Raw genomic sequence first — 72,089 nt, 5'->3', positions numbered from 1 at the left:
ACAAAATAAAACAACATAATACATATCCCAAAATGAATATACTTTTGATATCTGACTACTCACGTTTATTAGCTTGTCTGGGAAATAAATGGATGTTGTCAGTGATGCAGTGACGAGTCCAAAACCCCGGTGAGTTAGCATTTTACCACTTCCGGTTCCCTCGCCTCAGAGCCAATGAGATTTCTCCATAGGATTTGGGAAAATAGCTCGAAATAAGGTTTGTGGTCGACACAAATTTAAGAGACGGATCACGTTTTGTTCTACGACAGACAGCCGTGATTTTTGAAGAGTGTACGTGTCTGAAAAACGATGGTTGTTAACAGAAGTTGTCGAGGGCGTTGTACGTCATTACGCCGCCTCCCGTTGATTTAAAACGCGCCCGTGGGTCGTAAAGGTATACAGGCTGATGCACCCGTTGATTGAAAACGCTGCTCTGGGTCGTATTAATGGGTCGGAAAACAATCAACCTATTTGGTCGTATTAGTTGGAGGACTTGTTGGGTTTTTGAGATATTCTTGTTTGCAACTGTTTATTGGCGGTTTTTTTGAATGTTCTAGTTTGCAAATGTGTTTTGGCGGTTATGTGCTGTGTTGTTTAACCATAGTGTATTTTTCTTCCCATTTTTAAGATATTTTTAAGGAAAATAAGCTTCTTGTTAAAAAGAAGTCAGTTTAGCAACAGTTATTCCCGAGTGGATTGAGCTGGAAATTACAACAGCGCACTCTGCTGGTAATACAGAATTATTACACAGATAGAGGGAACACCTCTTAGGGAAAGACACATTAACATACTGAAGTTTAATTCTAAAGTGTATAAACAAACACAGGTATTGCCAGAATAGAATTGCAAAGTGGTTTCTAATTATAAGATGAGAAACTTTACATAAATAACATAACCTAGACTGTAGAATATTCAAACACCACTTTATTGAAGTATTGAACAAGTTGAGACATTTGCATAATTCCATACACTTCGGTATGCACTGTACACAGTAGATTTCGATTTTCACCAGATTTCGATTTTCATATTTCAAAGTCAAAAACTATACACTGTACAATTTTTCTTTTTAACATTTCTAAATTTAAAATTTGCATAATGTTTATCTTTTAATGAAATGTATTAATTTGTTTACATTTGCATAATTTTTATCTTTTAATTAAATGTATGTATGTATAAAAAATAAAAAAATAAAAAAAAACTTTAAAAGAATATATATATATAAATAATCTTTAACTTAAAAACCAAAAAAAGATTTAAAGTTTGGATGACATAGGATATTATTTATCCGGAACGAAGGTGCTAGTCAGAGGAATTAGTGCTTCATCTTTGATAACTTAATAATTTCATTCAAATAGTTAGAGAACATGTCACCAAAAGAAACTAAGTTGAGACCAGACGTGGAGCCAGGCTCAACTGCAGATATCAAGAGAAGGATACAAATCAGATCAGATGCTACAACAGTTCCAAATCTTAGACAGAAGAAATGGAACCAAATTGAGAAACTGTTGGAACAGTGGCAAACGAGAGGACTGTTTCCAGCAGATGATCAGCCTGGACCAACGAAAGCCCATAGAAAAGCTGTAGTTGACTATGAGAATGGACAATACTTGCAACAGCAACACGCATGGATCAAAGCCGGACAACCCCCTTGGTATGGACCTGCGAAAAGCGCTATGAACAGAGCTGAAAAAAGAAAATATAGATTTACAAGTCTGGTACTCCATCTAAAATATATCAGCCAAGAATCAACGAATGTGGCTCAAGGAGCAGAGCTCACAGCAAAGGAAGATAAGAAAGAAAAGACAGAAGAAGCTCCAGTAATCCAACCTTCAAAGCTCCTTCCAAGCCTGACAGATGCGCCTCCTCCCTACATGACAGAAGAATACAGTTTCTTTCAACCCCCAATACAAGCTCCAACTCTAGGTGTTTTAGGAGGAGTATTGGAGTTGGACGGTCTCCCCACAGCTACACGTGTCATAGACTTGGAGTATGAGGTAAGACTCCTATCTGGTGAGCTCAACAGAAGATTGGAATAACTAGGCAGAAGAATGGAAGAGGAGCTCAACAGAAAGATGGAAGAACTCAGCAAAAGTATGGAAGCACAACTCAAGAGAAGAGAAGGCGAAGGTTCTCCAGACACCACAACCGTAACTGAAGCTGGAAGACTCAAGAACTGCTCAACACTCATGCTACCGGTGATAGCGGCTGGAGAAGGAGGATTGAAATACCAATCATGGACTGACAGAGACATGGAAGCATTAGTGGCAAAACTACCTCCACTTACACAAGGAGGTCAGAAGTGGGTGAATGATCTGGAGAAATACACAGTCCAAGACCACCTGTGCTTGGGAGACATGAGGGCACTGCTTGGACGGATAGAAGGAAGACTAGAGGCAAGAGCAGTGGATTCCAAGGCCAAATGCACCAACTCTCCAGATCACATTTTCTTCAACAAAGTCAGGTCGAGGTATTGGGCTGCCATTCGTCAAATCTACCCAACAACACGGAGTTTACATGCCCTCAACAGTCTGAGAAAAGAACTGGGGGAAGACATGTATGCCTTCCTGAAGAGATGTGAAGGAGTGTGGGAGGACTGCACTGGAGAACGACATGACGTTTCGCCGTCTGTCGTAATGCTGTGGAAGAACGCGGTCATTAACGACCTTCCCCAATCAGTGCAGGCAAGCCTGGGAGATGTGGTGGCATTAGACGCTATACCCATTGAAGAATGGAGACAACATCTCATTTACCATGATATGAAATACCAAGCAACCCAGAAGGAAAAAGACGAAGAAATTAAAACATTACGACTAAGACTCTTGAAGATACAAATAGCTGATAAAGATACCGAAGCTAATACAAAAAAGAAAGCGGCAAGGTAAATGGCAGCTACATCAGAGAAGGCAGGGCAGATACCTCCAACAATTCAAGCTCAGGAAGAACCAGAGAATGCAGGGCAGACATCTCAAACAGTTGAATGTCAGATAGTGCCAGAGAATCAGATGGAGAACCAACAACCAGGAGGTTTCCGAGGAGGCAGAGGCAGAGGAAAAGTTCTCCGGTTTGAGGGATGCTACATATGCAATCAGTTGGGCCATTGGGCTAGAGATTGTCCACAACAACAAATGAAATACCCACCACATGCACCAAACAACGGCCCACCATGCAGTTTCCATGATGAAGACGGAGGCAGGGGGTCCCAGAGATGTCAAAGACGAACAGGATTTCCAAACATGAACCAAATGCCACTGACAACCTGGTATCAACCACAACGATGAGGAAACTCAGAGGGCCAGACCGCCAGTTGATGCATCTTCAGCACAAGGGTATTTTGAAATCCAGCTACATACTGTAGAGCCACATATGTCACCACAGGAGGGAGAGGTTGAATGTTACTTAAAAGATAGTGAGTAGAATATTGCATTTATACATAAAGCATCCACAGAGTAGTAGAAGATTAAGACATAGTAGAACATTTAGCAGACTATTTTTGTAATTATGAGAAGGAAAATACATTACGAGTGATGTTGTTCCTCCACACAGAAAACTATTGTGTCGACACAGCTAGTGAGGTCAAGAAAAGGGGCTTCCACCCAAAATATGCAAGGGGCGGCGATACACCTGACGTGATGCTGTCCAGACCTGAAAACAGAAACTCCATTCTGCTGTGGTGAAGTCTGGCTACAAAGGGAGGTGTCCGATAGGGTCGCTTGTCTCAAACCAGTGAAGAAGTCAACAAGAACCCAGCAGAACTAGAGAGTGACTGTTAGCGGGAGAACAGTAACGGAGCGACAGAAACTGGCCCAACATTTTCCAGCCATTACATAGATAGACCCCGTCAGAAGACCGGGGCTGTGTTTAAAGGGGAACTTCATTTACTGTTAGTGGAAGTATAGATTTTAGTCAAACAATTATTTGATTTATGGATTCAGATTACATATTTCTCATAAACACAATTTTATAATCGGTCTGAAGTATCTGTTTTAAGGCATGAGCTGCAGATTAAATAACATGACACTGATCGAGAGCTTGGAGGAAGAAGTTGTAGGGTTTTTACAACAGTTTCAAGAATCAGTTTTTATTTATTTATTCTTGAGTAACTGTACTGATTTATAGTGTAGTGCGTAAGGCAATATCTCATTTGAGTGAGGGGCACCAGCCCTTGATGCAGGTCACCCTCTGTGAGAATAGTTCATATTTTCCCTCCAGTTTGGAGAAATATTATTTTATGATATGTTAGTTCAGCAGTGTCAACCAATCCTCTAATCCTAGAGTTATTGAGACACATTAGCGACACCAGGGGTATTGTTTTTCGCAGCAACGATGATGCATAATACCATGACAAAAGCCATTATTGAAACAAGTAAACTATTTTTTGTGCTAATGGCAGATTTTTTAGTGAATATGCATTTATACCATCAGAAAACCATACATCATACGATATTTTTGTACGCCTTGTGGGTACACGGAGAAGTTATATTTATTTAATGCAACGTTATGGGTTTTACATGTCCTGTTCATAATGGGGTAATCATTGCAATATTAATTGAGCAGTTTATGCTCAAAGGAGGGAGTGTCATGATTATACAGATAAGTTGATTTCAGTGACGTTGTAGTTAATAAATAATAACATGTAGTTAACAATAGGTCTCATAACAACAAGAGGTATGCCGAAGCTTGGGCCTTCTCCAAGGAGGGAGTGGTCCAGTTTTAGATATTAGACAAATAGAAGTGGATGAATATGTCAGAACTCTGAGTAATATTATGCAAGTTTTGTCTACACAGCAGGCTAGGAAAACTACAGAGATACCAGACGAGACACCAGAAGAGACTCCTGTTCGGCCAGGTGAATGGGTGAGGGTGAAAGTTCACAAAAGACAGTGGGCTCATCCCCGGTGGACGGAAGCGTGAAAAGTTGAAACAAACTTTACACGCGCTCCGGTTTAAAGGTAAAGAAAAAGGAGCAAATTGACACCACCTCACACATTGTCACCCTTCACTGGCAACTTCCAGAACATTATTGGGAGTTAGGACTGATTTGGCAGAGCTGGAACAAAACAATAAATAGAAATAAGATAAAGATAGAAACAGCTCAAAAGACAAATTGGCTATAGATTTTTAGAGATTGTACATTAATGTGAAAACCTATTTTTTGTTTTACATCTGAAAAAGAGTCCAATTTTTTGTATATGTTATTTTTGTACTCATTATTTAAATTCTGTAACGGACACAACCAGGGATAAAATAGAGATGATGACGAGAACAAAGCCAAACCAATTGTGGGGTCCTCTAGGGATAAGAGTTAGAATAGCATTGTTGATTGTGCTCATTACACTTGGCACCTTGTTGGTTGGATGGGGAGTACAATATCAAGTAAAACATGGAACCATTAGTTCACTCATAAAGAATGCCCACATCACTAACAAGACACCAGCTGCGTTTCAGAGACTTTCACTTTTCCCCAGAGCCAAAAGATCAGCTGAGCAACAAGAGGAGGAGTTAGAAATACTCGTTCCCAAACAAGAGGCGGTTATAATCAAGATGATTCACCCCCCCTATATGCAGTTCTTGTATCAAATGATGAGATGGGTTTAAGTGATCGGGATATTTAAGTGATGGGGATTAATAGATTAGGGGAATCTCTAAAGACACTGGATCCATGTTTTAGTCTGTACCAGAAACACCCCCTATTAAGTTTATGAACAACCGACCGGTGACCTGAGCAAAATTATTGAAAATGATTACAGTTGAAACAGGCTACTAACCCACAAGTACAGCTTTGTACGTACAATCTCTATGAACAAAATTTCCCAGCAGATAGTGGCGACATTGCAGATATGTCCAGTCACAAAAGTTACTTATGTTCTAAATAACAGTGAGATTTAAAGTGATGGAGAAAATATGGAGACGTTCTTTTATAGTGTGTGAAATATGTGGTGCTTGAAACATGTAGGTATTTAAATGTATAGAAGAAAATGGTTTCCTGAAAGAGTTAATTGGAGTAAACATGTTACAGTGGGTGAAAGCAATGTTTAGGGATATGGTAAAATTATTAGTAGACATGAATTGTGTTTAGATGACATTTAACAACTAAGATAGATAGTAAGATTAGGAAAATAGAGTGGAAAAGGTTGGATTTATTTTACCTCGGTGTGTTAGAATTTAACTATACGTAATGCCCCCCGAGATCTCTCTCTCTCTCTCTCTCTCTCTCTCTCTATCTATCCGCCTGTCAGACCGCTAAGACCCCATCGTCCAAGCAGACAAAAGACCTCACCACGGAAGACTCCTCCTCCTCCATCGAACAGACAGAGAAGCATAGCTTAACCATCTCCACCTGAGGCATCCAGAACTACAGGTGACATAAAAAGGCACACTCTCATCGGTCCCCCACAGGACATGAAGTTCCAAGCTGAGCCACAAGATTTGGGCACAAGAGCAGAGTGTGGGACATGAGAGCAGAATACGCCCTCCATGCAACCAGTAGAGACTGTAAAGGAAGAGATGAAATGCAAAGCAGATGGGACACTGAAAAGAGTTAAAGCGGAAGGATCCAAGAGCGGATGGACTGAGGAGAAGGTGGATGGAGGAGAGGACAGGACGGAGGAGTTGGCATGGTCCGGCAGAACGTGAGGGGGTCCTGGCTTGACAACCAGAGGGGGGAGAGAAGGAAAACGGGAGTGAGTGAGTTTACACATAAACACACTTATTCACCAACGAGAAATACGTAAAGAAAAAGATTTATTAGCCATGAATTAATCAATTGGTGAATTTATAAAGAAAGAAAGAGGAAACTATTAAATAACCCTAAAAACACACTGAGGGTAGAACATATTATTCAATCTTTTCATCATATGAACAAATTATTCTTTAAGAGATTTTTATTCATGTGTGAAGTTGGGGAAGATTTAATTTGTTACAATATAAATCTACAGTAACCATTCTATAAGAGTAGACAAATCTTTATTTGTATGAAAAATGTTAAAGGTAGAGCTAGTACCAAGCCAAAGATAGTATTCCAATCTAGAGTATTGATTTCACCATTGTAGCATGGTTATTACCTCAGGATAACTGTTAAGGTGGAAATAACATTTGTTTGTCCTCCAAGATGTAGAGTTTTAGAAAAACAAGCGCCACCAGCTCCTAATGGTCATCCATTCACCAGATGACCTGACATTTAGAGATGTTATTTAAAGGAAAAACATATCTGCCATAAGTGTAAATTCCTGAATTAAACTACAAACCATTAATTAAATGACTTCTGTTTTTAAATCCTTGTTAAAGGAGGGAGTAATTATCACATGATCGGGCACCCAAGGTTCCACACACTGTTAAAGGGGTTAGCATAGTTCTTCAAGCAGACCAGAATTTAAAATAAATTAGTATGAGTTATTGATATTCCACCGGATTTCACACCATTTCAGGGATTTTATCACTGCATTAGAACAAACCACCCAAAGGTACTTAGTAGGAACTTTTAAGTGATGAAATTCTACAACTGTTGTAACTGACCAAAATCTTCTCCCAGAAATGACTGTCTAGAATGCCGTAACCCAGAGTAGAACGTACCGATTGATCACGACGGCCTCTTCTCGAGAACATATTACTTTCATACCTTAGATGGTATGAAAGGAGGGAGGGTACATTTCTCATGAGGAGACAGTTACAAATGCTAGCAGAACAAGACGACCAACCCCCGTATACAGATGTTGAGGAAAATGATGAGTTAGTTTGAATGAAGTAGAATGATATGGATGTTCAGAGATGAGATTGATCAATGAATGTCCAGCCGATGTGATTCTTCAAATGATGAAATCATGCGAAGGAGTGAGCAAAATAAAATGCTAAAATGGAGTGAATCCATTTCAATTAATTTTACACTATTCCAAGATAGTTTATTTTTATACTTCCAATTTATTTTACACAATTCCGAGATAGTTTATTTTATTTGACTTTTTTATTTTATACTATTCTAATATGGTAGATTTCATGTTGTATAAATCATTGCTATTCTAAAATGGTTTGTTTCTTTTCACTTTGTAAAAACAAGTGCCTTAACACTGAGCGTGGTATGAGAACAGTTTCTGTGAAAGGAGGGAGGAAGAAATGTTCTGATACCAAGCCATTGCTGCTATTTTGAAGAATGATTGAATGTAAACACTAGAAGTTATGCACAAGGGAAAACTTTTATGTTTGAGCACAGGCAAAGCATTTTTTTTGTATTTTTGTAAAGTTAAGCCTATTGAACCATTCCATTTAGATTGTATGTTTGTAATATGAGTTATGTACTATGCGAAGTTCAGATGAAGAACTCATTGATTTCAGTATTATACACACCTTTTAGGTGTGTAAGGAGGGACTGTTAGAAATTAAAATCAATGTTTTATGGCATAATTTAGTTTAAACATGCCATCAGTTAAAATGCTGATTTATACTGAAAAAACAGAAGTTTTCTCGCACAATGTGTGATGTCAAGCTTTTATTGTGAAAATACTTCCGGTTAGTTTCTGCTTCTGATTAGAGTTTATTTTGAAAATCTATTCTGGAAGGGATCTCCAAAATACCAACAGTAGCTTGACTTCAGGCTTTACGGAAAACACGATTTACAGCCGGTAAAATGTGTTAAATGAAAAGTGATGAAATATGAGGAGGAGAGGCGTGTTTATGTACATGTTGAATGTAAAAGGTCTGAATCCTCTGTTTAAACGCAATAACGGACAGTTAAGACGTGGAGGACCGGCCACCGCCAACCGGCTGACAAGGAGGAGCCAGCAGAGGAGATATAGCAGCTGGAAACCAGGGGCTCGCTCTCTTCTCTTCCCTAACGAGGAGCGGATCACAGCTGTTTGTCTGACTGAACAATATTCTGCTTGTGATACACCAGCGCCCTTTTTAATTAAAGTACCCAATTGAACCTTCTCAGAGACTCAATTTAGTCTCCTTTTAAAGCTTCTCTCGTGGACGGGAGAATAACGATCACAGTTTACACTTCACAGTTTTACGACACATTTACATTTTTTGGACTTGCAAAATTATCTTTTAAATTGACAAACATCATGTGTAATTCGTGGCACAATTCAAACGGGATCGAAAGATAATCTTTCTCTCTCCATTGACTTCAATACATACATTTTTCGAAATAAGGTCCCATGGAGGTCCACCAGAAGGGGAGGGACTTCGCCACTCTATATCCTCTCTCGTGCTGTGGAGGAGCGGGTCGGCCGCCTCAGTCTTCAATGTCCGACATCGCGTAAAACAGAGGATTTCGACATTTTACATTCATTGCTTACATCCACACGCCTTTTCTCATCCTTATCTCTTTCATAACTTTTAATTTAATACTTTATAACGGCTTCAATAGTAATAATACTGGACGGTCGTCCCGGATGTCGTCATGAAGGATTTTCAGAATAAAAGTTTGACATTAAGATTGTGCGAGAACTTCCGGTTTTTTTCAGAATAAAATAGCTTTTAAGCTGACGGTACAACGTCATGCCATAAAACATTGATTTTAATTTCTAACAATATACACACACACAAACTCATTTTGCATACCCTATTCCTCCGTAGTCTTTCAAGTAGGAGGAGAAATGCCAGCGTTCTCCTCTGGTTTACAGGCACTGTGTCAATTATATATATAGAATAATTATGATGATGAATGCATTTTTTTACCACTAAAATACAGCAACACCAGGGTTTCCGTTAGCCGCTAATTACCGGTTTTTACCTTGTAAAATTTGATAAAAACCAGTAAATTCCAAACCTGCCGGTCAAATTGTCAGATGCTCCAATCGATTGGCCGCCGATCATTATCGTCCGATATTGACTCTTAATAGTTTGATCTGTGCTCTCTATAAAGGCCGATCAGGAGAGCTGGATCTGATCGATATGGACATAAACGCGAGTGAAGTGTAACCGGAGGCGAAAGAGAGATCAGATCAGCTGCTGCATAATCACCTGAAGCCCCGCCCACTGTTTAGCGCGCTGCATGAGAAACTGATGGGCTGTCAGGAGAGAGAGGGAGGGAGAGGGGAAAAGAGAGGATCCATTTCTCCCGTATTATAAGTTAATTTAAACTTTTGAATAATGTACTTCATCTACTACAAGTAGTTTCTTTGAATGTAATAATTATGTTCTTTATTGTTATTTACGATTATAAACTGAAGCGATATAAAAATGACTCCCATTAACTGAGTTTTAAACATCAGCATATCCGGTCCTAGTCCGGTAATTACCTGCTAACGGAAACTCTGCTACACAATTCTTATTATTATTATTGAAACATCACCGGTGAGTTTCAAATTTGTCTGGTAAAATAAATTCTGTCCGGACATTTGACCGGCGAGAAAAAATCCTAGCGGAAACCCTGAGCAACACGTCTTTGATTCATGTCGTTTATAACTGGAATATTACTATTATTATTAACTTTGTCTCTACAAAGTAGCCTGTCCAGGAAATATGCCCAAATCAACAAAAACTGCGAGCCGGCAGGCAAGACGCTCCGCTTCTGAAATGCTTCTGAAACGCGCCTGGTGGGTTATGACCATAGACTGTAGGGTCCGTGATGTCACCCATAGGATTCTGCATAGTTGCCGAGAAGCCCTTAGTAGGCGGAGTCGGCCACAAACGGCTCGACAGTGACTTCAAAGTTCAACTCCCGCCTTCTCCAGCCTGCTCCAAATAAGGGCAAAGAGGCGGAGCCGAGGCGGGATCTGCTTCCACCGAGCTGAAAGTTCCAGAGCTAGCTGAAGCTACCAAGCTAAGCTAACATGCTCCCCATCTGCACACTGCCGGGGCATTTTCGTTTCTAAGGTAAGCGGACATGAAACTATTCAGCAAAACTATAAATAATAATCTAAGTTATTGAGTTTTTAGCATAATACTTCAGAATCTTAAAATCCCTTAACTTTTGTATGCAATTGTGCTAAATTCAACACTGGAATCAAGCAAATATTAATATGTTTACATGACAGTAGTTATTTATATTTTGATATCACTTAATTATACGTTTAATACATTTAAGTCAAGCTAAGGTACATGTGATGGTAGCTAGTTAGTGCTCTTACCTGTGAGGCCTCCTCCAAACAGCATAATAACCAGACTGTATCATTAAAACTAAGTACCAGTTCTAGATCCTTGACTTTAGACAAACAATTCAAAAGACAACATGTATTTAAAGACCAATCTTTATTTGAATGTGCCTCTTAACCTGATACATTAGTTATACAGTAATAGTATTGACAATCCTAAAAAATTGAGCAACTCAACAGTCAACTTTATGTTTCTTATTGTCTAAAGCAGGGATGGCAAACATACGGCCCGTGGGCCGGATCCGGCCCGGGAGGCATTTCAGCTTGGCCCACGGAGCTGAAGGACTTTGCTAAGTAGGCTATGAGAGGAGGAAAAAAAAACTGCTGTTTTGAATCCTTCCACTAGTGGGCGCACTACCGCACCGGTACCAGTGAGAGCGCAGCCAGCCTTTAAAACAAGTGATGAGTAAGAGTAGTGATTGCAGTCAATAACCTCTGACACCCTCATCCCCAAATGTCTCTGTCAAAAAAGAGAAAAGTGGACACGGAGTGCCGAGTTTTCCAAGAAAAATGGACTGCATCCTATTTTTTTACAGAGGTAAATGGAAAACCTGTATGCTTGGTGTGTTCGCAGCAAGTTGCTGTGCTCAAAGAATATAATATTCGCCGCCATTATGAAACTCACTATGGAGAGAAATACGACTGCTTGCAAGGACAACGGAGAAAAGAAAAGATAAATGACCTGCTATCAGGTCTAAAGAAACAACAGGCCGTTTTTACCCGGAGCCGAGATATAAGTGACGCAGCAGTGAAAGCCAGCTATCTCATCGCTAACGAAATAATATCAGCCTCAAAGCCATACTCTGAGGGTGAGTTTGTGAAAACATGCATGCTGAAGGCTGCAGAAATTGTGTCCCCTGAGAAGCGACAGGCTTTTGCCAACATTAGTCTAACGAGGAATACAGTGAAGGATAGGATTGCCGATCTTTCAGCAGATTTGGATAGCCAGAAAAAAACAAAAGTCAAGTCATTCGTAGCATTTTCAGTTGCAATCGATGAGAGCACTGACATTACAGATGTTGCTCAACTGGCCATATTCATTCGTGGTGTTGATGAGACTTTGACGGTCACCGAAGAGTTCCTTGAGTTGGTTCCTATGACAGGCACCACTAAAGCGGATGACATTTTTAGCGCTCTCGTTGAAACACTGGACAGGGTTGGAGTGGACTGGACCCGTGCTGTCAGTCTGGCTACAGACGGCGCGCCATCAATGATCGGGAAAAAAGCAGGTGTTGCAACGAAATTCAGGGAGAAAGTACAAGCAGCAAATGGAGGAGATCGTTTTTGGACATTCCACTATATTTTGCACCAGGAGGCATTTTGTTGGAAGTCGTTAAAAATGGATCACGTCATGAAAGTGGTTGTCCAAACGGTTAATTTCATCCGAGCCAGAGGGCTGAATCACCCTCAGTTCGACAGCCTCCTAAGTGATAAAGACATCACCTGTAGCCTACCATATCACACTGAAGCAAGGTGGTTGAGCCGAGGTGCCGTACTGTAGCGTTTTTCTGATCTACGCGAGGAAATTGGACAGTTCATGGAGAAAAAAACCCAGAATGGCTGCAGGACCTTGCATTGATGGTGGATATTTCAGAGCACTTGAATAATCTGAACATAACGATGCAAGGTCGCAAAAAAGTTGTCACAGAATATTATGACAGCATACGCGCATTTAAGTTGAAGCTGGCTTTGTGGGAGAAACAGCTGTCAAGTGGTGACCCTGCTCATTTCCCTCGTCTAAGAAATGTGCATATGACCGGAGTTACTGCTGACATGAGACAGTACAAAGACTAAATTACGGAATTGCTGCGGGAGTTTGAGCGGCGGTTTCAGGTCTTTGGTGAGCTTGAGACAGAGTTTGCAGTTTTTCGCTCGCCATTTGCAGTTAAGGCTGCGGATCTGCCCGTCGACATACAACTTGAGATAATCGACTTACAATGTGATCAGGATTTAAAGGACAAATTTGCCTCGTCGGACTTGGGCACATTTTATCGGTATCTTTTGCCAGGATACCCCAAATTGACAGCCCTGGCAGCAAAGGTTTTGAGCATGTTTGGGACCACCTACCTTTGTGAACAGGTTTTCTCTGTAATGAACATTACTAAAACAAAGCTGCGCTCAAGACTCACACACAAGTGCCTGAATGAAATAATTAAATTGGCTGCTAGTCAGGATTTTAAGCCTAATATTGTTGCCCTTGTGAGGGCTAAAAGATGTCAAGTTTCAGGAGCAAATTAATCAGTTCTGTGACCTCAGTTCTGTGAAAATAAGACCCTACTGAAATATTTGAAAATGTTATATTATTCTGTCACTGAACATTGTGTATTATAATGTCAATCAGCAGCTTCATTAGGCAAAAAATAGTTTGATTTGATGTGACACTGTGGCTGCACTGCCAATATAAAAATTCTATATTTTCAAGGCAAGGGAGGTAACTCAAACTCCTCACTTAATAGCTCCCACGTTTTTATTTGTATTTTGTGGTGAGTCAGTTCAGGTGGAAACTGTGATCTGTTGTAAAGAACATGTGTGTAGCACTTGAAATTGCACTTGTTTGTCTTAATACAGTACATTTCAGTTTGTTCATAACGTTTTGCGTCTCATTACATGTGGACATTTTCCGAATGTACTTGTAGCTACTTATTTGCACTTAAACAGAAATATTGTCGTTATGTACGGCCTGTGGGTTATTATGCTATGATGTTACTGGTCCGACCCACTTTAGATCAAAGTGGGCAGTATGTGGCCCCTTAACTGAAATGAGTTTGCCACCCCTGGTCTAAAGCATTTGTTATTTTCATTTTCCCCCTCTCATATTCAGTGTGGACGGATTGAGACAGCGTGGTGTCCAGAAAGCTGCAGAGACTTCAGGGAGAAACCTCCGTGTGATGATACCAACTGCACAGGCCTAGTCTGTCTTTACTGAAAATAGTTTTACGCCTTCTTTCCATATGTGCTTTTTATTTAAAACATGTTTGATTAAGTTTTGGTTCACATTTCAATAAATTGTATTTGTATTTGCACTCCTTTTGTCCATTATTCTTACTGAAGATTGGCCCCATTTATTTGTGACGTTGCAAACTCTGCGGTACAAGGCACAATTGATGTGAAGCTCATAAAGCGAGGCAAATAGAAATAATCAGCTGATGGAGTGTAGATGTGGAAATAGGTGCATTCGATCAGCTGACTGTTTTTACAATAAAAGTAGTTTCTTAGTGTACTGGTCTTAAAATCTCATAGCATCAGCTTTTAGTTTTCCTCTTGGATGTTCTTCTTGACCCTCAGAGAAGGAGAACATGTCGTGTCTTTCAGGCATGTCCTTTCCTAACGAAAATTACAGGAAACATAAAACATATTATTGCAGAACAAGTGTGTTATTTATGAAAGCGGTGTGTTTGTGTGTTTAGGGGCTGTAGATATAATTATTTTGTAATTGTAAAGTTTTTTTTTTATTTCAACAGTGAGCTACAAAGACAATCAGATACTGAATGAACAGTATGAAGTTCATCAACATTGAAATCTATGTTATTATCAAAATAATATTGAACTGTTATCAAAACGTAGTGCAACTGTAGAAGCTTGCTCTGTTGTCTCACTGAAAGTATAACTTTTACCACGTTTTTTGACAGAAAATATTGAGAGATAAATAGGAGCAGTTCTCACTATGTGTTAAATATCTTTGCATTTAATACATTAAATTAGAAAGCTGACAAAATCATATTGCTTGTTAACATCTAAATGTAACTTTTTGCAAAGAAAAAACCCTGAACTTCACTGGTGTGTAGGTGATCTAGTATTGTTTAATGGAATGTATATCAGTGTATTAAAGTCAATACTTTCTTGATTCTTTGTACAGTATGAAAAAAAGAGTCTTTGTACCTGAGCTGAAGTTCACTGCTGTGAGGAGTCAAGTTCTGTCTCTCTGGTCCAGCCTGTCTGCATCACCTGGACACCTTAAACAAACAGATATATATGTAAAGTACCATGTGTACAAACAATATAACTGATTCTCTTCTGTTGAACATGTTGGATTGTGTATTGTCCGAGTCAGGGTCCTTTTTATTTTACTGTAACTTTGGAAGTTGTGTTACCAATGCTTGCTGTTTATTTGATACCAATTTGGTAATGCAATTCATAAAAACAACAAGGTTTGGGTTCGTTCTTCAGATGACTGTGATGTTAACGTGTAAGCTCAATAATGAACTCCAGCTCAACCAATCATATTGTAATATCTATATAAACATCTTGAAATTAGGGCCGGGACTTTAACGTGTTAATTAAGATTAATTAATTGCACAAAAATTAACGCATTTTAATCGCACTTATTTTTGTACTGCGGAACGTTTCTCACTGGATGAGTTTCAGGGGTACCGATTATACTGGAGCACCAACTAACGTTCATTACTTCAAACAACAACAAACCACAGTGAACAATAGTCGAACGAAGAAGGTGATGAGACCGCTTTGGTTGGCCCCGTGGATGGGACATTTTGTTTTAAAAAACGGACGGATGGAAGCGTCGATATAGCAAGGTTGTTTGCAAATTATGCAAAAAGGAATTTGCATATCACCAGCAGCACATCAAGCCTCAAGTATCACCTCGATGCAAAACCTATAGCAGCTAGCGTGGAAGCTAGCGTGGACGTTAGCCCGACTCGGAGTACAAGGACCCACACCCAATTTGCGTTGATCAAACAGTGGCCTATGCAACAGAGAGATTTTATTTTTCATCAGGATATTGGAAGAATAGGAGGGATTGAGGTCAATCACTGGCACTTTTTTATTTTATTTTAAATGGTACAGTACACTTTATGTTGAACTATTTATTATGTTGTTGGTGCAACTGGCACTTTATGTTGAACTGTTTATTGTTTTGGCCAAGGTTATTGAGAGAGTTGGACTGAAATGTATTAGATTTTTTAAATCAACTGTTGGTAAATCAACAAAGTCTGTTATGGCCTCTGAAGCAACAGAGAGATGTTTTCTAATAGTCAGGGTTTCCAATGTTCTGAATGTACTTGAAAGTATTGTGTTTTACTTAAAAAACAAAGTGTTATAGTTTACAGAAGGTCTACCTACCTACAGGCTACCTGAATCTCTGAAATGTACTATATTCCTAAATATGCTATTGCTACACTTTATGGCAAAAATTGCACTTTTCTGTTGGTCTTGGTTAAGTACCACCTTGAAAAAAATAAACAATGTTTTGTTGCTTAAGCTTATGTATTCAGTCATTATTCAATGGTATACTAAAATCCATGTGAAAAAAATTGCTTCTCACTGTTCTCAGGTCAAATATTTATATGAGATTAAAAATGCGATTAATTGCGATTAATTAATTACAAAGCCTGTAATTAATTAGATTAATTTTTTTAATCGAGTCCCGGCCCTACTTGAAATATGACATTAATAATTGTAATATACACACATCTTATTGTGAGGTTGATTTCACATACACTACTTCGACATTAGCTTGTCTACATACTTGAGCATAGCCAATTTAAATTAACCTTAGCGATGTATACAGTTCCTCCCTAAATAATAATAATCTCTCTAAGTTACAAGGATGACCTTATTTTATCAACCTCAAACAGAAGCCGTTTGTTGTACAGTATTATCCCACTTAACGCTTAACACTAGTCTGTTTCGTTTTAACCTTTATAAATATAGTCTATGATTTTAACTTGGAGGCTACTATTAGCATCGTTAGCACCGATGTAGCTACCACTCGCTTACACGCTAACCCAAGCCGTAACATTCATTACTTAGCTGATTAAAATCATTAACACATAAGTAAGTATTCGAATTTCACTTACTGCAAAACTGCATTCATGCTCCGTCTGTTTCAACCGCAGAGCGAGTCACAATAGTCCGATATATAAGCATGAAGAACAAACAAACACGGCCGGGGGAAAGTTGTGTTCCCTGGATGAGCTGAACAGGCAGAGTGCCTGTATCTTCACGGAGCAGCTAGCAGAGAGACAAGAAGCTAACAGCAGCAGTCACTTCACAGAGCCGTCACTCAATGTGACCATGCCCTAATTTATGCAAAAACTTTAAGACCTAATATAAAAAAAGGGTCGTGTTAGAAAACAATTCACTCACAGATCCATAATCACGAAGGTGGAATCTAATTATATTCATAATAATATTTATTGCCTCCATGGGTAGAAACATGTTTTTTTCTGCTGTAAAGTTGGGCATTTTAACATGGGGTCTATGGAAATTGCTCCTTTCTGCAGTCAGTCCCTATCGGCCAATATATGAACTGCAGTGTATGCCACTTCCGTATTGGCGTCCCGGCTCTTCCACAGAGTTTGCCGCTTGGTTATGACGCTAGAGGAGGTCGGACCAAAACCGCGGCGCAGCCGTAACACGGCGCAGACGGACCCGGTGGAAACTAGGGATCACACATGTCCTGCAATACACATGCTACAGCTGCCAAGCTACTCACTGTTTGTAAAAGTAAGTTTCATTTCAATAATGTACTTTCTATACCATGCATCATAAACAACACTGACATCCCTGTGCTCCTCCGAGTCTGGGGGTCCGGGCATAGACGTCGGAACTAGGGGTGCGGGGGGTGCGGCAGCACCCCCTCCCGTCAGCCTCAGGAATCACAGGATTAGCCTACGTTAAAAAAATAAAAATAAAGATTCTGAATTTAAACTCAATTTGTCTGACTTACATGTATTTCTTAATACAGATCTTTTGATGTGATATGCACCCTGCCTGGCTCAATACAGCAGCCTGGCTGGCATGGCATAGCTGTTGCTATGCAGACTGCATCTGACAGCTCACTGTGACGTTGGCCTATGTGTAAAAAAAAAAAAAAAAAAGTAGCGGGAATTTTTTTTATGTTTGCTGCGTTCGCGGCTCTCATTTGTTTTTAGCATATGCATAGGCTACATGATTTGAGTTCAACTACGCCAGCTAGAACTAGCCTATGTCTCAAAAACGAATTTCAGATTTTTTTACAAATCCGCCCGACCCAGCTAAACGTCCGAGAGAGACACCTAGAGGCTGTGTGCCAGTATGGAAAGCCAAAAGTGCCATAATACGGGGGTGAAAAAACGCGCGAACATACGGGGAGGTCCGTTTTTTCGCGCGAAAAAACGGGCCAATATACGTGCGAATGTTCGCGCGGTTTTTTATATGATAATGAGCCCCTCCTTCTGATTTCCTTAGCCAATAAGTTCAAAGTGTCTGTAACCAATCAGTGAAGGGTAAAGCCAGACCAAAACAATCTGTAGATGAAAAGTTCCTGACATGGTGAGGCTGTGCTGTAAATTGTGCATTATTCCAGATTCAGGGGACTAAGTATTAATTTGCCTTTGAATATAATAAATATATCAATATAACCTGCCTTCATTGTTTTTTTTTTAAATAAAATGGCATTACCCTTTTCCTTAAACCTCTGGAGTGTGAAGTGAAGGTATTTTCTCAATTTTTAGATGTCTCCTTAAATCCACTTTTAAATGTACTTCTTATAACATGGCATGGTGTTACATGTCAAAATGTTCAGTAGTCTCTGGTGTTGCTAGAAATGCAAATTCACTCACCTTAGAGCACTGTCTTATGAGAAACCTAGCTTAGAAATCCGATTTTTGGAAAACTTCAAAACTGTTGTGAAACACATATGTACTCATGTCATCCATTTTTTTTGGTGTTTCAGATTTTGTTCACCAAAGTCTTTGGTTCACAAAAGTAGTGAAATATATCAATTACACTATAAGCCTATATAAAAGTGTTGTTCATATCTAAAATGAAAATGTGTAAATTATAATTTAGAGTAAAATATTTCCATCCCTCTACTTTCACCACAGAAAAGTTACATCAGGACTGAATAATGACTTCATATTCCATACCAAGGTTTATGTGATGTGTACAAATACAAATTCAGCATTTCAACTTTATTTTTCAACCAACTATTTATGTTAACATATGAAACTGTAAAATCTCAATATTTCCAATATCAGAACTTTTTCAACCAACTATTCATTATAAATGTAAAGACAGGGGGTCTTTGTCCATGGTCTTTGTCTGTCTTCCAAGACAGTGGGTCTGGCTGCTGTGTAGGTGGGGCTGATGGTGCATGGCCTGCTGGTGGCTGTGTCGGAGGGAGGTAGGTGGGATTGTCCCGGGTTGATGCTGGTGGCTGGATTGGAGGTACGTCTGCTAGGCGAGACTTCTTTGCTGGCTGGGTTGATCGCGATGGCTGTGGTGGAGGCCTTTGTACCGAGGTGTATCTTGATCTTGTGGCAGGGACAGATGGAGGCCGCTGTAGTGATGCTGGTCCTTTGGTCCTCGGTGGTGATGGCTCTGGTGAAGGCCCTTGAGCAACGGTAGATCTTGACCTTGGTGCAGGCACAGATGGAGGTTCTTTCTCCTAGGCCCAGGCAGCTGTGAAATCTGAAAGAAATATAGGACAATAATTACTACTAAGTTCATTCAAATAAAGTTCAAGTGGAATGTTTCTAAAGCACAAATAACAATGCACAACTAAAAATAAAATGGAGAGGCGGGACAGGAGTCTCTCTCTTACACAGGTATTTTCCAGTTATTTCCCATTCAATATAAAGTCACAGACACAAATATAACTACATCTATAGGTGTGTATGTGTGGGACGAATACAAGTTGATGTTATTCATCTACACATGTTACCTCACTTTTACACACAGAAATCACTTTTACACAGAGTAAACGTTTACTAACGGAGAGTCTATTTTGTCACAAGAGAAAGTTCATGACTATCGATAAGAATACAAACAATACCTATGTGGGATTCACCATCAAAAAGTTTGTTCTCTTTTATCCTCCTAATGACACGCTCTACATGAACCCTCAGTCTGGCAATGGCCTGTGTCTCCCTCACCTCATAGGCTGGCATTTGCTTCTGCTTTGACAGAAAAGGTGGGCAGTACACCTTGCATTTGCAGCAATCGCTGATCAGGAAGCTCTTATCTACCATCACTGCTATGTTTTCAGTCAACAACGCAGCTATTCCAGATTGTTTGAAAATCTCCTTGTCGCTGACAGAACCACCATACAGACTGGAAACAAATGTCACTGCACCATGTGGGGCTATGCCAACCAGGGCTTTCATGGTGCAGTGAGATTTCTATGTAGAATACATTTCACTTTGGAGGAGGAGTGAGGATGGTGTTTGACACCTCAGCTCTGTGCAATCCAGGATCACCTGTGTGTCTGGGAAATCTTTGAATGCCTCTGGGAGGTGGGCTTGAACTTCTGCAGGTGTAAGCCAGATGCACTGTGACCCCAATAAAGTTGTAAGAAAACTTGTCCATGTTGCAATGATGCGGCTCACAGTGGACTGGTGTACGTTGAAGCGGTTTGCAAGGTCCCTCTCTTTCAAACCCACCGACAGGAAGCATAGAAAAAGGAAGAACTCGTCAATTGGCTGAAGCAGCTGTCTCTGGAAGATAAAAACAAAAAAAGGTTACTATATTAATGTCATGAGTGTAGCACACTATGGGAAAAACATTAAGTTGTTTTAGTTCTCTGATGTATTCAAAAAGGATTGAGTACTTTAGCCTTTTAGCCTACACAAAAGCAATGAAATGTCGGAGAGACATTTTCCCTTCAGTTTGTGTTTAGATTGTGTGTTAAAAGAAACGTAACCTACCGTTGATGGACGTGCGTGTGTAACCACTTCTTCATTACTCTTGGCAGTTGATATCGCTCTAGTAACACAAACCATTTAATGAATTGAAGGCTCAATTAAAAACCAGAAGGCCATCAGGTGGTTATAGCTCGGGAATCTGTACACAAAAGACACATGTCAGTCATTAATTGACAGTAAATACAATCGTGTTAACTGTAACACATGGGCTAATGCTTTCCTCTTGTTTGCTATAATACATTACAATTCAAATAGACTGAGTAAGAAGGCACTAGGTGCAGGTATAGTAATCTACAGCAGTAAAATGTAGCAACTACATTAGCAGCAGTAATAATAATCTAAAACATACAGGGAACATTTTACACACAATGACTACGTTTACTCTTCATTCTTACGTGTGCAACTGGGGGAAACGCAGTGGATATTGACATACTTTTACTTTGGTAAGGTTTTGAAGATTTCCACTTGTAGTAAAATATTATCAGTATGTTGTTAGTATTAATATGTTTTACTCCACCACATTTAGTTAACCTTCATAGTTTCTAGTTACTTTTTATATATGAAAACACAGGATTTATGATTCTACATGTTCAGTTCAGGAGTATTTTAAAACCATAGTATTTTTACTTATACTTCAGTTAAGTTGAGTACTTATTCCAACACTGCATGCATATAGTCAGCGGTCACACGGCAGGTAAACAGGATTCTTTATAAGCTAACCCATCTCAAAAACTTGGATAGAATTTAGCCAAAACATTACCTTGTATAGAATCGGATGTTGTCGTCGGAGCCAGCAAACCTCTGTTAGCAAAACTCTCGCTGGACTCTTAACTCCTGCAGTTGCTTCTGCAGATCCTCCACTGTTTTGGAGTTGTCTTCTGCAGCTTGAGAGGACATGTCCAGTGAAGCTGCTTCTGGGTCTATCCGCCTCATGCTGTCCCGCACTCTGCGTCTCTGTATCCACATCTGCTGGGCCTGCAGCTGTGCCCTGACAGATTCAGGGCCAATCTGGTTATTCCCAGCCACTATCTCCTTGATGAGGTCGTCTAGTGTAGCATCTGAGATGGTGGAGTATGTCCCAGAGCGCAGCATGTGGAACTGCCTGAAAAATAAACATGTTTTAAATATATGAGACCTACGGTATTCAGATTTACTTTACAACATGCATAGTGTAACATGGCTACAACCCCTCCTTGGGATGTTTACAATAAATTGAGACAAGATGGCACTTCCAATGTTGAAGACATTGCTACATACCTCAATCGCCGTCTCACTGTGCGCAGAGATACTTTTAATATCTGTGCCATCTTTGTTGCTGTAAAACCACAGCTCCTCAAAAAAGAGATTTGCTCTCTGGAAATGCTGAATTGTGGGGGACCTCGACCACCCAACAAAATGAGTGGGGCGTGGTAGCCAGAATGACCTGCAACAACAGCAAAACATTAGATTACATTTATTGTCATTGTTGTAAAAGCAACGCATTTATGCCGTTGTGCCAGAAACGCACACAATGCGTCTATTTTATTGTCATTGCCCAGCCTAAAGATACTTTAAAAAAAAATGAAATGCAGTTTGGCATTAAACCAGTGGACATGCAATACACTATAGTTGTAGTATACAGTAAGAACAAAAGCATAAATGTGTATGGGCATAGAGATACATAGTTGCAGTCTGTGTCTTCCAACCCTGAAGACAGAGACTCCCCCTCTGGCACCCTTTCAATGTCCTCATTCACACGTTTGATGATACGTGGTGTACTACAGATGGCCAGACTGCCCTCGACGGGGGAGGGGGAATAGCGTCTCCTCTACTGTGGCAGGATATAAAGGTGGAATTTGGAGTACAGTTTTAAGTGGACAACTCGAGACTCAGAGCGTCTCACCAGAATGTTGTAATTAATAGCTGGCAACTACAGATTAAAAAAAGGTGTTTATATTGGTATTACCCATATTTAAAACAAATAATTACTTTAAAATGTATTGGCCTGTTGGACACTTAGTACTCAACAATACTAGCACTGGTTTATCAACGAAAGCCTATGCTAAAGTGAACAATTATCACATCGACCTACCTTGTTGTGCGGGTGTGGTAGGCCAAGATCTCCGGACTTCAAGTATATATTCCCGAAGGTCCTGAAGTAAAAGATCAGCTGTAGGGACGTTAATTAGCCTGCCCGTGACCACTCGAGGCTCCTTTCCATGGTTTCTAACCTGCCAGTAAACGGTTTGGTGAAATAGGGGAGAAGACAGAATTTGTAAGTGTGAAAGATCTCACACAACCTCAGTTTACGTTACATGCAAAAACAAACTACATTCCTTTGTGTTGGTAGTAGCGATAGGCTTGGCCCTTACCTCGTTACTGTGGATTGTAACACGGCATGACCGGCATCATCTGTTTGGAGAAGTCTTGTGCAGTCATTTATTGTCCTTTTGCAACGCAAGATGAAGTTTCTCGTGGACATTTTTCCGGCTGCTGCTACTGCTGCTGCATGCTTATAGAGAGGCGAAGTCCCTCCCTTTCCGGTTGAGCTCCATGGGACCTTATTTCGGAAAAGGTATGTATTGAAGTCAATGGAGAGAGAAAGATTATCTTTCGATCCCGTTTGAATTGAACCACAAATTACACATATGATTTTTGTCAATTTAAAAGATAATTTTGCAAGTCAAAAAAATTGAAATGTGTCGTAAAACTGTGAAGTAACACTTTTTTTTTGCCTGAAACCAGTCAATGACCTACATCTCCCGTCGCGCACCACACACCAAGACGGCTGTCACGTTGGCACATTTCACTTCTTTCTAGTTGCGTATTTTTCATAGTCTTATATTTCAACAGTTTTACGACAAACTGAGTTTTTTGACATGGAAGTGATTGTTTAAGATGACAAACATCATAAGTGTAATTCGTGGCACAATTCAAACGGGATCAAAAGATAAGTTTTCTCTCAAGATATATTGCCTGATCTTTTCCCTAACAGCCCTGATACCGAAAATTCATGGTATTTTTCTTTCTTCAGTGTCTGGAAAAGCACAATTATGTTGTTTTTCCGGTTTTGTAGACAACGAAAAAAGTAAACAATCCTTCCTTTCTAAAACAGAACAAAGAACACAAAAATGATGCAATGTGCAATTGCAATTGCACTGAAGAGAAACATTCGAATTCAATTTTTTTTTTTTTTATAAATTAATACATCTGAGGCTGATCAATTCCCATTTATTTGAAACATGAACGCAGGCGACAGGCTACCACCTTAAACAACTGGAGAACAGACAGCTGTTGCCAAGCAGTTGGGACAATTAAGGTGAAGCAGACCTTGGAATACTTTGCATTTATACAAAGATTGTAAGTGAATGAAAAGAGATAACACAAAAAAACGTTTCCTTTCCGAGACTCGAGCCCGGCCCTCCCGGATATTAGACCCTTTGACCGTTAGTCTACAAGCAGATAGTGGATAGATTTAGTTTGAAAGATATAACTGGAGTCCACCCACGCAACGTCGAAGTGCGCATATTTTAGATATTTAATCATATATTTTCTAATATAAGGGGTAGAAATATGATTCAGATAACCGCATAAATATGTGGGCACATTTTCAATGTATATTGTCTTGTATAAATTAAGTTATACTCTCGAAGGCATGTTTATGTTAAATATTGTATATCATTACAAACAGCAGAGGGCAGCAGAGGGCAGTATAGGACACGGAAAGGCCTCAGTGGGCATGCCGTAAAAGGGAATGTGTTGCTGAGCGCATGCCGTAAAGTAAGTGTTGTTATTATGTGTCTGCCGCAGACTTGGCATTCTGGCTGGAACGGCAACAACGTTCCCTCTGCTTCATTCATTTCTCCTGTTCAACAGGTTAGTAGTGTGTACAAAGATTATGTCATATTTCGATCTAAGAAGTGTGTTTGAAACTGTTCTTTATGTGTAGTTTAATGTCATTCTGTCAGCTAGTTCGGCTCCACTACAGTGGCTAATGGCGTCCGCTAGCTTCTTTGTTCTTCTATGTTACTAGGTGTATGACTCCCGTGCAGTAGTTTGGCTTACATTTCAAGTGTATTCTGCTTGTATAAATATGTGAAATGCTGGTCTGAGTTCATAATTGTTCATATTATTGAAATTCTAATAGCGCGCTAATGCTATGCTAATATTGTGCCTATCAGTGTACAACAGAGCCAGGTTAAAGTGAGTACAGTCAACCGGGTTGTGTGTGTTATCACTGTATTATATACTGGAAATGAAGAAGGCTTTAATCCTTCATAAAAGTCATAATATGGCATGTGGATTTATTTCCATTTTTGATTAGAGAAAAATACGTCATACAGTTATTTTGATTTGCTAAATGTAAAGGTATGTTTTTTTTCCTTCAGATTTCACAGCTGCCTGGGCCTAGTGGCCCAGAGGCGGCGTTTATCCAGCAGCCAGAACCTTCATCTGTGCCGGCCCCCAGGTCAAAATCTACCGTGGCTCAAAGGCGTCCACCACAGCCATCACCACCAAGGACCCGAGGACCAGAGGACCAGCATCCCTACAGCGGCCTCCACCTCCATCTGTGCCTGCCACAAGATTAAGATACACCTCGATACAAAGGTCTCCACCACAGCCATCACGATCAACCCAGCCAGCAAAGAAGTCTCGCCTAGCACACGTACCTCCCATCCAGCCACCAGCATCAACCCGGGACAATCCCAGCATCAACCCGGGACAATCCCACCTACCTCCCTCCGACACAGCCACCAGCAGGCCATGCACCATCAGCCCCACCTACACAGCAGCCAGACCCACTGTCTTGGAAGACAGACAAAGACCATGGACAAAGACCCCCTGTCTTTACATTTATAATGAATAGTTGGTTGAAAAAGTTCTGATATTGGAAATATTGAGATTTTACAGTTTCATATGTTAACATAAATAGTTGGTTGAAAAATAAAGTTGAAATGCTGAATTTGTATTTGTACACATCACATACACCTTGGTATGGAATATGAAGTCATTATTCAGTCCTGATGTAACTTTTCTGTGGTGAAAGTAGAGGGATGGAAATATTTTACTCTAAATTATAATTTACACATTTTCATTTTAGACATGAACAACACTTTTATATAGGCTTATAGTGTAATTGATATATTTCACTACTTTTGTGAACCAAAGACTTTGGTGAACAAAATCTGAAACACCAAAAAAAATGGATGACATGAGTACATATGTGTTTCACAACAGTTTTGAAGTTTTCCAAAAATCGGATTTCTAAGCTAGGTTTCTCATAAGACAGTGCTCTAAGGTGAGTGAATTTGCATTTCTAGCAACACCAGAGACTACTGAACATTTTGACATGTAACACCATGCCATGTTATAAGAAGTACATTTAAAAGTGGATTTAAGGAGACATCTAAAAATTGAGAAAATACCTTCACTTCACACTCCAGAGGTTTAAGGAAAAGGGTAATGCCATTTTATTTAAAAAAAAAACAATGAAGGCAGGTTATATTGATATATTGATTGATATATTTATTATATTCAAAGGCAAATTAATACTTAGTCCCCTGAATCTGGAATAATGCACAATTTACAGCACAGCCTCACCATGTCAGGAACTTTTCATCTACAGATTGTTTTGGTCTGGCTTTACCCTTCACTGATTGGTTACAGACACTTTGAACTTATTGGCTAAGGAAATCAGAAGGAGGGGCTCATTATCATATAAAAAACCGCGCGAACATTCGCACGTATATTGGCCCGTTTTTTCGCGCGAAAAAACGGACCTCCCCGTATGTTCGCGCGTTTTTTCACCCCCGTATTATGGCACTTTTGGCTTTCCATAGCCGCTTCAACGCTTCTGCCCATTCACTTTGAATGGGGTGATGTCACGATTTGCCGAACTGCATTGTGGGAGCAAAGCGTTGCTTCTCTCGCGGTGCTCGCTGCAAAAGTAGAGCAATGTTCTACTTTTGCCGCCTCGACGGAGGCGTCAGCCAATCGAATCATATGCCAGTACAAGCTCTAGCCAATGAAACGGCGTGCTTGTGCGTCTGGGGCGGGAGATTCATGTGATTGGTTGTTGGTCGAGTTTCAGCCCCCCCCGCCGGCAAAGCGACAACGCACGCCGACGTGTGTAGGAGCCGTTCGACCCAAGAGCGTCACCTTGGACCCCGGATGTTTTTTCTTTAGCCCCGGACAAATTCTTCCTCAATAATATAATACATTAACCGTACTTTACTAGAGCAGGGGTTCCCAAAGTGTGGGAAGGTGAGCCTCCCCTCAGAGAACATAATCACAGCCGCGCCGCCCCTCCCAATTATTATTGCTATTATTATTATTATTATTATTGTTGTTGTTGCTATAATGGGGTATTCAATTGTATTTCAAAGAGGTCCAGTAAGAGAAAATGTCATAAAATGCTGTTTTAGCTACCTTTCTCTTTTTTGATTGGCTGAGCGTCACCTCCTTAAAACATTAAACAATAGCTTTTTTAAACCTTCTGAGACTGACCATTGAGCGGCCCGACCAAGCAAGGAGGCAGAGGCACAACGTCCAATAAAATAACCCGACGTGGGCATTTATTAAAACAATTAACATATTACACAGCCTCAATCCTGCTGCTGCTGTTCACGTGAGCCCAGCCTGCAGCCACCAGGATCTCACACATACTACCACTCTTCTTCTTCTTCTTCTCTTTTTTAATGGCGGGTCGCAAACAGCTTTTGGTTGCATACCGCCACCTACTGTACACGAGTGTGTATCATCATGTCAGTCCTCTAATAAACCAGCATATCAAAAAGAAAACCATAAAATAAAATAAAATAAAATAAATAAAACAAAACAAAAAACAAATCATCCATGGTCTACTGTTAAATTCTTTTCCCTATCCCAGTTTCCCTCAAAAAGGTGAACAGTGCTTTTCTGATAGCTCTTACTCCTTCTCCTTCTGTTCCCAGAATACCCGCTACATTCCACTCCCTCTTTGCCTCTAAAACTGTATCCCTTAATTTCCCTCTTTCAACTCTATAGGTGACACAATGTAATAAAATATGTTCCACATTTTCCCTAACTCCACAGTTCCCACACTTGTCACTGTCACTTTTCCCCATGACATACAGCGTACCATTTAATGCAGTGTGATTTAGTCTGAGCCTAGCTATCATTACTTCCTCCCTTCTGTTTCTTTCTTTATAAATATTAATTGTAATTGTCTTTTGCACTTGATGGTGTTCTTTGCCTTTCTGGTCTTTCTCCCACCTTTTCTGCCAGATCTCCATCCCTTTCTTCTTAATAACTGCTTTTCCTTCTCCTTTTCCAAGTTGAACTGGTAATGTGATTTCCTTTTGTAGTGCACTTTTTGCTAATCTATCAGCACACTCGTTCCCTTTCACCCCCTCATGCGCAGGCACCCAGCAGAACTGCAGATCTATGCCGCTTCTGTGAAGTCTTAACAGGCTGTGATTGATTTCTATGAGTATGTCTTCTCTGGCAGTTGTTGTTGACTGTATGCTTTGTAAACTGGATAATGAATCTGTGCATATCACCACCCTGTCTGGTCTGACCTCTTCCACCCACTGTAATCCTATTACTACTGCCAGCATTTCTGCTGTATACACTGAAAGATGGTCTGATGCTCTTTTTGATATTGACACTTTAAATTCTGGGATATATATACCAATTCCGACACACTCTTCTTTGTTTTTAGAACCATCTGTATATATTTTGAGGTAATTGTGATAATTATTCCTGAGGTACAAACTTGTTTTGAGTCCTACTTCATTTATTTGCCACTCTCTTTTCTTTTCTACAATACTCACATCTATATTTACTATTGGAAAGAGCCATGGGGGTACACTACTGAATGGATTTGATGGTGAAAACTCTAACTCATGCATGTATGTCCTTATTTTTTCTTTATTTGTCCATCCAAACCCACGCCCCTGAAACTTAGAATATTCCCAGCACTCCTGTAGTATTTTGTTTGTGATATTTCCTTCCCCACTTCCTTTTAACCTGACCCAATAAGCAAGAGCAATTTTCTCTCTTCTTAGCTCCAATGGAGTCTCTCCTGCTTCAACTAATATTGCATTAGTAGGGGTTGACTTAATTGCACCTATACACAACCGTAACGCTTTATATTGTCATACTACCACTCAACAAGAAACAGCACTTAAATATACAGACTAATTAGACACAGGTGAGGGGGAACAATTAAACACAGGTGAGGGGGAAGCAAACACAGGGCACCAGGTGAACACAATCGGGTAATCAGCAGGAGGGAACACAGAGACGACCGGAAACAACAGACAAGATGAGGGGTGAACACTTATATAATTAATGCCATTTAATAAATAGCAGTAACGGCGTCCCGTCGTTACAAACCTCTTTATCTTTTAAACATGTTGAGGTTAAGGATGGCAGCTTCCTCTTACGTTGCACTCGGAGAGAAATAGTTGAGACGGAGATGTCTTTAGCAGCAGGGAGGAGTAACGTTTCACCAATGTTGTGAGGTTTAGCTATCTGTAGCGCCACTCGGTATGATGCTTCGGTTGCCTTTGTATTCACAGTGCTAAATGTGTCAATTACATTTTTCTGTCACTGCAATTCCTTGAGCTTCCAGTCAAAAAACTCCTGTGGCTTGGTCACCAAACATGGGTGTTTCGTCTCAATATGACGCCGGAGTTTACATGGTCTCATACTGTCATTAGCTAGCACCTCGTTGCAGATAACACACTGTGGCAGTGGAGTGTCATCAGGACCGGTCCATGAAAATCCTAGCTTCAAATAATCATTGTCATACTTCCTCCGTTTTCTGACAGACGCTGTCTCCTCTCTCACTTTAGGTAACTTCACTAAAAATCTATCCATGTTGCCACTCGCATACATTTAGCTGAAGTTAACTACCTAGATTTCACTGTTTCTCTTTATTTTTTTCTGATGGCTGTGCCCAGCGCCGTATAGACTGAGAGTTACGTCATCTCCATTCACTCCAATGGACCACTTTTTTACAGCAATGGCGGATCGTGGAGCCTCTCAATCGTTCCCCGGAAGTTAGCGCCAAGGCTAGCAGAGCTGTAGAGTTGCAGCATAATAGACCGTTCGTGATGGACTTTTAAAGGTAAGAAGAAGTTTAAAGATTTATATTGCGGATATTATCAGTACATCTGATTCAAATTAACATGTGTATTAAAGGATGTCAGTGGATTATCCCTAAATTAGTAGATTTAGGGAACGTTTACAGATAAAGCTAGGATTCCGGATCAAGTTAGCAACACACGTTGAACAACCTTGTATTGTAAATTCCGTTCTCTTAATGTCATTTCGTCCAACGTTGTTGAATTAGAGAAGAGGGGCTTCTAAAGGGGATTGTATGCGGGGGTGGAGGGAGTGTTAACTGTGTTCGTTATTCTCCCGACCAGGAGAGAAGCTTTAAAATAGGAGACTAAATGGAGTCTCTGTGAAAGTTCAATTGGGTACTTTAATTTAAAAAGGCGCGGGTTGGTCACAAGCATGATATTGTTCAGTCAGACAAACAGCTGTGATCTGGCTCTCCTCGATAGGGAAGAGAAGAGAATCGATCTCTCCTCCGGTGCTGTTTATATATCCTCTGCTGGCTCCTCCCCGCCAGCCGGCTCACCTCGTCTCCAATGTCCGTTATTGCATTTAAACAGAGGATAGGTTCTTTTCACATTCAATATATGCTTAACACGCAGTTTCTCCTCATATTCTCTTTCATCACTTTTCATTTAACACATTCTAAACGCTGTAATCAATACTCCAAACAATACTTCTCGGCTCGTTTGGTTTCCGGTCATTCCGGATGTTGTCACATGCTACTCTCGTCTGTAAACAATAATGTATTCAAATAAACTGTACCTTCATTTAATATTCAGCATGGTAGTATCTCGACATCTATAGTTGTAGTGTTAAATCAGTAGGCTTCGGTTTGCACCACTCCATATCATTTCGCTACTAAATTCACCTCTTTAGAAAATCGTATATTAGCCACATGCTAAATGCTAACCGGAGATGAAGGATTTTCAGAATAAAAGCTTAACTGCTTGTGCACAAGAATTTCTGGTTTTTCAGTATAAAAGAGCATTAAAACTGACGGCATGTTTAAACTACATTTCCCCATTAAAACATTGATTTTAATTTCTAACAGGAGTTAAATATTAGATAAATATAACTTTGGTGCGTGTAAGAGTGAGTGTTTTTAGCAGAGCCATATTGTGTCCTTGTGATTATGTTGATTATTACCTGTCTGTATAATGTTGCAGCTCAGCTGATTTTGGATTGATGGCAAAGGGAGAGGGACTTAAGTGAGAGTGAAAACACAAGGTAAGTTTAATACTACTGTTTTATATAAGTAAGCATACTAAACATGTATTCTATCACTGTATTATATAAGTAATCTTGTTAGTAACCTACTGTATGGCAGGTGGAGGGGCAGTGATGTTACAGGTGGAGGAGCAAAACTGCAAGACTGCAAACTCACAAGACAGAGAAATCAAAGTTTGTTCTCCAGAGAAGAGGTTGATTTCACTTTATTTATTTCATATTTTCTAAAGATGTGGAAATGGCAACAAAAAAAAACTTGAGAGCTGCAACCAAGACAACTGTAACAACATGAGTAGAGAGCCACCAAGGTTTTTCAAGTCCCTCTCTTACTCCATTTTGCCAACCCAAACTTCCAGGTACATGACGGGACACCTTGCTTGTTTTTGTTGTTTGCGCTCCTCTGGCTGGGTGCTGGCAGGTGGAGGGCAGTGATGTTGGCAGGTGGAGGGGCAGTGATTTTACGGGTGGAGGGGCAGTGATGTTAGCTGTTACACACCAGGCTCTAACTTAACACATTGCATCCTTCTTTGCAGTGTCCTTATTCCTGGAAGGGGAATCTGCAATTCCTGCACAGTTTTGTAACCCGTTGGTCCGCACGCAAAGTGAATTTTTAAAGCCTTCTTAATTGTCTCATTGCTCCATTTCATCCCCTTTGTGGTGAGTCTGCCTAATGCCTTAAGTTGGTCTTTTTAAAACGTTTTCTTATATTTGTTGTCCCTACTTTTCATTGTTTTCTTGAGAGCTGCATTTTCCTTCCTGATTTTTCTTAGTGCAGCCTTTGCTTTTTTGGTGATTCCTTCTTGGCTCTTTAATTTTCTCTTGAATTTTTTTAATAGATCTGTTTGACTGGCTGGCTGCTGGTTCCCTTGTATGCTGACTCGCTGCTGGTTCCCTCGTATGCTGAATGGCTGCTGGTTCCCTCGTATGCTGACTGGCTGCTGGTTCCCTCGTAGGCTGACTGGCTGCTGGCTGGTGTCCACCCTCCCTGTCTCTCCTCACTAGCCATGTCCTCTCTTTCTTCACCCTCACTTTCCTTTCTCTCAGTCTCCTCATCCATTCTTCCCTCAATCTTTGAGACCAATGTAAGTAGAAGACATGGCACTGTAGATTTTCGAACATTTAAAATATTATACCACTTAAAAATAAGAAATATGACTTTTGTTACTAAGAGTTCATACTTATTATACCTGTGTCACCTTTCACACTATAGCTGTGATCATGAGCTATGGGCTTTGTAGATACAGGTCCCGGGGTGACTCGTGGTGCAGGGGCCCTTCTCTTTTTGACCACAGGGCGATGCACGAAGATGGTGGGTATAGCCTCTGCTCTCAGCCTAGTCTGGCCCTTTTTTGTCTTGACAAACTGGTCTGCATCAAAATGTGCCTGCGGAGTGACTTGAGGTTACTTCACACACAGAACAACTCAGTTTTGTCTGGCCACATACATATTCCATAGTGGTTGAATACACAGTATTAGGAAACACTTTATACTTACTGGACATGTTATACTCATTACATACTGTATATAAAATATGACCAAGAATGTGAGACAACTTTATAGAAATTCATATCACATCTGTCACTGATGCCATTTGTCATACTTTGTTAAACTCACAAATAATAAAGTTCCATAACTTCAGTTGGGAACAAAGACCACACCTTATCTCCCCAAGGCAATTTCCCATCCAATAGGTGTGTTTTATAGGTGTGTATAACCCTTTCTCCTGTCTGTTACTCCCTCTTTCAGCACAAGAACCAGAGGGGGATTCAATGGAGCCTGAATACCTGCATTGAGACCCTCACCCTGCACCCTGAGTCTCAACTCTGTGTTTTTCAAGCCTTTCCCTGTTTTTTTGTATTAAACAAAACATTAAGCTTTCCAATGGTGTGGTGTTCGTTTTGCGAAAAAGTGCAAATGCAGTGTTTGTATATAATATCCTCACATATTTTTTTGCTGTTGGTCATGAAATTGCTCCTGCTGACTTGAGCCAGCCATTTTTTCCTCCGCTCTGTGTCAGTGGGGAAGCCGTACATTCGTACTCCTTTCTCGGAGCGATTTGAGCATCCCCAGGCAGCACAGCAAACCATGGTGGCGACTAGGAGGCAGCACAGCAAACCAGGACAACACGGAGGAAAAGGCACAGACAAACTGCATGATATGCTATTCAATGTTTATTCAATTCCATGTATTTGCAATGGACGTTCCTAAAACATCACATTTAACATCATCATGCTGCTGCTGCTGCTGCTGCTAGTCCTTTGATAGTCACCTGTCGGTCTCCTGTCCTTTCTGAAAGCCATAAAGATGACATTAGTCATTTAGATAACTTGTGTCCTCAATTACCATGGGATTACTGAAACTACCATGAATTTAAGAAAATGGTAGAAATTAATCTAATCTGAATTTTGAAGCATTCCTTTAGATCCCCTCCCTCTAAATATATCAATACACATTAGAAAGTGATGCTCCTGACTACCATACAAGTTTAAGAAGGTAATATTGGTTTTAAAGAATTCAAAGCTATAAACAGCAACAGGCTCTTTAACCAAGGCACTGTTAGCCTAACATGTAAACTAGTTGTTCACACTAATCCTAATATTATCACTTAATATTAGCAAATTCTATTTTTTTTTTTAAATATTGATGTAAATACATACACATATCGATTTGTTTTATACATTTTGCAAATCAAAACCTTTATTCACTAATAATTACCAAAAATCGTAGTTCTATCCTGTTATCAATGCATTCACATTGCCTGCCATGAACTTCCGGGGAACGATCCTCGTCTGCATGAACCACGTGACGATAACCGTTTTTGGACTTCCGCTGTCGTAACTCTTCTATCTATACGGCGCTGGCTGTGCCTCCCTTGAAGCTCTCTGGCCCCGCCCAGGGGAGGCGCGCCTCACACTTTGGGAACCCCTGACCTAGAGGACGGCAGAATTGTAATTTCACGTGTTCAGTGAATGCAACAGAGGCAAGACACCACCAGACCAATCAGAGAGTTGCATGGAAATAAACGTGTTTTATTGGCTGACAGGTACGTACCTCTCCTCTATGACAGTGTTTAAACTTTAAACTGTCAGCCGCGAACACGGAGCTTCTGAAGATTGACATTAGACATTTTTAATAAAAAAGACTGCAATTCTCAAGTGGTGGCTCACGAAACAACTCCAGAGCTACCACCTGAACCAGGTGAACAAGGTATGTAAATGTTAGTAAACTTACAAGTTATGTCAACATGTAAGCAAAGCATAAATTATAGCTACGTTAACGATGCTTTGAATCGTGCGGGTAAGCTAAACCGATAGCAAGTAGCTATAGCTAGCCAGATATATTAAATAAACACTTTGTCATACAATCTAAATGTTGTGTTTTTTAGCGTTACCTGGTGATTTCAAAGAAAGCTCTCTGGGAAATGTTGACTTACTGTCAGTGTTTGACATGAAACTAGAAGCTACTGTTAAATATGTTCTTTATTCTCACGTCCAGGAGAGAAGCTTTAAAATGAGACTAAATGGAGTCTCTGAGAAGATTCAAATGGGATACTTTAATTTAAAAAAGGCGCGGTAGTGTTACAGACAGAATATTGTTCAGGCAGAAAACAGCTGTGATCTGGCTCTCATGAGCAAGAGAAGAGAGCGAATCCCTCGTCCGGTGCTGTTATATATCCTCTGCTGGCTCCTCCCCGCCAGCCGGCTCGCCTCTTCTCTAATGTCCGTTGTTGCATTTAAACAGAGGATTGGTACTTTTCACATTCAACATATGCTTAACACGCCTTTTCTCGTCATATTCTCTTTCATCACTTTTCATGTAACACATTCTAAACGCTGTAATCAATACTCTAAAAAATACAGAAAATACTTCACGGCTGGTTTGGTTTCCGGTCATTCCGGATGTTGTCACATGCTACTCTCGTCTGTAAACAATAATGTATTCAAATAAATTGTACCTTCATTTAATATTCAGCATGGTAGTATCTTGAAATCTATAGTTGTAGTGTTAAATCAGTAGGTTTCGGTTTGCACCACTCCATGTCATTTCGCTACTCAATTCACCTCTTTAGTTAATCGTATATTAGCCACGTGCCAAATGCTAACCGGAGATGAAGGATTTTCAGAATAAAAGCTTAACTGGTTGTGCACAAGAATTTCTGGTTTTTCAGTATAAAAGAGCATTTAACTTGACAGTATGTTTAAACTACATTATACCATCAAAACATTGATTTTAAACTTCTAACAGTCCCTCCTTACACACCTTTTAGGTGTGTATCTAATACTGAAATCAATGAGTTCTTCATCTGAACTTTGCATAGCACATAACTCATGTTACAAACATACAATCAAAATGGAATGGTTCTATAGCCGTAACTTTACAAAAATACAAAATAAATCCTTGTCTGAGCTCAAAGATACAAAGTTTTCCCTTGTGCATAACTTCTAGTGTTTACATTCAATATCATTCTTCAAAATAGCAGCATTCTTCAAAATAGCAGCAATGGCTTGGTATCAGAACATTTCTTCCTCCCTCCTTTCACAGAAACCGTTCTCATACCACGCTCAGTGTTAAGGCACTTGTTTTTACAAAGTGAAAAGAAACAAACCATTTTAGAATAGCAATGATTTATACAACATGAAATCTACCATATTAGAATGGTATAAAATAATAAAGTCAAATAAAATGGACTATCTTAGAATAGTGTAAAATTAATTGGAAAAATAAAAATTCACTATCTTGGAATAGTGAAAAGTAAATTGAAATAAAAAATAAAAATAGACTAGCTTGGCATTTTATTTTGCTCACTTCTTCACATGATTTCATCATTTAAAGAATCACCTCGACTGGACATTCATTGAACAATCTCATCTCTGAACATCCATATCCTTTAACATCGTTCATACTAACTCATCATTTTCATCAACATCTGTATACGGGGGTGGATCGTCCTGTTCTGCTAGCATTGGAAACTGTCCCCCCATGTGATATTGACCCCTAGCATATTCCTGGTTGAGGGCCCCATTAATCAGTCGGTTTGCGCAAGCGCGGATGCAGGTTGAGAAACAACAACTCCACAGTGCCAATATCACGATCACACTTGACACAGTGATCAGTCCGTTCAGTAAGAAATCCTTGTATTTCCCCAGCCAACCATCTAAGAAACCCCCAAGGGGGTTATTTTCTATCCCACTGTTGTCTGCTAACTCCATGCTTAAAGTCGTGAGTCCCTTCAGAGCCTTGGTTACTGATCCATCCGGTGAGGTATTGTTTGGGATGAAAGTACAACATAATGTTCCAAACATTTTGCATACACCCCCTTTTTCTGCCAATAACATATCTAGGGCCACTCTGTTCTGCAAAGACATCTGGCTGGTCTTATCCAGTTGATCACTTAGTCCCTTGATCGCGTCCCTGGAGTGATTTATGAACCTCTGCTGATTGTAGTAGATATAGTTAATCCAGTCCACATTCTTATTTACGGTGGGCCAAAGAAAAATGGATTCGAACCCTGCTAAGATCTGGTTTCTAGCTTTAAACTCATCTGGGACTCCCCTGAGCACCCCTATGCTGTCCATGTACACATTGGAATCAAAACTCCCTCTAAAGACTGACCTTTTGGCTCTAGTTGATTTGGGTTGGACTGCTATGTTTATCAGCTGCTCGGCCGTCATTGGTACTGCATAAAAAGGCATCACTAGCTGTACCAGAGCCCAGGTCCCCCTCCAATTCTGTGGTAAAACTGAGTACAAGGTTTTAGTGCCACAATACCACCACACATCTGTTCTGGGATACTGCCTAATGGGCATAGCTATACCTGGGAGAAAATCCTGCTTCATTAAAATCGTTGTAGAATTGCACCACTTCAGAGTTCCTACTTCTATACATTTTAGGTATTCCCTTGTAATGCAATCATAAAGTCCCTCGTACGGCGTGAATTCAGGTGGAATGTCTTTCATTTTTACCACTGGATACTTTTGTGCAATGTCTAGACAATCTGCTGGGGATTTTTGTTCATAGAGTTTGTACATACAGAGTTGTCCTCTTGGGTTATTGTGGGCATTAAATGGAAATGGCACTGTTCCCAAACTTGGTCGGGCAGCCGCAGAGGCCAGACAGTCCGCCATCTTGCTCTGCTTTACAGAGTAAACAACCCAGTCTAACCAGGAATTTGTGTCCTCATATCCTGTTTCTACTGCTATTACTTTCTGTATAGAAGTCGCAGTCAGATAGGTGACCAGTGGATTGTTCACAGATTTAGCAGGGGGAATTTCTGGTTCTGGTTTAAAAAGGGATTCAGTATATTTTCGGACGAAATCAGGGATTACATCAGCTGGTGGGTCAATTATTTTCACTAAAATTGATCCCATTGGGTCTTTTCCAGGAACTTCTATCCCCATCAGTAAATGGAATGCAGTGACGTCTCCCTTTTTCTTGAAATGGGGAGTGAGTGCGCTTTTAAAAGCAATTATTATTGGATTGTGTTTGCTCATATCTCCACTATGGCGACCTTTGGAAAAAGATAGCTGAGACCTAAACGCCAAACCAGGGGGATTGTTATTTCCTTCTGCCCTTGCACTCCAATATACCTTCTCTGAAACGGGACACCATGTATTATCATCTGGCCTTCCCCAAGCATGAATGCACCCATAAACGTCATGGCCTGTTTTGTCTCGCAGTTCTCCACATACAACCACATCACACACATCAAGACTGACCGTAACCGCTTCATCTCTGGGGATGAGTATTTCTAACCCTTCCTTCTGTCTCTCCGCTGATCTTTTGGCTCTGGGGATAAATGGAAGTCTCTCAAACACAGCTGAAGTTTCGTTAGTGATATTGGCATTTTCTACGAGTGCACGAATGGATTCGGGTTCTTCATGATGCTGTATCCCCTTCCCAACCAGGAAAATGCCAATTGTGATGAACAGAGCTAACAATGATATTACTATTCTTATCCCTTTGGTGCCCCTTTAATTGTTCTGAGTTCTTGAATGGCACTTCATAAATTTTACCCATGGTTATATCAGTTCCAGAGTTTTAAAATAATGAGAGCAAATATAAAATATATAGAAAATAATAAAACAAAAATATTGGACTCTTTTTTTGAATGGTAGAATAAATAGGTCTCAGATCTAAAACAAGAATGGTTATTCCGTTTTAGTATTCAATTTACAAAACCTAAAGACAATTCGTCTTTTGAGCTGTTTCTATCTTAATATCTCTAGATTTGATTTGTTATTCGTTTTGTTCCAGCTCTGCCAAATCAGTCCTAACTTCCGAGAGCTTTCTGGAAAGTGCCGGTGCAGGGCGACAATGTGTCAGGTGGTGCCAATTTGCTCCTTTTTTACCTTTTATCCAGAGAGCGTGTGAAGTTCTTTCAACTACTTCCCACAGACCCGTCCACCTGGGTTCTGCCCACTTTCTTTTGTGAACTTTCAACCTCACCCAATCACCCGGCCGTACAGGAGTCTCTTCTGGTGTCTCGTCTGGTGTCTCTGCAGTTCTCTGAACCTGTGTAGACAAGACTTGGATAATATTACTCAGAGCCCCGACATATTCATCGACTTCTATTTGTCGGATGTCTAAAACTGGGCCTGTCCCTCCTTCTCTAGGAGGCCCAGGCCTTGGCCGACCAGTTAACAACTCATGGGGTGAAAGATGTGTTTCAGCACCCTCAGAAGATCTCATTGACATGAGTGCCAGAGGCAAAGCATCTACCCATTTCATGTTTGTGCCAAAAATAACTTTTGCTATTTTCCCTTTTAATGTTCGATTAGCTTTTTCCACTATTCCCTGAGATTGTGGGTGATATGCTGACCCAAACTTATGAATTATACCAAAATATAACTCAACTTCCTCCTAGTGTTTGCTTGTAAAATGTGAACCATTGTCTGATCTTATAATCCTTGGCACCCCATAACGGGGTACGAGTTCTGTTTTGAGCCATTTAATGACTTTCTTTGCATCTTCTTTCTTGCAGGGAATGGCTTTAATCCATCTCGTATAACGATCAATCATTACTAACATATATCTAAACCCTCTGACTACATTGTATGCTCCCATGTCTGTATAATCAATACAAATGTCTTTGAATGGGGCTTCTGGGACTGGATATCTTCCCATTGGGCACTTGTATGGCTTTTTTACATTGAATGCATTACACGTGTCACAGTCGTTTACAAAGTTTTCAACCATGTCCTTCATGTAAGGATACCACCACTGTTGTTCAATGTCTTTTGTTGTTCTTGTTTTGCCTACATGAGTGGGACCATGTGATTGTTCTATTAGCAGGTGGCATAACTTTGCAGGTGCGACTAAACGGCCGTCGTGGGCTGTCCACAGGCCATCTACTTCCTTTGCTCCCTTCTGACTCCATTAATTCTGTTCATACACTCCAGCATATTTCTGCATGTCTTTGATGTGTTCAGTGGTTAACTCCTCTTGAGTATTGGCCTTTGTACATATTATTTGCTTGCTGTACCCTCCTGCTTTCTTTGCTGCCTTGTCTGCTGCATCATTTCCTCTGGATATTGCATTGTTCAAAGTTTGATGTCCTTTGCATTTCATTACTGCCACTTCTGCTACTGGTGTCTTAGCAGATGTTAGGAGCCCTCTTCTGATCCACTGTGGTCCGTCTATATGCACTGCTCCATAAGCATATGCTGAATCAGTATAGATGTTGACTCGTTGTCCCTCTGCATGCTCCAAGGCTTTGGTGAGTGCCACTACTTCTGCCAGTTGGGCCGAAGCAGGTTGGGAGATGATTTCTGCTTCTATGGTTTGTATATTTTCTCCCTCCTGCCGGACTACTGCATAGGAGGCCACATTCCCGTCATCTCCCTTGTAACAACAGCCGTCACTGTAGAGAGTGAAGTCTGGTTGGTCCAGTGGATCTGTTTCTAAATCTGATCTTATCTTGAGATCCTTTTGGGAGACTAACTGACAGTCATGGGGTGTGTGCTCTTCTGTGCTCAGTCCTGTAGACATGTTTGTTAAACCACTTTCGTATGTTATATGGGGATTCAACAGACTGGTCTGAATCTTGATTTTCCTGATTGGGGAAAATGTGAATGCCTGTGAATTTATGAATGCTACTACTCCATGGGCTGTGTTGACTTTCAATGGGTGGCACATTACCACATGTGCAGTTTTCTCAATGACTTTTGCTAGTGCAGCTAGGTGTCTTGCATATCCTGTCTGGCCTAGTTCTATATTGTCTAACTTTGAGCTATGGTACATGAGTACCTGTCTCACTCCCCCTTTTTTCTGAAACAGGACTCCATTGACTATTCCACCTGATTCAGAAACATCAAGGCAAAAATCATCATCATAATCCGGAGTGGAAAGGTGTGCCGCTTGACTCAGGGCTTGCTTCGTCTTCGTGAAAGCTTCTTCGGCCAACGTTGTCCACTCGAGAGTAGCTTTAAGATTTCTGTTTCCTGCTTCTGCAATTATGTGTCTCAGTGGTTGTGTCAAGTCCACATAGTCAGGTATGTACGTCCTGCTGTAACCTGTCAGGCCCAGGAAAGCAAGCATTTGTTGCACTGTTTTGGGCTTTGGTTGGGAGAGGATGGAACACCGTTGTGCTGGTGTCAGAGTTAGACTGTTCGAGGAAATCTTCCTTCACAGGAATGTAACCGTTCTCCTTGCGATCTGCGTTTTTTCTTTCTTCACTTTATAGCCCACATTGGCCAGTAGGATTAGCAATTGTTGTGTCACAGCCAGACATGTTGCTGCATCTGGTCCGGCTAGAAGTAAATCATCAACATACTGTATCAAAGTTACTCCCTCCGGAAGTTGCAATGCACTGAGGTCTTGTTTCAATGCACTGTTAAATAATCCTGGGCTATCCTTGTAACCCTGTGGCATCCGATTGTAGGTGTATCGCTGTCTTTGGTAGGTAAAAGCAGATATATCCTGGACTTTTGGATCTAATGGTAACCAAAAGAATGCATTAGCTAGATCTATCACTGTGAAATATTTGTGACTTGGATTAAGATTTTGTAATGCTACATGTGGATCGGGAACAGGAATATTAGCAGTTTTAGTGACATTGTTGACTTCTCTCAGATCATGGACCATTCTCCATCCCTTGTTTCCAGCTTTTGGTACCGGCAAGATGGGAGTATTCCAATTTGAACCGGTGTGTCTGATTACTCCAGCTTGCAATAATCCTTGAATGGTGTTTCCTATTCCATCTATTTGTTCTTGTTTCAATTTGAATTGCGGGCGCCAACATGGTTTGTAATTTTCCATCAGCTCCACTGAGGCTTCATGATTGACTAATCCAACATCATAGTCTCCAGTGGTCCACAGATGTGTAGGCACCTGCATCAGCATTTCTTCTGTGTCCGGATGGTTTGTGTGTTCTCTGCCATGATCTCTGTCCAATTCTTGCTTCTCCAATAGCCCTTGTTCCTGGCTATTGTTTCCAATCCTCCACATCGTCTGGTCTGTTGATTTTCCCTTTTAATTTTGTCAAACAGGAAGCTTTAGCTCCTGTGTCCACCATCATTTCCACATTCTCCCCCTCAATCTCACAGGTGACCATTGGTTCATCTTGGGCTGGAATTGCGTCACCTGTGATTGGATCCTCTGGGCCTCCTCATACGTATGGACCACTCCAAGCTGTCAGAGGCATTTGGTTCATGTTTGGCACCCCTCCTCCTGGTTGTCCCTGGAATCCTCTGCCTCCACTGAGTCCTCCCCTCTGTTGGTACTGTGTAGGCATGTACATGGGTGCTTGTGGCTGTGGTTGGACAGGAGTATACACAAGCGGTAGCGGTTGCTGTACTTGGGGATAATACTGCTGTGTCTGGGGCTGGAATTGTGTAGGATTGTATGGTATCTGTTGATGCGGACAGTTTCTGGCCCAATGATCCATCTGACCGCATGTGTAACATCCCACTTTTTGGAAACCTCTTCCTCTGCCCTTCCCTCTGAAACTTCCTCCACCTCTTTTTTGGTACTGCATCCGATTTTCTGGCGCCACCTGAGCTTGAACTGTTAGCGGTGTCTGCATTACTGTCTCCGTTTCTATGGTCTTCTCTGCTTTAGCTGCCATTTGCCTTGCCGCTTTCTTGTTTTTATTAGCTTCGGCATCTTTCTCAGCTATTTGTATCTTCACGAGTCTCCTTGCTTGGATTTTATCGTCTTCATCAAGTCCCTTTTTTGCCGCCTGATGTCTGGTATCGTGGTGAATGAGATGTTGTCTCCATTGTTCAGTGGGTTTATTGTCCAATCCCACCACTTCTTCCAAACGTGCCTGCACTGCTAGGGGAAGGGCTTTAATGACAGAGTTCTTCCACACCATTTCAATAGCTGGAGAAAGATCATGTCTTTCACCCGTGCAAGCCTCCCACACTTCTTCACATTTCTTCAAGAAGGCATGCATGTCTTCCCCAGGCTCCTTCTTCAAGCTGCTGAGAGCATGAAAACTGCGTGTTGTCGGGTAGATGTGACGAATAGCAGCCCAATATTTTGACCTGATGTAGTTGAATGGGGTGTCATCTAGGTCATTTGTGCAATTGGCCTCGGAGTCTATTGCTCTTGCTTCAAGTCGTCCTTCAATCCGTCCAAGAAGGGCCCTTACGTCTCCTAAGCATAGGTGGTCTTGGGCTGTGAATCTCTCCAGATCATTCACCCACTTCTGACCTCCTTTTATGAGTGGAGGTAGTTTTCCCACTAATGCTTCCATGTCCCTGTGATTCCATGATTGGTATTGAAATCCTCCATTTCCAGCTGCTATCAATGGCATGGCTCTATGTGCGGTACTCCTGAGTCTTTCAGCTATCGGCCCTGTCACAGTTTGTTGGTTGATTTCGTCACCTCTGTTTTTCCCTGAGGGTGTGGTGAAACCCTGTTGTTGCTGTGTGTGTTCCGGGTATCCCGAGTGTCTGCTGGTTTGAGAATGTGCACTGTTGTTGTCTTCTCCATGTCCTTGTCCTCTGTAATTTTGTTCATCAGGAGAGTAATTTGTTCGGCGTGTTCTTTGAGAGTCTTCCCATCCCGAGTTCTTTGTTCTTGTTGTTCTCTATTTTGGTTCTGGTGTCTGTCTTCCATCATTTCCCGGAATGTCACATCTTCTCGTTGTCTTTCTGCCAGACGTTGTTGGTATTTATCTTCCTCCCTTTGTCTTTCTGCAATAATGTCATTACTGGCTTTATCTGACTTTCGCATTTCTTCAATAATGTCATTATGTGCCTCTTCTACCTTTCGTCTTTCTTCAGCATATCTGTCATTATGTGCCTCTTCTGCCTTTTGTCTTTCTTCAGCATCTTTGTCATTATGTGCCTCTTCTGCCTTTAGTCTTTCTTCAGCATCTCTGTGTTCCATTTCTCGTCTGTGTTGTTGTGCGTCTTCCTCTGCTGTTTGTTGTTGAAGAGAGAAGATGGGCCCTACCGCTCTCTCATAAGCGGCCATTTTTCCTGGATCTGCACCTGATCTGTTGATTGACTGGAATGACATAGGTGTTTGTAGCATGTCTCGCTTAAGTTGTCCATCTGTAGGCATAGTTCTTAATGCGTGCATTTTGGCTAATCGTTTGTGTTCCTCCAGCAGCTGGTTGGATTGAGTCGTGAGCATTCTTACTCCGTATTCCAATTCTTGGAGACGTCTTGCTGTGGGGACTCCCTCCAATTCCAATACTCCTCCCAAAATACCGAACGTTGGGGCTTGTATTGAGGGTTGAAGGAGAGTTTTATTTTCTGACATGTAGGGAGGAGGTTCTTCAATCAAGTTAGAATAGAGCTTTGGAGTTTGGATCACTGGAGCGTCTTCCATTTTTTTTCCCGCGTCTTCTTCTGCTTGCGAATTTGCTTCTTGGGCGACGCACATGTTTGCCATCCCACTAGCAGAATACTTTAAATGGAGCATCAGACTTTTAACTCGTGCTTTCCTTATTTCCGCTTTGTTCATAGCAATCTTTGCAGGTCCATACCAAGAGGGTTGTCCGGCTTTGATCCATGCTTGTTGTTCTCGCAGGTATTCTCCATTTTCATGGTCAATTACTGCTTTTCTATGGGCTTTCGTTGGTGCTGGTTGATCATCAGCTGGATACAGTCCTCTCGTTTGCCATTGTTCCAACAGTTTCTCCATGTGGTTCCATGTCTTTTGTCTAAGATTTGGAACTGTTATAGCATCTGATCTGATTTTTATCCTTCCTTTGATATCTGCTGTTGAGCCTGGCTCTGCATCTAGTCTCAACTTAGTTTGTTTTGGTGACATGTTCTCTAATTATTTATTAACTTATCAAAGATGAAGCACTAATCTTCTGACTAGCACCTTCGTTGCTATTCGTCCGAACTTTATTTATTTATTTATTTTAAGTTTCTCAAGGTTTTATTAAAAAAATGTTTGTTGAAGTTATAGATTTATTTTATTTTTTTAAGTTTTAGGTAAAATATTCAAGTTAATTAATATATAAAAATTATACAAAATTGAAATATGAAATGTTAAAATAAAGTTGTACCGTGTATGGTTTTGACTTTGAAATATTAATATTGTTCAAATCCAAATCTCCTGTGTACAATGCATACCGAAATGTATGGAATTATGCTAATGTCACTACAGGGTGTCCGCGGGGTCTTAAAAAGTATTAAAAGTTGATAAATCAATTTAGCGAAAATTAAGGCTATTAAAAAGTATTAAACGGCATTTTCCAAGGTATTAAGAAGGTTCACAGCAACGACAACATGAAACACCCTTTAATTTACTGAAACGACATGTCGGGAAACCCCACAAGGCGGCCCCATGCATAGCGCATGCTGCTTATTATTTTAAGTTTCGTTGCCTTGCTCCGCTCTGTGTGTGTGTGTGTGTGTGGGGGGGGGGGGGGGGGGGGGAATAAACGACTACGGTAACGGGTCCCAAGGTGGGTAGACCAGCATACGCAACGCTCTGGGGGTCAAACGGCTCCGTGTGTGCCCTATATGATCATTTTCTGATAACGATGAAAGAGCCCGCCTCCCTCTCCCCACGTCTCCTGCTGCTGCTGGGCTGTCAGAAGAGGGGGAGAAAAAGAGAGGCAGTCACTGTTTATTAAATATTATTATATACAGAACAGAGTCGTTATCAATTTGTTTTAAAGCTCAATAAATAACAAAGAAGACCTCTGACCGGCACTTTCCTAATTTTGTACGGAAGATTTAAACTTTAACGGACATGTTGACCGTTGGAACATTTTTTTTACGGAAACTGCCGCACGGTCCCCTCGTTCCTTGGAAGAGGCGGAGAGGTGGGTGTTTTTCATCTGCTGGTGGACTACCTGAGAGATACAGCAGGAGAACACGCCGTCCACCGCGGAGAATAAACAGAAGGGCAACCATGGCAACCATGCTCCGGGGTCTTCTTCGCTGCTTTTGGTGTATTTAGGGCGGCAGCAGCGCCACTTACAGGCCTGACGTACTACATCATTTCCAGCATTTCCAGCGGTCTAGTGTGAACGGACATGTTAATGAATCGAATGCGTGTGAACGGAAGCCTTTTTTGCGTTTGTGTATGCGTTTTACCGTGTGGGGCTGGGGTCTAACCCAAACTATATCCGGTCACAGAGATCTGCTATTTTAAAGTAAAGTCAACACATATAGACCCTAAATATAGTCTATATTAAGAACGAGAAAAGTCTTAACATATATATCCTTTTTTGTAAACATATGACAAATGTGTGAGGGTGATGACGTCAGAGCATCGTCTTATGTGCCAGGGCTTAGCCCCGGACAGCCCCAGCCCAATTTAACCCCTGGGTATTTGTGAGGGAGCTCCTATATGGCATTACCCCGCTGAAGCTCACCAAAGTTTAACATATTTCATAGTTCAAAGTTTTGTCAATTGTTTTGTTTATTGGTCAAATACTGGTTTCTAATGTTTTCTGAGGAGTTTTACTGGAATGAAAGAGCACAGAGTACAGAAGCAACAAAGCAGCATACTGCATTAAACCTGACCTTCACAGAGAGGTTGAAGTTCATGTGGAGAGGAGGCTTCAGTAGTCTGTCTGCACTCTGTTTAGTTTTGCTATCTTACAATCAATATAGTAAATGTGAGGTAAAGTGTGTTGCCAATGTAACCGGTTAGAACTCAAAGTTGCGATGAGGTCTTAAAATGTATGGAAAGGGTCTTAAAAAAGGTCTTAAAAGGTATTAAATTTGACTTCAGGATTCATGCATATACCCTGCACTACTTGTGTTAGCTTCAATAAATTGGTGTTTGAAAAAGTATTATGTAAAGTTTCTTCTCTAATTATTAGAAACCACTTGCAATTCTATCTTGGCGATCAAGCATGTGTTTATTTATAACACTTAAAATTATACTTCACAATGTTATGGTGTTTCTTCTATTTGTGTAATAATTCTGTACTACCACCAGAGTGCGCTATTTTAATTTCCAGCTTAATCCACTAGGGAATAGCTGTTGCAAAACTGACTTGTTTTTAACAAGGAGAAACTTATTTTCCTTAAAAATATCTTTAAAATAGGAAGAACATTACACTATGGTTAAACAACACAGCACATAACCGCCAAAACACTTTTGCAAACAAGAATATTCACAAAACCGCTAATACACACTTGCAAACAAGAATATCCCAAAGTTGAAATAATGGTGGGGTGATATTTTGTCTAGTAAATTCAACACACAACACTGTAGTTTAAAATAACATTTCTATTTAGTTTACAATGATAAATGGGCCTCATACCCTTACGTCATAGCCCTTTACCCATGTACGTAAATGTTTTGACTTTAAGAGCCAGTATGGTCATCTCTTCTGTTTAAACACGCTATTATGGGACAAAATGGGACGCTATCCAAACACAATCAGAAGAATATCGTCTATCTAACGCACGAATGTCGCACTTCTCGTCGTAATCCACCACGTAATGTCTTTTTGAAAACAGAAAAAAGTAACTACTGAAAGCTTCAAACTCCTCAGGCCTTTTCCTTGAAAAAGGACTTTTTTAAAACAGCCTCACACTGTTGTTAACACAAAACACTCACTCCAATAACCTTAGATTTAAACTTTGGCTGTGTCTTTGCCTCAAGCAGTCCCGACTGCTTAATGGCCTAAAACCATTCACGTTAACTTAAAACGCAACAAAAGACACCTATTGAAGGGATTGGTTCTAGCCGACATGTAATAACAGACAAACGAATAGCATGCAGGGTTAAATAGAACAAAATTAATTGAACTCATGCCCGTAACAAAGCAACGCCACGTGGTAGGATACCAATGTTTATCAATTTAGGCTTGTTTTAACTTAAATTGCAAAGCTATTTTCAGGATCCGCTGGCCGCCGTCAAACACACAGAACTAACATTGTCCTACATAAACTATTGAAGAATTCGATATAACAGGTTTCTCCTTACCTAGTTGATTTGAGCTCTCTGTGTGTTGAACGGATGCCAGCGGGAACAGCGAGCAGCCTGCTGTAGTCTCTCCCGGTTGTGCGAGGATCACGTCGGGGTCACCAATTGTTAAATATGTTCTTTATTCTCGCGTCCAGGAGAGAAGCTTTAAAATGAGACTAAATGGAGTCCCTGAGAAGATTCAAATGGGATATTTTAATTTAAAAAAGGCGCGGTAGTGTTACAGACAGAATATTGTTCAGGCAGAAAACAGCTGTGATCTGGCTCTCATGAGCAAGAGAAGAGAGCGAATCCCTCGTCCGGTGCTGTTATATATCCTCTGCTGGCTCCTCCCCGCCAGCCCGCTCGCCTCGTCTCCAATGTCCGTTATTGCATTTAAACAGAGGATAGGTTATTTTCACATTCAATATATGCTTAACACGCCTTTTCTCCTCATATTCACTTTCATCACTTTTCATGTAACACATTCTAAACGCTGTAATCAATACTCTAAAAAAATACAGAAAATACTTCACGGCTGGTTTGGTTTCCGGTCATTCCGGATCTTGTCACATGCTACTCTCGTCTGTAAACAATAATGTATTCAAATAAACTGTACCTTTATTTAATATTCAGCATGGTAGTATCTCGACATCTATAGTTGTAGTGTTAAATCAGTAGGTTTCGGTTTGCACCACACCACGTCATTTCGCTACTCAATTCACCTCTTTAGTAAATCGTATATTAGCCACATGCTAAATGCTAACCGGAGAGGAAGGATTTTCAGAATAAAAGCTTAACTGGTTGTGCACAAGAATTTCTGTTTTTTCAGTATAAAAGAGCATTTAACTTGACAGTATGTTTAAACTACATTATACCATCAAAACATTGATTTTAAATTTCTAACACTACACATTTGATCCTGAGTCCTGTCAGTGTGTTTCATAGTTAGCTTAGCTAAGCATCAACCTAGCACTGAAATATATGGATTTTATGTGACAGTATTTCTGAGAAAAGTCAGCTGAAATGGTGACATAGTTGCCACTGCGTGTCAACATTATGTTTGAACGTATTTGCAGCAGTAAATGTGGCTGTTTGGCCACTGACGTTGCCATAACAACACCTGAATTTAAATGTGCAACCTCTTTTTGTGACAGATTTTTGCATGAAATTATAATTCTTCTGAATGATATTTCCTATTTACTGCTAGTTTCTATGTGAACATTATGAGATGGACAGCCAGCTAACAAGCTTTTTATACAAATATTTCAGATCAAAGCTAATCCAGTGGGGCTCCTGAAAGGGGGCAAGGGACACTATGCTCCCAAATATTAGGCTTTGACCCCCATCTTAAAATTGATATGATCTGCATTGTCGGAGGCCTTTCTTCCTCATTATCATGTCAAATTGTACAGCTTTCCTTAGTTTTGAATGCAGAAAGATGACTATATTAGAGTATTAAGGGAAAATTACTATATTAAAGTGTTAAGTGAATATTAGGGGTGCACCGAATGGGAAATTCTTGGCCGAAACCGATACCGAAAATAGGAAACAGTTGGCCGAATGCCGAAAGGCCGAAAATGATTAATATATATATAATGTATACATTTTTTACCAATGTTGTTCAGCTACCTGATTATGGAAAAAGACATGATTATGGCAAAACGTAACTTAAATAATAATCACTATTATGGGTCCATAAAACATTTATTCAGCACTTTTGAGTACATTAATTCCAAGTCAAGTGCATTTTCTTTTCTCTGTAGGATAACTACAACAAAGTGCATTCAGAACAAAGCCAAGGTGCTTTAAAACTGCATAAACATCTACGCCAGGAGGCCTACAACAAACTACTGTAAATAAAGACTGTAACAGCCAGGGCTTCAACAAAAACAAATGCACCTATAAGTTTGGTAACCTAACGTGTTGTTGTGATGACGTAATCAAAACGCGGCGACAAGCACGTCGCGCAACCATGCTCGCGGCTGGCTCACAGCCAACATGTCTGCCGCTTGGAGATATTTCAAAATATCAGAGAAAGAGGCGCGGATTGCGATTTGTAAAACGTGTTCAGCTGACATTTCCAGAGGGGGTGTAACTGCAAAGACTTTCACCACTTCGAGATTACTCCACCACTTGAATACAAAACACCCGGACAAATATGCGGAGTATGATCAACGTAACCCTGTTCTCTGACATTCGGTGATATTTTTTCGGCGCTAAAACCCTTTCGGCCGAAAGGGCCTTTTTAACCATTTTCGGCCGATAATTTTCGGTGGCCGAATATTCGGTGCATCCCTAGTGAATATATTAAGTGAATTACTCAAACTGCATTTGTATAGGAATGATTCTGTCCTATTAGCAGATCACTACTCTTAACAGTGATATCTACAAGAGGTTTCCAATGTAAATGTAACTATTTTCAATTGGTTTGTATTACATTTTGTGACAGTGTGGTGACACTCATTTTAATGAATAAACATTTGTGTATTTTGAAATTCATGTATTTGACAGAGATGGAAACTGATTGACTTACATACTTGTTTGTGTTTACCTACACAGTCGTCACAGATGAGCCAAACAGAGTAGAGGATGAAGAAAGGAGAACAGGAGAAAGGGACACACAAGAAGGAGATACAACAGACAAGAACGACAATGGAGACAACAATGAATAGGAATACAGTCAATGGGTAACATGACTGATTTAGGGACTGCAGAAACAGGGCCAAGGCAAGTGAGACATCACTGCTTTCCATCCAGCATCTTTGGCCAGCAAAAGAGATCATTTAAACTGCAAACAGCAAGAGATGAGGGAAGCAGCAAGAGATGAGGGAAGCCGCAAGAGATGAGGGATTATTATTTCCTCCTTCCATCCCTTTTTTCTATTTAATCTGATTACTAACAACTTCTAATAATGTGACATAGTTTATGTTTTAATTGGAAAACGAAGTGTGTTTAAATAATAAACCCGTTTCTGATTCTGAGTCTTTCATTTTCTTTTCAGATATGGGTATTGAGAGATGTATCCATATCTCTTAATGTTGCTCTCAAAGTGCACAAGATTGATGCTTTTAACTTCAACATTTAAAAAATGTTTCCTAGGTGAGTTCCCCCCAAAATAGCACTTTATCTCCGCTTATGTAACTCCGGTGTAGTGTCCCCTCGGCAACAGATCACTCAGAGCTGGTGATTACTTTCCTGCATTTCAATGGGCAGCATATAAAAAGGACACGTGAGCTGCATTGCTTAAGAGATCCTCATATGCTATCTCTTTTACAAAATAAGTGTCCAGTCAACAACAAAACATCAGTGATGAGTGAGTGTGGTAGTATATTTTTCACAAGCAATGTGAAACATTAAACTTAAACAAACTGGTGTACAAAACTCACATACCTGCGTTGATCTACTGGAGTGTCTCTACTCTTTCTTCTCCACATCTCTTGTCCACCATCAGAGATTGCAAACATTTCAGAAACAGCTAGGTAGGGGACAAACAACTTGTTCGCTGGGCATGTCAAAAACCTCCCTGCTTTGATCAAGACTTTAGGGAGCCTTTCAGCCCCTCGAGCAAAGGGACTGGAAAGCAAGCTTTGAAAATTCAGTACCATCTACATGCTTGTCATGTTCCAGACACTGCTCTCAACCACCCAGGGCCTGCACAAATACCTGCTGAAAGAAACAATTGACTTGGTGCAGGCAGTAGATTACAAAACAGCAGTTGAGAACACATTGAAAAGTTACAGAAGTAACGAGAAAGCGCATGAGGTCTATGACAAGACCAAGGCCCTGTGCAATGATCTTGATATTCCCGAAACTGTGACACAGAGGATGAAGCGTAGAAACATGGAAGACTTTGTAGTCGAGGCATCATGTGGAGCAATGTGAAACATTAAACATAAATAAACTGGTGTACAAAACTCACATACCTGCATTTCAATGGACAGCATAAAAGGACACGTGAGCTGGGTTCTGTTGCTCAGATTAGCTATTGATGATCACGTTGATAAATCATAAAACAAATAGCCAATCACACAAAAAACATGTTGCTGTGACTGTGAGCATTAAACAATTAACATTAAACTAAACAAACACAACAGTACGTTATTGTCCTTATAAAATAAAAACATACATTTTGTCCACCGAAATATTACAGGCACCTTACCCTCAAGAGATCCTCACGTGCTATGAGAATCTCCCACAATCCATTGCCATAACAAAGCTAATGCAGGCACACGTTTGTGACACCAGATGGCGCAATTGTGTATGTGCGTGTGGGGAGCCTTGCAGTAGAAAAAAATTGACTGTAGTGCCGCCACTGTGGGCTAAGCCCCGAATGTTTCCGGGTCCAGGCGACGCCCCTGGTTAGACTTAACACACTTGGCTATTTTATCTACCTCTGGAACAAGCTAAACTAGTTATAAATATATGTATTCTTCACTGTTGGGTCACTCATTACTGGATCAGTGTGCTGCATGAGATACTGAAAGGCTGTCAGGAGAGAGAGAGAGGGGTATCCACGCACCAGGTCCACTTTAGAAAACACCAGTGTACCGGCCAGATGCGCCGAAAAGTCCTGAATGTGCGGTACCGGGTAGCGGTCAGGTGTCGTGGCGTCGTTGAGACGGCGGTAATCCCGCACGGGCGCCAACCGCCGTTCGGCTTGGGAACGATGTGCAGAGGAGAGGCCCAAGGACTAATATAAAATACTAAACAAGGTATAAGACCTGCAATCACATTTAAAAAAAAAAAAAAAATGCATACAATGGGACTTGAGTGATTATCATGATACATACCATGGTAATGTCTGTAGTACCATTTGAATACTCTATGGCAGGGGTATTCAACTACAATTCAACGAGGTCCAGTTAGAGAAAATGTCCCCATGCAAAGGTCCGGAACATAAAAATGTCTAGGTTGCTTTATGAATTAGTGTTATATATATTGAAGTAGCCTGCAGCTTTATCAATGTCTGCATGTAATCAACAACTGACTGCCAATCAAATAAAGAAAGTACAAAAAAAACAATATTTATTGTCTATTAACATTGAACTATACAGATATACAGTAAATACTGTGGATATGTGTAATGTTCCCCTCGGGCTGCATTTAAAAATAAAATAGATAAAATAAATCAAATAGCTTTTGAAAATATGTGCATCTCAAAAGTGCCTAATTTTAGATAAATAAAATAAAGTGTAGCAAAAGCAGCTTGAGTTTCCCTTTTTCTTTGTTAACCGTTTCACATCATGACTTAACAGTTTCAGACGATTATAGAACAATATCCGTCTTTACACATCATAACAATTGAACAGTTTTAAAGTTTCTCTTTCTTTCCCTCTTATATTGCAGTCCCTCACTCACTTTTTTTTTAACTCAGTGCGAGAATTGAGCTCGAGCTTGTCCTGACAGGAGTTTAAATGAGGTGCTCATTGGTTAGCCTGCCCTGGAACGATATTTAGTTTTAATTTTGATCCTAGTGGACTGATCATATTGGGCTCTGAGACTGCTTATTTTTTGTGAACTCAGTTCTGACTTGAGAGGGAATGTTTGGTCAAACACTTTGTGTTTTGTCTCATAGTGGCGTTTTGGCACTTTTAATGAGCGCCACGGTCTCTAAACAAATGAGACACACTGGCTCTGTGCTCCCAGTCAGCAGGATGAACATGAATGAGTCCACTCTGGGTTAAAAGCTCTGTTCTCACTGTCCACTTTCCTCTTCTTGGAGAGCGTCATGTGTAATTATTTGTCTCTCCCTGTCTGCCGCTAACACACCTGTTCACTCTCCTCTCCGTATTCTCTCCCTGTATCGCTAATTATTCTCTTCACTCACTTTCGTCTCCGCTTCTCTCTGCCGCGCTCTCATCTCTTCTTCTGTGTTTCTCTCCCTTTATCGCTCACTCGTCTCTTTCGCCCCCTGTCGGCGGCGGTTAAAATAGAATCGCCCCGTCAAAATTGAAATCCCCTATTAATGTATTGATTATAGGTCCGGGCAGGGGCGTAGCTGGAAATTCTGGGCCCCATGAAAGAATCTATTTGTGGGCCCCCAATCCATGCGAGTGCGCATTAGCGCGCACGCAAAAAAAAATGTGGCCATTTATTTATTGATGAAAACGCATAATATGGTTTTTACCTATACATTCGGATCAGCAGTTCAGCACCAGTTCAGGATGTCGCATTGCGTTCATCTTCAATGAATGGACCAATGCAATAGTCTACCAAACAACCTTGAGTTGCACTAGCTAGGCATATTTTCCCCTATTCTTGTGACAATGTTTTCTGATACTCAACATACAAAAGCTGTTACTTGTCCTGTCTCTCTGTAATCCCATCTCCAACACAAATAGTCTACTCAAGCACACTATTAGGTTGACAGACACTTACATTTTGATGTGCTCTGTAGTATACAATCGTTCCCTGCTTGGATATACCTTTTACTAAGCAGATTTTGAACTGTCGCGGGCAGAGCACTAGCTTTTTTGCTGTAGCGGCCGGGTTGCTGCCTTTCTCAGCAGAGTGCTAAAGCCCTACCTGTTACACGCGCAAGTAATTCGAGGAGGCGCGAGTGACAAGTGTTGAGTTATTGGTGGGGACAATTCAGGATTCTTGGATACTGGTGGGGTCAGAACCTTGCGTCCACCCCCAAAACGACACGATGAAACCCAACCTCGAAAACCCTGTTGAAGTTAATGAACTGTAATGGACTGCAAGAAATCAACATGCACTGACTATCAACTTTATCTTCTGTCTATTTAATTGAAAATTACACCCAATACAGGAATGAACAAACAAAAAATCTCAACATTCTTTGACTTATTAAATTAAGATTTGAACAACACAAGGACAAAAGTATAAATTAACTGAAGATGTGAACATAATTATAAAACAATAAACTCTCAGGACATGAACACACTTACAGCAAACAATGAAAAATGTAGTGCGAGAGGACTATGCATCAGATAGTAATTGTTCACAATGTGGGCTGTAGCCTGTCAGCTTACTATAGGGAAACATCCCACAATCCTGTCATAGACTGGATTTTTATTCCTAAATCCCGAACGCCAATCGCCGGACCTTCTTGGTGGCAAAATCTTTTACGAGCTCTTTGAAATCAAGTGACAGAGCCAGCTTGCTTTCAATCGATAACATTGCAAGGCTGTTCAACCTCTCTTGCGACATGGTAGATCTTAAATAGCTCTTGATAAGTTTCAACTTACTAAATGATCTTTCACCACCAGCTACGGTAACTGGGAGCGTCAAGAAAATTCTGAGGGCAATGCAAACGTCTCCAAAAATGCTCTGGAGTTCCATCTTGTATATTGCATTCAGTAGATCAAGAGAGCTACAATCAGGGGGGAAAGTGGCAGAAAATATTTTATTGAGATGCCTTATCTCACTCTCAAACTGATCTGTGAGATCCTGTGAGTATTTCTCCCTCAGTGGCTGACACACAGAAGCCATGACACTGTCACTCAACTTCCCAATTTTAAGTATGGCAGCAAATTCTTCAACAATATTTGCTGTTGTTTGGAACCGAGTGTCCAAGTCACTTATGATCTGGTCCATGGCAGTGAGAAACACAGTGTTACGGAATGTTGTTTCTGGCCTATCCTCCTGACCTGTTCCTTCAGCAGTTTCATCATGAAACCTCTTCCTCCTCCTCTCACGGCAAAGTTCTTTTTTGAAATGAGGTGGAACCTCCATTTCCTTAGCTACCATTGATGCCTCAGACCGAATAGCATCCCATCCATTTCTGAGAGTCTGCATCTCATCTCTTAGTGCAGCAACATTACCTGCCTCCACCTCTATTGAGATTTTCCCTGACTGGAGTATCACATTTCTGTCATCAATAGATTGCAATACTTTCACCCAAATGGTGAGAAGGACAATGGCATCAAATGACATGAGGTAGTTCCTCAGACCAACAGCTTCAGATCTGGCCTCACCTGTGAGACTGCATGAGCTCAGTATGGTAGCAAGGGCTTCAATGACACCAGGTAGGTGCTTTGCTACAGGTTTCACAGCATCAATTCTCGCACTCCAGCGAGTGTCAGATAGCCTATGTACAGAGCAACCTGTTTTCTTTTTGTATATAGACCAACGAGATGGACTGGCACTTACAAATGTGTAGAGGCGGTTAATGTAACCAAAAACGTTGGATACTTCAGGGCTCGATTCTGCAGCATGCACGCCTACCAGATTCAACGTGTGGGAGGCACAAGGTGAGAAAGTAGCAAGATTATTCTTTTTCAGTATTTGTGCTTGGACTCCCTTGATTTTCCCTGACATATTCGCCCCATTATCATACCCTTGCCCCCTGCAATCACTAATGTCTATCCCTAGATCCAGAAGCACACTCTCCATCATGCCTGCTATTTCACATCCTGTTTTTCCGTTGAAATCTTTGAATTCAATAAATCTTTCAGTGATCTCCCATTCGCCTGTGTCTTCATTATAATGTACATATCTTATGAGCACAACATTTTGCTCGGTGTGGGAAATGTCAGGCGTTGCATCACAAATGATTCCATAGTATATGGCATCCTCCCTTTCCGTCAGAATGGTTTTTAAAACCTTTCCCCCACACAATTCAATAAACTCGTTCTGGATGTCTGGGCTCAGATAATGAGTTAGCTGGCTTCCTTTTGTGGATGTCCTGATTTTGTCTAAGTGGTCTTTCAAGAGTGGATCATATCGTGACAAAAGTTCGAGCGTACCTACAAAATTTCCATTGTGGACATCGCCCAAAGCATGCGTTTTACCTCGGAAAGCTAAATTCCTCGTTGCCAAGTGCAGAGTGACATCAAGGAGTCTCTGCAAGATAGCTTTGTTTTTCTCAATTTCAGACTGTAGCTCTCTCTGCAACTGATGATCAACGCCACATGCAGTCATAACCGAACACTGTAGGTGTTTCCATCGCAAATAACAGTCCCTGTGATTCCTACTTGTTTCATGGCTTGGGAATTTATCATACATGCGACGCCACTCGACGTCACACATCTTGTATCCCTGGTCACTACTCAAAGCACTAAGAGAGGGTATTTTTTGCTCCTTGGAGAAAAGAACACATGGTATGCAGAACAGTGCATTTGCACTTTCACTGTGAATCAACCAGTCCCTTTTCACTTTTCCCCTACCCTTATCTGCTTTGGTGTATTTCAAGTAATCTGGAAATCTCTTTCCCTTTGAATCATGTGGAATTTCTTGATCTGTTTCTCGCATTGCTAATTTCTTTACAATAGTTGCCCTGTCCTTGTCACTCATCCTAGCTGGGAACAACCCTGGGTCAAGTGATAGCAGATCTTCTACCTCAGACACCACTACAGGTGGCTCAGTATCTGTGGCATCCTGTGTCGGAGCCTCACTTTGTCCCTGACATTGACTGTCCATAGCTGCTTCCTCCTCATCTGTGCTGCTTTCATGGTCCTCGACCTCTTCTTGTACTGGTACCTCTGCCTCTTCACCTCTGCTCTCCTCGTTGGCTGCCTTGCTCGAAGGCCCTGGCTCTAGAGTATCCATAGTGTACATAATTTATAAAATGCCCTATAATAGTAATAACACAGTACAGCTCGAGCTATCTCTTAATTGTTATAATAATAATAATAATAATAATAATAATAATAATAATAATAATCATTTGTATAGATATTTTTCAATTGCTCAAATCTAGCTATAGCTACTGTAACAACCTCAATTTAATGTGCCAGTGGTCAATGGTATTGCAATTACTGGAAGAACTAGAGTAACTAAATGTGAATATTACCTAAAGTTGTATTCAATGCATGGTAAGCATATTTAAAATCTGTTTGTTAACCCCAAGCCCTGCTGCTTTACCTCCCTCTCCTTCAACTGGGAACCGGCCTGAGGGAAGGGGTACTGATCCTGAAGCCGCATCTGTGCATTAGAGCAGATGTGATTAGCATGTAACATTATACAGGTTAGGTTAGCTAGCCATAGCAAAAGGGCATAGCTGCTGGATACAAATTCACTGGGCTCATCGACACTCATCTAATTTTTGATAGCAACAGGTAGCTAACGTCAGCCACAAAATGTTGGCTAAGCTGTTATGGGCTTCAAAACAAGTTCTGTGAATAAATACCTTTCTTGTGAAAATACTTGGTGACTATCTGTCGACCTCTTTTATTATTTTCCTCTTGCTGACGTTTTTTCTTTCGTTTCTGAGCTCCTGATTCATGAGCTGTAGAGGACATTTTCCTGTCAGTCTGTTCAAGCTGCAAGCTGCTGGTGCACTGCTGTGCCGCCTAGTTATAGTTGAAAGTGGGGGTGCAAGATTAGTAACTGGCAGGCAAGGGGTGGTTTGGAGTGGGTCAGGCACGACCACCTCCATGGCAGAATTGTTTTAATTTAATGAACACCTGTACGTGCAATTTCCTGCAATATAGAGCACAGAACTGTCTCAAAATCCTATGGGATCCTAAAGGATTCCTATAGGGTTCCAAAAACGTATAGAGATTCCTATAGATTTTTTTGACTAGGGATGTTATCCTAGGTCTCTTTCTCACTTCCTCTGCCTCCTCCCTGAGTCTGCACAGTCACCACATCATTCTACATTAAGGAGAGCAATACACTTATGAGTACACTGAACTGGTTTGAATACACAATCTTTATGCTACTCTGTAAAGAAAGGGAGAGAGGGGGGAATATATTATCCAAGTATTTGTGTCTTAATTTGTTATGTTATCCTACACTTTAAGCTGACTGATATTTCCATTACCTGTAACTCTTGTGTCTCTTTCTCTCCTTCTCTGCCTCCTCCCTGAGTCTGCACTGTCACCACCACATCATTCTACACAGGAGAGCAATACACGTATGAATACACTGAACTGGGTTGAATACATGATTTTTTATTTTTTATGCCATGTTCTACCTGGTTGGCTGGCTGGCTACACACACACACACACACACACACACACACACACACACACACACACACACACACACACACACACACACACACACACACACACACACACACACACACACACACACACACACACACACACACACACACACACACACACACACACACAGTGTGCAGGTTAGTTACAGTAGGAGATGGGCTTCTATCATATTATCTTCTATCATTCTATAATTCATTCTTCTTTTATTTTCATTTCAGGTAGTTGTACCTTAAGAGAATTGAAGGCTGGCATCTGTAAATGCAGATAGATATAAGTACTTTATTCTTATTTTATTATCATTATTTTCTTTCCAATGAAATGAAATCAGAAAATAAGTGGTATATGATGGAAAATATGAAAGTCAATGCTTGAAGGAAAATGGACTTCGGAAAAGTTTTTTATTTTGTATTTACTGTTCTGTAAAAGTCTTGTCGAATGCAATGTTTTATGTTTTGTGTGGACCCCAGGAAGACTAGTTGTTGTCATGCAACAGCTAATGGGGATCCTAATAAACTCAAACTCTAATGGGCTTCGATCTACCAGGTAGCTAGCTAGTCAAACACACACACTGGTTGATGTTACTAGCTAGCTAGTGTTAAATATGTTCTTTATTCTCGCGTCCAGGAGAGAAGCTTTAAAATGAGACTAAATGGAGTCTCTGAAAAGATTCAAATGGGATACTTTAATTAAAAAAGGCGCGGTAGTGTTACAGACAGAATATTGTTCCGTCAGACAAACAGCTGTGATCCGGTTCTCCTGAGCAAGAAGAAGACAGCGGATCTCTCCTCCGGCGCTGCTATATATATCCTCTGCTGGCTCCTCCCCGCCAGCCGGCTCACCTCGTCTCCAATGTCCGTTATTGCATTTAAACAGAGGATAGGTTCTTTTCACATTCAATATATGCTTAACACGCCGTTTCTCCTCATATTCTCTTTCATCACTTTTCATTTAACACATTCTAAACGCTGTAATCAATACTCTAAACAATACTTCTCGGCTCGTTTGGTTGCCGGTCATTCCGGATGTTGTCACATGCTACTCTCGTCTGTAAACAATAATGTATTCAAATAAACTGTACTTTCATTTAATATTCAACATGGTAGTATCTCGACATCTATCGTTGTAGTGTTAAATCAGTAGGTTTCGGTTTTCACCACACCAAGTCATTTCGCTCCTCAGTTCACCTCTTTAGGAAATCGTATATTAGCCACATGCTACATGCTAACCGTAGATGAAGGATTTTCAGAATAAAAGCTTAACTGCTTGTGCACAAGAATTTCTGGTTTTTCAGTATAAAAGAGCGTTTGAACTGACGGTATGTTTAAGCTACATTATACCATCAAAACATTGATTTTAATTTCTAACACTAGCAAACGTCAGCTAACCGCTAGCTAACATAAAGAGTGACCTGTAATTCAATGCAGCGAAAATGAAGAGAAGGTGATGATTATAAATGTGTTTTATTGTATTGAGTGGTAGAAGTAAAGACATGTCTAACATATTCTTTGTTTGAACAACTTACTGAAAAGGTCTGCCACCAATGACAGACTGTTCGCGGTGATTTACACTCAGCCTACCTGCATCAGGACTGCTGTGGGTGGGAGGCAGTTGATCAAACCATTGTGAGCGAAATGCGGGGGGGGGTCACAATCTTTGGAAACTTAAAAACTCGCTATTAAGTGTCTATAATCAGCACAAGTTCTTTCATTGCGTATTATTAATTCGATTGAAATTACACACTTATGTTTACAGTGATATATTGGGGGGGAAATGTCATATTTTTCATATGATCAAAAAGTGGGGGTGCAAAAGCACACGTTTGCTCCCCCAAGGTCAATTGTGGGGATGCACCTGCTCCGCTTGCTCCATTGCTCAGGCGCCCATACCATGCAATGAATGAAGGGAGGGGTGCTCATTCTGTCAAACAGAGTAACAAGCACCTGTTTGTTTCTTTTGGGACGTTTTTTTTTAATACAGGCAATTATACTTTTGAGTCATTTACATTAACTTACTTTAGGATAATAATAAAACCATATTAATAAAAAGATAATAATAGTGTTCTCTGGGCCCCCCCCCCCCCCCCTGACCCCTGCTCTATGGAGTACCAGTTATCTGCGGTACCGCGGCATGTACTATAGTATCGGAGGTACCATGGTACATACCATGGTAACAGCTGTGGTACAACGGTATGTACCAGGGTTATATCTGTGGTACCATGGTAGTACCATAGTGTACCATAGTACGTACCATGGTGTACTATGGTACGTACTATGGTAGTACTATGGTAGTACCATGGTATACCATGGTACCTCAGATATTATCATGATACATAACATTTCTTATGGGTTATTACTTGTAGAATAAGGCATTAATAAGTGTTTTATAATGACTAATAAAGAGTCAATATACTGCTAATATGCATGTTGCGACCTGGCTCAAAAGGCCACAACAAAAGGGAGACACAACATGTCAATGGGTAAAAAAAGGTGTTTATTTGCACAAAAAATTAAAACCAAGAAATGTGTACACTCATCAGAGCTGGGTGCCCGCAGGAGAAAACAGAGAGAGAACAGAGAGGAGCAGAGAGGCTTTAAATAGCTGCAGGACACCAGACCCAGGTGCCCTGAGTTACTTCAATCAATGCAATCACTGGAGCCAATGCAGCACAGACAGAACAGCCACACCCTCTCTACTGATGAACCCACAGGGGCATCACAATGCATGTTCATTAACAACTAGTTGATGGTTAATTTGTGTACCTTAATGTAAAGATTCTGTTTCTTTTAGGACTGCCAGCTGGAAATGAACACTTATTTTCCCTGGAGTGTTTACTGTGAAAAATAATGGATGTACATTTGTGAATGATGTTTGGTATTTTCTTATAACCACTGGTTACCTGAAGGTTTTCTTCCCATACAGGATTTTGTTACACATGTGTACATGTGTAAAAAGGGGGAGTTTAGGATTTTTTCATTTAGGGACTGAAAGAAACCTGCCGCCCCAACTTGGAAGTTCAATCTGACCATTGATTGACAGTTTTAGATTTGACCTGCTCCATATCTGGGGATAAGATACTGTTTGATGAATGTTGACATGTTTCTAATATTGATTGAGTTATAACAGGTAACACAGATGCAGAATCAGTGGCCAAGGGGCTACTGAGAGAGGTAATTCCAGAATGAGAATGAGAAGTTGAACTGTGATAATGAAACAATTTTGTAATATTTCAACAGGTATTAAAGTAACTGAGGTTTGAAATGTAGAAAGAACATATTACAGTTCAGCTAAAACATAGTAATGTAATGAGATAGAATTTAATTTAGACAACATCTTGTAACTAGCCTGGTAAAGAAGTAAAAGCCATAGACTTTATTGAGGTAACATTATGGGGATACATTTAATTTAAATTCATAATAGAAAGACATTTGATGACAGTATGTTGGATTTCTGTATTCATTTTGATAATATCTAAGCACTGACAGGTAGAAACAGTATCACCAGGAAATTATTCACTTTGTCAGTATCATGATTTTAGTTGTTTTTTAATCCATAACATTAGTGTGTTTCTTTACCAGAGACATTAGCAGTTCATATTATATTTAGATTTTGAATTGGATTTTATTTAAAAATAACACAGATGCTTCTCAGAAATTCAGAGCTATTGAAATATCTTATTTAGTTCACCTGAAGATGTTGGAGTTTATTTTATTGACACAGGCCAAGTATTACAATTCTGAAGTTGCACTGGCAGATATGAGGTCTGCGACTAATTTAGAAAACCTGTTCACCGACAGCTGTTGTTTTAAGACACCCCACCAACAGGCTCCAAGCAGCCTACCAGTGGTGGGTCAAACACCTGAGGGCCCAGAAGCCCTGAGCGTAGAATAGAGGGGTGGGTATCAGATTTCTCCACACAGGTTCCTGACGCCAAAAGGGGGACCCGAGGAGCAGGAGGCCGATACAGCGGAGTTCGTCTGGCTGAAGGTCATCAGGTCTAGGTGGCTCAACCCCAGGTTCTCCGGCCCCCACTGAGTGACCCAGAGGACATCTCATGCCGTCCGCCTAGAAGGAAAAGGGGACATCTGGTACTACTGGAGCCAGTGTGCGGCGGGGAAACCTCCGGCTAGGACCTTGGACGACCTCAGGACGGATCTGTCTCTCGTCTAGGACTCGACAAGGAAGCTGTCATCAGCGGACTGGAGGAGAAGGACCTCGCGGACATCCCTACAGCAGACGACTAGGAAGCTGTCATCAGCGGACTGGACGAGAAGGACCTCGCGGACATCCCTACAGCAGACGGCCCAGAAGTCCCCGTCAGCAGTCTGGGGGACATCACGAGAAAGCAGAGGAGTCTACTTCTCTCTGATCAGATTAATCAGTTCCACCTTTGAAGGAAAAGCCGCATCTCCCCCTCCCTATCAGCTGCCCTTGTTGGCGTATTCCTTTGAGGGGGAGGGGGGCCCTGAGGATTCAACAACACGCAAGGATGCTGCTTTCTGGCACTCAGGCAACCACTCTGATAGTTTCTTCACTGACATGAAAAGTTGTGTTCTGTTCCCAAAGGTTTAATGAAGGGGGACAGACACAGTAGCAAAGAATGACAGTAGTTGTGTTTCAAATGTTTTATGTGAGTTGGTCTCGTGGGGCGAGTCCAAAAGGGGGAATTTAAGTATTATTTGAATTATTTGAAGTATTAAAGTAACGTTTTATGGCAGGAAAATTCAATCTGGTATATTCATTTTAATGTCACCTTATATAGAATGTGTGTTAAACTTGTGATTTCTGCATTGAGTGACTTCTGCCTAGCAGATACCAAGAAGAGGCCCCTAGGGTCTCTCTGTTAATTATCAATAGTCCTTGCAATTAACAGGGGAATTCCCAAATACATTTTCAGATAATCCAGTTAAAGTCCTTTTAATTAGTGGTTCATGTCCAGCATGCATTAGTTAAGAAACGATAAGGGTGTGTGTTTTGTTTGATTTCTTTGTTTTGTTCTTTCATGTGTGGATACTGAATTGCTACAACATTTGTGCAGTGGTTAGCTAAAACATATTTTATTACTCTGTATGAACAGAGAGCAGTTCTGCATTCCAGTAGATTGGAAGAGCTGGGGGAGGAGACATTCTTCTTAAGATTTTCAGCATGTCAATTATCAGGGAAATCTACTTGTTTTAAATAGATGTTTGTGGTTAATTACTTTGTAATAATAATAACAGTATGTGTAAAGGAAGCTGGAAATATGCAATGTGAAACCTTTTATTTGAAGTAAGGATGTGAACAATAGCTCAAAAGGATGGAAAGGCTGCAGGACAAATGAGTGTGTTCTCTATATTGGGCCTGTGTGAAGTTTGACTATTTGAAAAGCATCTCTAATACTGCTTAAGAGCATAGGTAATGTGTTCCTCGTTATTATTGATATGAAGGTAATTTACATGTATAACGTATATTTAGCCAACTATAACAACTATATCTTAAAACATATTTTTAACTTATGTGTGGTAACCTGAGGGGGGGAAGATGGCCACAGAGACAAAGAGCCATAAAGGGGATGTATGTGTGCTGGCTGCAAGATGTGAAATAAGATAAGGAAACTTGTTGTTTAGAGCAGGTTCGTTCCAGACACCAAAAGGTATCTGGTTTTCGTCAAACTGAAAGAGACTTTTTGTTTCCGGGTTTCTTCTGCTGTGTCGCGCTGATTGGGTACGACAGGCCATTTGTTGGTCTCTCCCAATAAGATGACCTCTGGGGGAAGCATTCACACACCTCCTCCTGTGTTTTTAGTATGAAAGCCTGTGTTTTCCTTTGGTTCGCGCTCTTCTTTTCTTCATGCTGGCCAAGGTGGTAAGACCTCTCCTGGCTGCTTTGACTTTTCCTTCTTTTAAAACAAACTCATAGAGGAACGGCGCGAAGCAGAGATTCTGCCCCAACAGAAAGTACTTAACGTTTAATATATTGCATGGTTTGTTTTGAGACTTGACAATCCATTTTCCTGCAATGTTAACTATGTTGAAGCACTTATTTTAACTGACATTTTACATATTTATTATACTCTTATAAGATGTATTTAGATAGAATAAGAAATGTGCAGAATATGACAGTTAAATGGTGGAGGTACACACATATTGATAGATGTCTTGTTGAGGAACCTGTCACCCAAGTTTTTCATTCATTGCATAACTACACCGTAGTTGTGTATATGTCAATAAACCTTTGAAAATCTTGAAATCTTGAACGGGATGTGCAAAATAGCCATTGTATACAGTTTTTAATGAACGATTAGAGAATAACGAGTAATGAATATGCTTTACAGGGATCTGCAGATAAATGTTCCGTCTTCTCCAGCACCCACTATCAAATATATCGCCTGATTGTTGGCACTTGACAATCACCTTCCCTGAATTTAAAGTCGGATTTAATGGTTGTTTATATTTCACATCATTAATCCAAATTTGTAAAGTAACAAAAATAAATGTAGTGGAGTAAAAATACCAGGTTAACCTTAAAGAAAGCCCTCAGGATTACAAAAGACCCCCATCACCCCAGCCTCAAACTGTTCTGTTTGGCAGGCGGTACCGCAGCATCAGGACTAAAACCACCAGACTCAGGGACAGTTTCATCCCACAGGCCATTGACTATATTAAACACCTGAACTTTGAAACAACATCCATAACATTAATCTGGCAGCAATTTACAAATGACCTAATTTTTAGATTAAATCTAATCTAATCTAATATATCATATTCCAATCACTCTTATTGCACTATTTCACTATTTTTCTTTTTGTATTTACTTGCACTATTTTTTCTGTTGAGTTTTATTGTATTGCACTGTTGGAGGAGCGTGTGAGCTAAGATTGTCATTGTCATAACCACACTGTAGCTATGTACACATAACCAATAAAAGCCTTGAACCTTGAGTAGAATTACAAAGTAACAATGAATTGCATGTTTTACATTTCCCAACTTGGGATCAATAAAGTATATCTTATCTTATCTTAAGATGATCGATGGCTACTGCCATACAGACATGCACACAGACATAAGACCAGCTATTAAATACAACTCTTCTAACCTGAGCTGTCATGTTGCTGTCAACTATTTTAAATAACTATATGCCAATATCTAAATTGTCAGTTCTGGCGAAGGTGCTCCAACGCCTAGTGAGTGAACAAGTAAAGGAGTTTTTATGTAAAAATAATATCCTGTCTAAACATCAGTAAGGCTTCAGAAAGCAACATAGCACCATCACTGCGACAATGAAAGTGGTGAATGACATTACGAGTATTTTAGATAATAAGCAGAGTTGTGCAGCTCTATTTATTGACCTTTCCAAAGCGTTTGATACCGTCGATCATCACATCTTAAAGCAGAGGCTACTCAGTATTGGCATATCCAGCCATGCAGTGGGGTGGTTTGTGAACTACCTCTCTGAAAGATCCCAATGTGTTCACTTTGATGGGATGTCTTCTGAGTGGTTAAACATTGCTAATGGTGTTCCTCAAGGTTCTGTTTTAGGTCCACTTTTATTCTCCATATATATCAACAGTTTAGGTGAAAATGTGAATGAAGCTACTTTACATTTTTATGCGGATGATACCGTGATGTACTGTGCAGGTCCCTCCATTAAGGAGGCTGGTGTTAAATTATAGGCTGTTTTTAACATTATTCAGACTCAGCTCGCTGAGCTTAAGCTTCTTTTAAATGTTGATAAAACCAAGGAAATGCTATTTTCCAAAGCTAAAAAGACACCAGAGCCTGTTTTAGATATTGTTACTATGCAAGGACAAATGAAGCTCAGAGCAAGTTCAAGCAGGAAAACCAAGTTCTTCATTCATATTTCACGTCACTTCCTTACCCTCTCCTCCCTCATTAAGTGATCGGGGGCGTCACTCCCCAGCTAACCAATCACTCCTCTCTCCATTCTCACAAGCCTATCGTTGCACCCGCTAATCCCTTTATATCTGCTCTTCCCTCCTGTCAGCTGTCATTCCAGGTGACAATACGCAAATGGTAGTACACTAATACTCCTCTTCCGTTTTTCTTTTTTTTTTTTTTTTTTTAACAGACATTGCTCCAGATAACAAACTGTACATCAAAACATGTAACAACAAACAACTAAACAAAACGTAACGGGGGAGGGGGGGGGGGGGTGGATGCAAGGATGACTTCCTAAGACAGCTGATTGTGACATACACAGGACATTACATACACAATACATTATACATTACACAGGAGATGCCATATTGACAGGGTTAGATAGGAGAGCTGCGGACAGTGAACCGCAATCCTCCTGTCTCCCCTCAAAATCCCCCAGCAGAGAAGCTGCACGCTCCATGTTCAGTAGGTCCCGATACTCCCTCAGCCATGAGTCCCTAGTAAAGCAGGCTGGTTTGCGTTCCTTCCAGTTTAATAGGATGAGTCTTTTTGTGGCTAAACAGCCCAATGTCCAGAGCCGATTGGTAGTCCTTGCAGGATTGCCATCTGGCTTGAGCCCCAGTAGACATGCAATGGGACATGTAGGGAAATTAACTTTTAAAGATTCAGACAATAAGGATATTACTTCTGACCAAAGTTTTTTTACCGCTGGGCATTCCCAGTGTAGGTGCAACAATGTACCTTGCTTGCCACATTCATGCCAGCATAAATCTCTGTGTTTATTGTCCATCTTGGATTTTGTAACAGGGGTGATGTAAGCTCTATTTAGAATTTTGAACTGTATGATCCTGAATCTTACACATTTAGAAGAGAACATAGCTGACTGCCAAACGGAGTTCCATTGCAAAGCAGACAGAGAGATATTCAAGGTATGCTCCCAGGACAGTTGGACAGGAGAATAGGTATTCGGGGCAGCCCTAGATAATAATTTATAAATGTTAGAGACCACACCTGATGATATGATTGCTTTCTTGAGGCACTGGTCCTCTTCCATACATGAAGCAGGCATGGCTCCCTCCTTACATTTTGTACTAATAATAGATGCTAGTTGTGCATATGATAGAAAAGATGAGCCTGAGAGACCATACTGATTTTTTAGTTGTTGAAATGGAAGGGTTTGGTCTCTATATATCTGTCCAATTGTAGTAATACCAGCCTTCTGCCAGATATTATTACTTAAAGTGCCTCCTCCTGCAGAAATACAGGGGTTACTCCAAATGGGGCAAGATGGTAAAGAGAGCCCCTCTATGTTGAGTCTCCTGTGCAGTTGCTTTACAATAGAGCATGAAAAGCGGATGATGGTATTATCCATTGAGGGTGGTGGTTTTGGGCAGTACCACATTGATGCCAGAGATATGTTTTGGTTTACAGACATGATGGATTGCTCCAGCCATTGCCAACTGCCTGCCGAAGAGGCACTTTTGTACGCCCACGATAATGGATACTTTGCATTGAAGGACAGATAATACTGGAATACATCTGGGACTCCCAAACCTCCCATTGATCTTGGAATGATCAACTTATTATGTGCGATTCTGGGTTTCTTATTATTCCAAAGGAACTGAGTGAATAGGGATTTGATATCTTTAAACCATTTTAGTGGGAATTCAAGAGGGATAGAGGAGATAATATGAGAAAGCCTTGGGAGAACATTCATTTTCAAGGTTTCTGCTCTGCCCCATAGAGAGAGTGGTATGGCCATCCACCTGTTGATGTCCTCCTTAATGGACTGGAAAATAGCAGGGCCGTTAAGGCTAAAGATTTTAGAGATAGGAGAGACGATGTTAATTCCCAAATACCTCATTCCATTTGTTTTCCAAATAAAGGGGGTGCTCATTAGGTTGTATTTATATGTATATGAGTTAAGTGGGATTGCTTCACTCTTGTTCCAATTTATCTTATATCCAGAGAAGCTGCCAAATAAATGTATCATATCAAGAACTGCGGGTATAGAGAGTGCTGGCTTGCTCAAAGTAAGAAGTATATCGTCAGCGTACATATTTAATTTGAAATCGTGTCCATGAATGTTCACACCATATATGTCACCATTAGCGCGAATTGCACAGGCTAATGGTTCTAGAGCCATAATAAAAAGTAGGGGACTAACAGGACACCCTTGCCTCACACCACGGTGTAAGGGGAAAGGTTTTGAGATTAACCCATTAGTTCTAACAGAAGAGAAGGGAGCACTATACAAAGCCTTTACCCAGCTAATCAACTTGGGCCCAAAGCCAAATTTTTTGAGCGTGTAAAACAGATATTTCCATTCTATCTGGTCAAAAGCTTTCTAAGCATCTAGTGATGCTGCAATCATTGGCAAATTGCTGGAGCTTGCTTCTAGGATAATCTGAAAAACCCTCCTCATGTTATTTGAGGACTGGCGGCCTGGAATGAAACCTACTTGGTCTAGATGCACTATAGATGGAACCACCTTCTCCAAACGGAGTGCCAGTATCTTGGCTAGAATCTTGTAGGCACAGTTTAGAAGGCTTAAAGGGCGGTGGTTACCCATCAGAGAAGGATCTTTGCCCGGTTTAGGCAACAATGAGATAATGGCCCTGCTCATGGAGGGAGGCATGGCTTCAGATTCTAATATTTCATTGAATAACAACAGTAAATATGGTGAAAGCTGTTCTTTAAAACATTTATAGAACTCTGTTCCAAAACCGTCGTCCCCTGGAGTTTTCCCTGATGCCATCTTCATGATTGCGTTTTCTATTTCATTTTGGGAAACATGTGCCTCCATAGCAGATCTGTCAGCCAAGCTGACGCTCGGGAGGTTAAAATCTCCGAAAAAGCTATCTAAGGCTTCTTCATTCCAGTTATTTTTTGTGCTATATAATTTAGAATAATAGTTCTTGAAAGATTCATTGATTTTGGCTGCATCACACTGTAGCCTGTCATGCTCATCTCTGATCGCTGGAATAATCTGTCTGTTTTCTATTTGTTTCAATCTATGAGCTAACATTTTCCCTGCTTTGTCTCCGGATTCAAAGTATGTTCTTCGTAAACGAAAAAGGGCAAAAGCTGTCTCCTCATGTACAAGTTTCTGCAAATTAGTCCTAGCGGTGAGAAGTGAGTTCCTTAGATCTAAATTGGATGGGTCTAGCATATGCTGCTCTTCTAGAGTCTTGAGTTTAAAGTTTAATTGGGATTTCACCTCTCTGCGCTTTTTATTCTCTGCCGAGGAGAAACTAATTAACCAGCCCCTGCATGTTGCTTTAAAAGTCTCCCAGACAGTAGTGACGCTTGGTACAGAATTTAGATTGATCTCAAAGAAATCTAAAATTTGGTTTTTAATGAGCAGTGTGCATTTTTCATTTTTGAGTAGAGATGTATTAAGTCGCCACTGTTTGGATTTGCAAGGGTTGGTTGGAGGGGAAAATGTGACAGATACCGCAGCATGATCACTTAATAATATACTATGCATTTTGATCTCAATAACATTCTGGATCAAATTTGAAGACATCATTATGTAATCTATCCTTGAGTAGGAGTTATGCGCACCGGAATAGAAAGAGTACTCTCGGGCATCTGGGTGCACTAGGCGCCACACATCTGTAATACCGAGCTCGGATTGGAAGTCCCTCAAGGCGGCGGAAATGTTTTTATCTGAAGGGAGAGGGTGGCTGGATCGATCCACTATAGGGTCACAGACAGAGTTGAAATCGCCACCTATAATAAGAGGGCCCTCTATGGACTGCAATACCTTTGGGCACAGCGAGGTAAAGAATTTAGATTGTAAACTATTTGGAGCATACACATTCACTAATGTCACCATTTCATTCTGTAGCAAACCTGAGACAATTACATATCTTCCCTCTTGATCAACATGTACATTGGATGATTTGAAAGGCATATTCTTAGAAATTAAAATACTGACTCCTCTACTAGCTTTTCCTCCAGGGGAAGAGAATATCTGCCCGACCCAATTCTGTCTTAGTTTTTTAGATTCCATCGCATTCAAACGAGTCTCCTGTAGCATTGCAATATCACAATTTAAAGACTTTAAGTACAACAAAATCTTATGTCTTTTGATTGGATTCTGAATTCCATTTACATTCAGACTAAGCAAAATGATTTTGTTCAATTGTGTATCCATTTAAGTAAGGTAACAATCATATCGGATGCCCGGCTAGTATTTTGGTCAAATTGGAAGCGTGTCATCGACGCATCAAGGGAAAGGAGGGGAAATATATAAACAACAACACAAGACCGTAAAAAATACAACACAAGATTACATAAAAACATAGAGATGCTATCGCCCTTCCCCCTAACAATACACAGATAAACACAAAAACAAAAAATATATTGCCAAAAGGCAATACGACGGAAAATACATTGAGATGGAGGAAAGTCCATCTCTATCCGTGAAGAAAAAGAAGAGCCGCGGAGCTCAGGTGCGGAGAGGTAATCCAGTCCTTCAATAGCCAATAGGCCTATTCATTTGTCTGCCATTAACCACAACTTTGCTAACTAGTTGGGGTTTACATTACAGTATAGCCTGCATCAGAATCCTAATGATGATGTGTACGACTGTGAGTCAGTGTATGTGCGGGCATGCGTCAGTGTAAATGATTGTGTGTGTGTGTGTGTGTGTGTGTGTGTGTGTGTGTGTGTGTGTGTGTGTGTGTGTGTGTGTGTGTGTGTGTGTGTGCGTGCGTGCGTGCGCGCGGTGGGGGCGTAGGCCAACTCACAGTCTTGTGGTAGTGTCACATCCCAAATAGATCAGGTCTCTTTTCTTTTAGAACTTTCTCAGCTTCCTTGGGATCTTTGAATATGAAAGTCTCCCCGTTGATGGTTACGATGAGTCTGGCAGGGTACAGGATGCCGTGCCGTAAGTCTTCTTTGCGCAGTATGCTACGGAGCTCTCTGTATGAATCCCGCTGGCGCTGTATCTCCATTGGGAAATCCTGAAACATGCGAAGATCATGTCCGTCCCATGTCAGCTTTCCTTTAGCAGACGCCAGCGTCTTAAACACCTCGTTCTTATCGCTCCATCTGAGAAAACGTATGATGATATGCCGCGGAGGGTGCCCAGGGTCCGGGATGAGACGCAGAGCGCGGTGGGCACGCTCTATCTCAGGTGCGGGGATTGTGTCACTCAGCTTCAGGAAGTGTCGGATAATTTTATCCAGTAGTGGGGAGATGCCACCGGCTTCTTTACCCTCGGGGAGGCCGGCTAGGATGAGATTATTTCTCCGACTTCTAGCTTCCAGATCCAGCATTTTACCCTGGAGGGCTTTGACATCTTTGGACAAATCACCCATTGTCTTCCCTTGGGAATTGGCTTGATCCTCTATCTCGCTAATGCGCTTCTCTGCGTTGTTTATTCTTTGAGAAGTGGCCTTAGAGTCTTTCTTTAATTGAACAATAGCCTTGTCCAGATTGTCAAACCTTACGTTACAGGTTTCTTTAACGCTTTGTATTTCGATAAGCAATTGGCTAGCCCACTTGGGGACGTGTTCCTCTTCACCAAACATTTCCGCCATGAGGCCGCTGTCTTTCTTTGCTCTAGCTCTGGTCAAACTGCTGCCGGGCATTTAGACGCAGATGTTTTTACACACTAATAGAACTGACTGCGCATTACACTTTGAGACTTTCAGTTTTGGTTAAATCATAGTTAAGTCTGATTACCGCCTGCACCCGACTACTCCGCTCAGCTCGCCGGTGTCATCACGTGATCTCTCCCTCTGCTCCCTGTGATCTCTCCCTCTGCTCCCCGTGATCTCTCCCTCTGCTCCAATACTCCTCTTCCGTTAAACACTCAGGAATATATAACCTCAAAATGTCTAATTCAGACTTTTCCGACAAAGAAACTTTTTCGAAGGATCTCGATCCCGGCTC

The 72,089-nt window shown here is 40.7% G+C and overlaps 1 protein-coding gene and 3 long non-coding RNA genes across 15 annotated transcripts; 2 read left to right on the top strand and 2 right to left on the bottom strand.

Moving 5' to 3' along the window:
* Window positions 1–18,950: 18,950 nt before the first annotated feature.
* Window positions 18,951–24,218, bottom strand: LOC307017831 (uncharacterized protein). 5 transcript variants are annotated; one of them, XR_013802268.1, is made up of 6 exons: window positions 22,806–24,218; window positions 21,992–22,157; window positions 21,495–21,836; window positions 20,738–20,873; window positions 20,420–20,527; window positions 18,951–19,502 (listed from the first exon to the last, which is right to left on the bottom strand). XR_013802268.1 is itself a non-coding variant. In XM_079647667.1 (6 exons), the coding sequence occupies exons 4-6, from the start codon at window positions 20,770–20,772 to the stop codon at window positions 19,085–19,087; spliced, it is 507 nt and encodes a 168-aa protein (XP_079503793.1). In that variant the 5' UTR covers window positions 20,773–20,873; window positions 21,495–21,836; window positions 21,992–22,157; window positions 22,806–24,218; the 3' UTR covers window positions 18,957–19,084. The 5 variants fall into 5 exon arrangements, 2 of the variants coding, with proteins under 2 accessions (XP_079503793.1, XP_079503794.1); XR_013802269.1 differs by having other exon boundaries at window positions 20,291–20,873; window positions 22,806–22,944; window positions 23,086–24,218; XR_013802270.1 differs by having other exon boundaries at window positions 18,952–19,502; window positions 20,291–20,527.
* Window positions 24,219–27,229: 3,011 nt separating this feature from the next.
* Window positions 27,230–32,929, top strand: LOC307018568. 8 transcript variants are annotated; one of them, XR_013802437.1, is made up of 4 exons: window positions 27,230–29,028; window positions 29,722–29,828; window positions 30,991–31,708; window positions 31,888–32,929. It is a non-coding gene; the product is annotated as an uncharacterized lncRNA (long non-coding RNA). The 8 variants fall into 8 exon arrangements; XR_013802438.1 differs by having other exon boundaries at window positions 27,230–29,553; XR_013802439.1 differs by having other exon boundaries at window positions 27,230–29,553; window positions 29,662–29,828.
* A 1,179-nt stretch (window positions 32,930–34,108) lies between these two features.
* LOC307019810 lies at window positions 34,109–50,373 on the top strand. The gene is made up of 2 exons (XR_013802753.1): window positions 34,109–34,258; window positions 49,952–50,373. It is a non-coding gene; the product is annotated as an uncharacterized lncRNA (long non-coding RNA).
* A 6,412-nt stretch (window positions 50,374–56,785) lies between these two features.
* Window positions 56,786–58,762, bottom strand: LOC307020280. Its single transcript, XR_013802830.1, has 4 exons — window positions 58,122–58,762; window positions 57,486–57,648; window positions 57,221–57,280; window positions 56,786–56,892 (listed from the first exon to the last, which is right to left on the bottom strand). It is a non-coding gene; the product is annotated as an uncharacterized lncRNA (long non-coding RNA).
* Window positions 58,763–72,089: the final 13,327 nt, after the last annotated feature.

The sequence above is a fragment of the Notothenia rossii genome (assembly GCF_949606895.1).
Source record: "Notothenia rossii genome assembly, chromosome: 9".
Lineage (NCBI taxonomy): Eukaryota > Metazoa > Chordata > Actinopteri > Perciformes > Nototheniidae > Notothenia > Notothenia rossii.
The sequence above is the reverse complement of the archived record's forward strand: the minus strand, read 5'-3'. Positions and strand labels throughout refer to the sequence as shown.

Coding starts and splice junctions, on each gene's coding strand:
- LOC307017831 (XM_079647667.1), bottom strand. CDS start 20,772: ATGAAGAAGTGGTTACACACGCACGTCCATCAACG. Junction 20,528..20,737: donor CACACGCACGTCCATCAACG/GTAGGTTACGTT, acceptor TTTATCTTCCAG/AGACAGCTGCTTCAGCCAAT. Junction 19,503..20,473: donor TTTTTCTATGCTTCCTGTCG/GTGGGTTTGAAA, acceptor TATTTCTTTCAG/ATTTCACAGCTGCCTGGGCC.